The sequence below is a fragment of the Podarcis filfolensis genome (genome assembly GCF_964270895.1).
Source record: "Podarcis filfolensis genome assembly, chromosome: 10".
Lineage (NCBI taxonomy): Eukaryota > Metazoa > Chordata > Lepidosauria > Squamata > Lacertidae > Podarcis > Podarcis filfolensis.
Window position 1 is genome coordinate 23,559,680 of NC_139612.1, and position 72,089 is coordinate 23,631,768.

Here is a 72,089-nt window from a genome sequence, read left to right on the forward strand (position 1 = left end):
TTTTTCCTGTGAAAATAGGGACGTCCTATTCCAGACCCTCCAACATTTCCCTGATGAAAATAGGGGCATCCTAAGGCATGCGTAGGCAAACTAAGGCCCAGGGGCCAGATCCAGCCCAATCGCCTTCTAAATCCCGCCTGCGGATAGTCCGGAACTCAGTGTGTTTTTAAATGAGTAGAATGTGTCCTTTTATTTAAAATGCATCTCTGGGTTATTTGTGGGGCCTGCCTGGTCTTTTTACATGAGTAGAATGTGTGTTTTTATTTAAAATGCATCTCTGGATTATTTATGGGGCACAGGAATTGGTTCATTACTTTTCCCCCAAAATATAGTCCGGCCCCCCCACAAGGTCTGAGGGACTGTGGACCAGCCCCCTGCTGAAAAAGTTTGCTGACCCCTGTCCTAAGGAAAAGCGGGACATTCCAGGAGCAAATTAGAAACCGGGATGGCTTCTCTTAATCAGGGATGTCCCTGGAAAATAGGGACATTTGGAGGGTCTGGCTTTGGGTGGATTTGAGATTCATTGGGACAAAGGGGAGGGAGGAAAGAATTAAATCTCTCCCCATCTCTCTCTCTCTCTCTCTCTCTCTCTCTCTCTCTCTCTCTCTCTCTCTCTCACACACACACACACACACACACACACACACACAGTGCAGTGGCTTTTTAGGGTTATAAAAGGAGACATGGCATGTGAACCAACACATTTAGTGTCTGTTTTAGCTATCTACATGCATAAAAATAATTGAAGTGGAGTTATTTTGTGAAAGCAGTTCAACTGAAATAAGCAGGGTTCACTTTCAGGTGGGCTGTGCTGCAAGGGCCGAACCATCAGCTCTGTTCAACCCCTTGCACTTTAGAAAAGCTGGGGGCCTGCAGGTGCAGCTCCAAAGTCCAAACTGATACCCCGGGGTTCTTGCTAAACCACAATATCATGAAAATCAGTGGGAGTTGTGGACATCCCATCACAGGGACATGGTGCATTCTTTGGCTTTTCAAAAAAGTCTGCGTACGCTACTATCATGTGATAAATTGCAAAGTTAGAAGGGGAAATAGATTTACCAAAACATTTTACGATGGTGTTAGCAACCAGAAATCTCTATACTTCTCTCTCTCTGTGTGTGTGTGTTTTACAATACAACAGCAGCAGCAGCAGCATCTCAAAGTATGCAATGAGTTGGTGGTGATGGTAGGATTTGAACCCAGGTTCCTTAGATCTAGGACTATTGATTTTGCCCACATCATCACACTGGCTTATACTTCAACAATATTATAATTTTGAAATCTGTGTCTATCCAAGTGAAGAAGAGGAGTACTATGACTTCAATCCAATCCCGATTTACCTACCAGAAAGCCCTACTGAACTCAATGAGCCTTACTTCTGAGTAGACCTGTTATACTGCTTAGAACTTGCACTTGCTAAGCTATTCCGTTCTACTCTGTGAGAGTCCTCTCACAGAGATGGTATATCTTTTTAAAAAATCAATGGAGAAATCAATACATCTTACCCAGGTTATCAAAAGTGCTCTTAGATGCTTAAGTTGCTAAATAGCAGTTGGATCAACTTAGATGTATCTCACATCCTTCATTTTCAAAGTGAAAGGCAGTTCAGATTTTTTTTTTAAAGAAGATTGATTAGCAGTTTGCACAGAGACACCAATTTATTTCATATTTCGTATCACCCCTCATTTTTAATTGATTGGCATTTATTAAAAGCAAAACCGAATCAATTACCCCAGCCACACAATCATGGGAAATCAAGTCATATAGAACTGCCCTTGCATTTTATTTCTGAAACAAAGTGGCATTATTAATGAGGGTCTATGAGAAAGAGACCGTCAGGAAAAAACCAACAATGGGCAATGGAGTGTATAAAGAGGGAACAAAGACTGGAATTCACAGCAAGCTATTTCCATTGGATTTCATATCTCATCAATACATTATATTTCATGTGCATACAAATTATTTTTCATGGCAATTCTAAGAGGTAAATGGGTTGGCTTCATAATAAGCTAGGTGAGTTTAGGTCTATTGAAATCAACAGGGCAAGTTAGCTCATTGATTTTAATGGGAATGAAATTCAATTAACTTAGTCTGGATTCAACTCAGTATACTGGGCTCGGATATAAAGATTCAAATGAAGGCTGCTACCTCCTCCTTCTTTTTGGCAGTTTCCAGCAGTTCTGATGCTCCAGCATGCACGTCAGCAGGGATGCAATTCTGCAGCCGAGCCACTGAATTTGTCAGAGGTGTGGTTGTGTAGTCCTTCGAGGCATGGCTGTGTAATCCAAAAGGGGTGCTTATCCTGACCCAATCAGCTGTAATGTGCTACCCCACTTACTGTATGTAACCTAGAAAAAGGTGGTTATCCCAAAGATGTCATAGACAGGACTCAGCAGGTATTGGAAGAAGGGATGCCAGGGTTAAACATCTGGAACAGAAGCAGAGCTCATTCCATTGGAGGGTATCAAGATGGTGGCCAACATTTCCAATCAGAGTTAATCCAATGTAGAAAGATTTTTAAATGCTTGTTTTCCTGATGTGAAATGCAATCCCTACAAGGATGTCCTGGAGGTCTGAGGTTATGGAGGAAAGTGAGTGAAAAAGGTCTCTTTCAAAAGCCTCTCGATTGCGAGTATGTAAATGCACACCGTCATTGCTGCTGTTCTCTGGTAAGTGGTAAAAAGGGAGCATGCGGGGTGGGGGCGCAGATCAGGGAAGGTCTTGGATTCACAATATCAAAAGCCCTCCTGTTCCCCTGAGCAAAGATCGCCAGTGTCGAGGCAATGATTCTTCAACATCAACTTTGTTGGACTGGTCATGTTGTGCGGATGCCTGATTATCGTCTTCCAAAGCAACTACTCTATTCCGAACTTAAAAATGGAAAGTGTAATGCTGGTGGTCAAGAAAAGAGGTTTAAAGACTGTCTCAAGGCAAATCTAAAAAAATGTAGTATAAACACCAACAATTGGGAAACACTTGCCTGTGAGCACTCCAGTTGGAGAACAGCCTTGACCAAAGGTGTGATGGACTTTGAAGGCGCTTGAACTCAGGATGCGAGGGAGAAACATGCTAAGAGGAAGGCATGTTTGGCAAACCCTCACTGTGATCAACTCCCACCCAGAAAGCTATGTCCCTACTGTGGAAGGACGTGTGGATCCAGAATTGGCCTCCACACTCATGTACGGACTCACTGTTAAGACCGTGTTTATGGAAGACGATCTTACTTGGTTACGAGTTATCGCCAAAGAAGAAGATTCCCCTGAGACTGGAATGTTTATTTTCTCTCCCATTGGCATCAATAGATCTTCTATTGGGAGCCATCCAGAGTGGCTGGGGAAACCCAGCCAGATGAGCAGGGTATAATAATAATAATAATAATAATAATAATAATAATAATAATAATTAATAATAATAATAATTAGAAAAGAAAAAGGCTGAAAAGAATGGACAAAAATCACACACACATACCACACTACACACTTTCCCTCCTGTTGGTGTGGGTCCAGCAGGACTTGGCAGTTCCTTCACTTCCAGCTTTCCCACCTCCAAAGGATTGCTCTGTCCACTAACAGCAAAAGCCTGCTGGCCGCATGTTCTAGTGATATTTTGGAGAGAATTGTCACTTTCAGAAAAGTAAAATCCATCACCCTTCTATCTATATTTGGCTTGTAGGCTTAGGGAAGTGTGATGGCAGTTATTAGCTGCTCAACGCAAATCCAGTAGTAAGATGGATTTATTTCTTGATTAATGGTGGAGATTATTCACATATTAATTTCAGTTTTGTATAATTTCACAAACTTGGCGCCAGCATTCTTGTTCCAGCCACCCTTAAAATTACTATGATTATTCTAATTGTTAAAAAGCTATTATTTGATTCTAATTTATGGAGTAATTATCAGCCGGTAGAACATCTGCCATTTCTTTACTACACTTCGGAGGGAATGTGCAGCAGTTGCCTCTCAATTAAAAAGAAAGAAAGAAAGATCTTCAGCTGAAGAACCACAGCTGAACAAGTCTCCTAGAAAAGCTTTTCAAGCATAACAACACTTTGGTCTTGATTGATTGTGATTTGTGATGCATGCCTTTTAATTTATTGTGTTGCATTTCAGAATTGCTCTCCGAATCAGTGCCTGGGTTTCTGATGGTCGTCTACAGTGCTTCCTGCAGCCTGCAAAACATTGAGAGGTGCCTGCATCCTCATTTATCTTTGCTTGTGTATCATCCCCTATATTATATCTGGGCTCTTTCTAAAGATTCAGTGTTATTGTTAACTCTTATAATTTCTTTGCATTTAAAGTTATAGGGATTCATGGACTCTCCATCTCGGCATCAAAAGATGCTAAACTACTAGGCACATATAGGATAATTATATCACACTTCCGTGATCAAGAGGTGAAGGAATAAAACACCTCAACCATTAATGCCAGGAGCACTGACTTCCACTTTGAAAGTGCTGCACTTCTGATGTGTAGATATTGCAGAAGAGACAGAATTATTAACTGCACAGTGATAGGTTTTTGAGTGCACCTTGTCCTTCAAGGTCTGTCAATGAACACAAAGCCAATAACCTGTTTGCACAAGGTAACGGAATACATTTCACCTCGATAACTGGTGATGAACCATAACTTCTCCATGTGCTTCTTTGCAAATGGCGGAACATGGTAGACAAAGGAATGGACATTCAGGGTTGTGGCCTCAATTGAACTGAAGGAGGAAAATGCTTGTGCAGGACATTATCTTGGCACCATTGTCTTGGAATACATTCACGCATGAAGGTGGCAGGAACAAAATGAACAGAACCCTTTTTATTCTTCCTAAAAAGATGACCAGGAGTCTGGAAATCAAACCTTATAAGGAAAGGTTGAAGGAGCTGGGAATGTTTAACCTGGAAAAGAGGCGATTGAGAGGAGATATGATAGCCATCTTCAAATATCTCAAGGGCTGTCACATGGAAGAGGGAGCAAGCTTGTTTTCTCCTGCTCTGGAGGGTAGGACTCGAACCAATGGCCTCAAGTTACAAGAAAGGAGATTCTGACTAAACATCAGGAATAACTTTCTAACACTAAGAGCTGTTGGACAGTGGAACAGTCTCCCTCTTGAGGTTGTGGACTCTCCTTCCTTGGAGGTTTGTAAGCAGAAGTTGGATGGTCATCTGTCATGGATGCTTTAGCTGAGATTCCTGCATTGCAAGGGGTAGGACTCTTCCAATTCTACAATTCTATGATTCTATGAAAAGAAAAAGACAGAAAGGGGGACATGGTTGTTCCCTTCCTTCTGCCTGGTTGGCCTTCTCTCTTCTCACCTTACCAGGTGTTGGCGGTGATAGCAGCAGTCACTGCAACAGCCTTCATCTCCCGCTTTCTTCTCACAGCAGATGGTGCTGCTCTTGTGCAGTGAAGAAGCTCTAGATCAGGGCAGTTAACCCATTATGATCCAAGGGACACATTCACCCTGGACCAAGCCTCTGGGGGGCCAACAATGGATGTGGCTATCCCACACTCTCTCACATACGCACTGACATGCACACACATCCCCACAGGCAGGGATGGGGGAGAAATGCAATTCCCTTTTGTGCTTAAAGGCAAATCTATTGAATCTGAACTCCCCAAAACAATATGAAAGCTAACATGCACCCGCCGTTCACAGTTTGCACTTATCTGAACTTTGCGATGCAGTTAGTTAGCAAAAAAAAAAAAAAAGCGTGTATATTAAGGTACACATAAAAATGCATATATTGGTGAAAAGAGCACACAAAAAGCATTAAGTTAGGAGAAACTGCTTGCAAAAATGTGTGCATTACTTCAAGCTGCATACAATTTTTTGTGTTCACTAGGAGAAATTTGCACTAAAATGCTGATGAATTTGCATGAGGATTTTTTTAATTATTATTTAAAGGAAATCACAAATGGATGCAGAAATGCAGAAAACTGAATTTGATGGGGAAAATTAGAAACAGGTACAACTGAAATGGGCAAGTCCACGCCTCCCCATCACAGGATGCACAGAAGCAGATAAATTCCAACTCGGATGATTTGTGCTATTTTCTGCTCTCCATCCATCAATTGATTGTTTTTCTTTTCACATGAGCCCAGAGGCACAGCACTCTGGGAAATGAACCTGGTAGGCACAACTGCTTGAAGCGTCTTTGCTCCACAGCAGTAGCAGCCTGTGAAAAGTAAATAAATGGGTAGGGAAGACATTGTAGTGACTGCCAGAGGTGCAACACTGTTCTTTTGTAGCAGGGGCTGGTTTGTGGTGCCTGGTGGTACCATTGGCACACAGCCTAAGGCAAGAACAGCTAGTTCATATAGATAGAAAATGCACAATAATCAGCATGCACTAAATAAAACAAATAGCATTTTTTTGGGGGGGGGGGAGATAAACCTTCAATTTAAGATAAGGCCAGGACTGTCACAGAATTAATTATTTGCTAAATGCAGGATAAAATAACATTTTAACCAAGTTATTTTACTTCTGCTTTTGCTTTTTCCAGTCCTGAAATACGAAATATAAAACCAATGGGGCTGCGATCTGATCAACACATTCAGGAAGATCATTTTTTAAAGCCCTCTTGAAATGGTATGACTTAGAAATGCAGTGACCGGTTGCATATTCAAATAATCTCCTCTGTGGCAAATGCCCTGAACACAGAAAACTCTGGCAGGGCTACAGCAGAAACCATTCATCCTAAGAGGCCCATTTTGTCACAGGTGGATTTTTTGAACTGACGCAGCTGAACATTCAGTTAAATGATTTTCCCACAGTCACAAGAAGCTGGGAATAATGTGCTTTCCTCCTGAATATACAAATCAACCTTTACTTCAAGCAGTGTGTTGGGGACTGTCTGCCGGTATAAGAAAAACTGAGCCAGTGGGGCTTATTTATAGGAGTCCGCATGACTTCAGCCTAAGCTATTTATGTCAGTCACTTGGCATTTAATATGTACACTCCAAAAGTAGCTGCGCAGAGAAAAGGATAGCCTCCTGCCTTGTTTATTCAACACACACACTTAAATTAAAACATATTTGTGCCTTTTTAAAACAAAAACTTTTTATCGACCATGAAGAATAATGTCTTTGGTTCAATGGGTCCATTTGGCATACTGTTTGTTTGTCGTGTGATAACTCAAGTAAACACCAAGATATTGGAACTAAACTTTGCACATATGTTCAAGACAGAATTCCATACCTGAAGTTTCAGGTATCCACAAAACTCCCACCCCACTTTAATGTGAGGGGAAATGCAAAAGACAATGCAACACAACATTTGCATTCAACACTGAGATGTTGGAATGAAAGTTTGTGTACACATTTTGAATGCTGTTCTAAGTTTTCAGGAGGGAATTTAAAATAGATGGCAATGTGATATCTGAAAAGAGGTCTCTCAGACACTGTACCTTACTAACTAGTATAATTTTTATTTTCAATTATGGTAATTGTCTCTAAATGGTTTCATCTCAGGTACCAGTAGTTATCTGTATAAGCATGTTATCTTCCATCTCCCACTAACATTTCTAATCTTTCATCAAGTTAAATCTAAATTTATTAGCTGAGTTCTCTCTGCACACGTTCCAGCTTCTCAACATCCTTCCTAAATTGTGGCACCTATAACTGGATGCAGTATTCCAATAATACTAGCAAGAATGACTTCTAGAAAAGGATGGCACTTTTTCAGATGGCATAAAAACCCCACACGATGAATAAACATTTATGTCATTGACTTCCCAGTCCATAGTTCCGCATGAGTATGCCTAAAGAATACATTAACTGTATGGTATAATAGCCAATGCTTCTGGTTTATTCCTGTTGAAGCAGAAGATATGAGATCAGACTATCCCCATTACAATGATAAGTTCATTGTTAATAAATGTAAACAATGCAATGAACTTCACACTGAAATAGGACTATACAATGTGTTGACAGTCATATCATCATTTCAGATTATATCAGCAGTAACTGCAGTTTTGTAAAAGTCAGCAACTCTTGCTATCTTATTGAATAAAGAAGAATGTACAGCACTAACAGCTTAAAGCTTTCTAAACAGTAGCTATTTGCAATCATTATTGTTGAAGATAATGCTGTGAGGTTTGCTAAACAATTCCTGAACAATCACTTAGATGAAATGGTTTGTGATTTCCATGCAGCGATGTTGACTGTATTCTCTGAAGCATCATTTGCAACTGTGGAATATAATATTGACAGTGTAAAAACCAAAAGCGAGAGACTCCCCCAAGCAACAGCTGCGACAATAAAAGACATCGGTTCACTGATTTGCAGTACAATCTCAGTCAAGTCTGACCTTAAGCACTCTTAATGCGAAACCAATTTCCATTAAAATAAATGAGACTCATTTCCAACAAAGTCCCCGTATTACACTACTGTCTTTTACAGCAAATACTTTTATCATGTTGTATTTATTACAGTATGAATTGGTCATCAGGGATGAAATGTCCAGCTGAATTGGTCCAGTCCAAGTGCAAGTAGCATCCTCTCAGGTTCTGAAAGATATAGCTGAATGCATCTCTACTCTGTTGATTGAAAGGGCACATACATAAGGAAGCAGGGAACATCTGTTGAACATTCAGGAAAATGTTCTGCTGTACAGTTGAAGAACGTAACCCATAAAACAAATCCACGGAGTTCCATTTTGCTTCACTGAATTGTATCACAGATGAAAACTTTCCATGGGAAAAACCAAAGTTAACCTCCAGCCCTTGGAAAGCATTTTCACAATCAGCATTTCCCAGAAGGGATCCCAAATGTAGGGATTCATTTGAGAAGGCAAAGCGAATATCAAACAAGAGCAGTTTCCCCACGGTGCAAGGTAAGATGTGCTGTGATGTGGGTCATATTACCTTTGGCGTCCTTGTTGGTGCAGTCTGCGGTGTTGCCGAAAGTCACCACACACAAAATCGTTTACATTTGCCAGATGCTCCAGTAATTTCCTTTGCTGTCTTCACACCTTCCCACTTTGATAAAGCAATCATTTAGTGAAAGATTGTACCTGACACTGTTTTTCCAGCTTTGGCCTCTTTTCCTGTAAAAAGGAATGGTATTTTCTTCAATATATTTGTAAACAGCAGCTAAGGTGAGCTTCCTTGTAGGTGAGGAAAGAATCTCATTAGCAATCAAAGTGATGTAAGATAGTGGTGGCTTCTCTGTAGCATCTTCGGTTATGCATTTTTGATAGACTTCTTTTGGCATATAGCACACCAATGGCTGGTCTGGGAGAAATTCCACTAGATGCGCCTACCTTTTCTTGGTAGGTTCCACAGGTGTTTGGAATGTCTGTGCTGCTCTCAAAGTTGCCAATCATTGCAGTAGTCCTGAATTCCCCGGTTACTGCTTAGGTTTTACAGTATTTTATGGGAAGATTTTTGGTAAAAGTATTCATTTGATACAGCCGCTTGCAGCCAAAGTAAATGAGGTACACGCAACCTAAATGGGTGTTCAGCTCAGTGGCGTAGCGTGGGGGGTGCAGGGGGGGCGGGCCGCACCGGGCGCAACATCTGGGGTTAGGGCAAATCCATGGGTTAGGGGGCGCAAATCCACGGGTTAGGGGGCGCAAATCCACGGGTTAGGGGGCGCAAATTACTTGCCTTGCCCCGGGTGCTGACAACCCACGCTACACCACTGGTTCAGCTTCAGCTCATATTCTGCTCTTTCTTTTATACTGGGTTAGCTACTCATATTTACAAGAAATCAAGGTGCAAATGCTAACTGAATAGGGGAGGGAAAATGAAACAATTATAGCAAGAAAAGCATGAAGATAAACAGACTGCCATTCCCTTCTGTATAATCTGGGAAAACACCCTTCAGTGTTCCTCACTGAAAGCCAAGGACTGAAGGAAAAAAAGATCGCAGTTTGATAGCATTGTGAAAGAGTTGGACCATGGTAGGCAAATTAAGGCCTGGGGGCCGGTTCCGGCCCAATCGCCTTCTAAATCCGGCCCACGGACGGTCCTGCAATCAGTGTGTTTTTACATGAGTGGAATGTGTCCTTTTATATAAATGCATCTCTGGATTATTTGTGGGGCCTGCCTGGTGTTTTTACATGAGTAAAATGTGTGCTTTTATTTAAAATGCATCTCTGGGTTATTTGTGGGGCATAGGAATTCGTTCATTCCCCCCCCCCAAAAAATATAGTCCGGCCCCCCACAAGGTCTGAGGGACAGTGGACCAGCCATCTGCTGGAAAAGTTTGCTGACCCCTGGATTAGACCCTTCGCTGATATGGAGAACAAACTGCTATCACTGCTTGGCTCCTGTGCATGACACCTAGTCAAACATGTTTGCATTTGACAGAACACATGCTTGCCTGATAGAAAATACAAATTGAAGTGAAATTTGTTGCGGACTTGGCTGTAATTATTTCCAGTCTATTGCACAAAATCAAAACAGAAGCTTTCATCTCTGAAGCCCTTCATTACTGATGGCCTAAACCAGGCATCCCCAACCTTCAGCCCTCCAAATGTTTTGGACTACAATTCCCATCATCTCTGACCTCTGGTCCTGTTAGCTAGGGATCATGGGAGTTGTAGGCCAAAACATCTGGAGGGCCGCAGGCTGGGGATGCCTGGCCTAAACTTTTGTTAGTGCCTGACCAGGTTCAGTCCAAGAAGACTCCTGAGGAAGAGCAGGACTCACAGCACTTCCAGGGTCTCTGAAGAGCAGTTGGAGCCTGCCATTCCAATGACACCCCATCAGTAGCACAAGAAGACCCCACACCATCTGCCTGCCTGATCCAGTTCGAGATACCACCACCCCTGATCATTCTAGGCCCTCCTGGAGCAAAGGCTATGATGAGAAAGATTAGAATGAACAATGAAGCACCCCGTTAGCTGCATAAGGTCCACCTACCTATAGTCCTGTTTAAAAGATGAGGGATGCTCATGTAGGCATGTGTTCAGAGTGGGATCCAGCAGAGAGCCAAGAATAGATGGAACAGCCAACTCTATGTTTTGATCTGCTGGTCCAACAGGTCCTTGTAGGCTCTCCTGGGGGAGTCAGTGCACTCTCTCTCTCTCTCTCTCTCTCTCTCTCTCTCTCTCTCTCTCTCTCTCCTCCCACCCACCCACACCAGGTGGTCGAGGAAAAGCACAGTCTTTGAGTTCAAACCTTTCTTCTTGGTAGCCCTTACTCTTGATGCTGGTCACAACTTGATCCCAGAGCAATGATCTGTAAAAAAAAATCTGCAAAAACAGAGTTGCCAACAAATTTAAACTAGAGGGAATTGCAGAGGGAATTTGGAAGTTTCCTGCTGAAGCAAAACAATCATGTTTCCCCCATGCGACTGAAAGGCATGCGTGCTGCCCTCAGCAGACTGCACAAGTGAGTGGAAAGGAGCCTGCCAGCTGGCCTCTAAATAATTATGAACAGTGCTCACAATTGGTTCATTGGGACCAAAATATTGTTTGGAGACAGGCCTTGGCTCAGACCAGAGAGAAGACTTCACTTCTCTGGGTGAGCCAGATCCTTCTCCTTTTACATGGATTTCTGTAAAGAAAATTTCACTTTACTCAGTGTCTTAGGAGGTGTCTTTTTTGGTATGATTATAGCATGTATTTAAACAACCAAACTAACATGTGGTAGGCATCTGCTATCTCTTCAAGAACTTAATAAAATGGGTGGTAATGATAAAGTTCTTAATAAAATGGGTGCAAATAGACTTCTTCAATATTTCCAGATAAAGAGTATCATTAAGAGGAATGAAAAATTACCTCAGTTTGGGAAAAGACAGCATCTGAAACATTAATTGCATCAGTTAACTCAAAAGGTTTAGCTGGGAAATGATATTTTTCATCAGATTCAGATACCAGAATCTGAATGCAAAAATGGAAAAAGGGCACTGGGATTAATATTCTATAGAGAGAATGGATCTGAATGTACAATAATACTGTTAAAAACTTCATAAGTTGTTTGTTGAAGGAAACCTTTATTAAAAACACAGCTTCAATAGCACCTTAATACCTTAACCTCAAGATAACAGAAATGTATGAAAAAGCTGCCACTGATAAACAGTTATGTATAGTGCTATTTTTATTTATCATGCAAACACACCAGTCCATGAAATGCAAGCTTAGCAGGTGATAAACTGACCACTACCAACGTATCAAGTGATTGTGCAGTGTGGTCCTGGAACATGTGGTGCTAGCCAGGACCAGCCCAGTACATTTTGGCACCTGAGGAAAACCACAAAATGGCGCTCGCCCATCCACCAGGGAACAAGAGGGGACTAAAAATACCTCTGCCAGGCACAAGGGGAGGAGTGAAGATCTACACGAGGCACAACTGTGGAGTGCAGTGGCAGCAACGATGAGCAATGCATTTCTTGGAAGCCAGATCTGCCACCTAAGGCAGCCACCTCACCTTGCCTCACGCTGTGCACCAATTGTGAAATCTTCAGAAAACCCACAGCTGGCTTTTGGAGCTGGAGATACTGAAGAAAAGAGGTGGTTAGCTAACAACGCACACGTGAACTGTTGAAGCAGGGATGGCTTGAATATCTGGAGGGGGGCCCTCCTGAACTTGTTGGATGCCAACTCCCATCCGTCCCAGCCATCATGGCCAATGGTCAAGATGATGGGTGATATAGTTCAACAACATCTGGAAATCCTCCCTTTCCCCATACCAGGATGATTTTTTGATAGCTTCTTGGTTTTTATTCTTATCAGGCTGCTTCTATTTCTCTTGTGGAAAGGCCAAGGAATTTGTTTGCTGCAAATGAGGTTGCCTTGGCTCAGTGAGATACAGTTTGATACACAGCACATCTGATCTAAACACACCCATGGGATAGATCAGACTGGATTAATATTTTAGCAGTTTTCATTACCTATTTTGGTGTACAGAAAGACTACACACACATTCGCCTTTTACACATGTCTCATGCATAATGAACCACCTTTTATATACATATAAAAAACAGCTGAAGATTACAAAATGAAGACCTAGGACAGAGGCCTTTTCATCTAGCTGGAAAAGCTTATTCGAAAGATTGCATCAATCAATTAGTTAATTAACACCGATTCTACCTTCCCTTATGGTCCAGGGACTTCCCAATTATTTATTTAAAGAATGTGAAACAATCCTAACCACAAGAACTTTAAACAATTAAAGCAACAACAACTAAACATTACAAAATAAAAAAGCCATGGCGACAAAAAGAATCCAGTTTACAAAGGGCCAAGTCCCTTACAAAACCATTTTATGTTCCACTTGCCAATGTAATGTATCTAAGTACATGAATGAAGCCTGAAAATATACTATACAAAACAGAGACGTTAAATGTCAATATGTTGTGACTACCAATATGTTGTGACAGTAAACTGGACAGAAAATTCATGGATGTTGGTGGAGCCACATGTGAGACCAAGTCAGAGAGTTCTTCCAACAGAAAACACCCCTGTTTTGAATTTTTCTTGCTTGAATTTTTCTTGCTGAGATAGTGACGAAATTCAGAGAGGGGTAAGACTTTTTTTATGCAGTGTGTGGCGACTGCAAAGAAAAAGAAAGGAAAAGGAAATTCCATGCGAGGGAATTTGGAAATGGATTAAAAATAAAACCATCAGTATGATCATTCTCTTAATACAAGTCTGCAGTGTGGATCACAAGTGCAATACGGTATACAGTTCTGCTCACCCCATCTGCACAAGGATACGTTGAGCTGAAAGGGGTGCAAAAAGGTGCAATCAAAATTCTAAGAGGTTTGAAGTAGTATCTATTTGGAAAAAAAAGCTAAAGCATTTGGGGCTTTTTTACTTTTAAAAAATGTGGCTGGGGGTGGATAAATGCTAAGCATTTTAATAAAATTAGGCATGGCGTGAAGAAAGCAGATAGAGAAAAGGTATTCTTACTCCTTGTCCCATAATAGAAGAATCTGGGGTCATCCAATGAAGCTGATTTGTTGGAGATTCTGAACAGACAAAATAATTTGTAATTTATGGGATTTTGTGGCAAAAGACATAGGGATAGCCTCTGGGTTAGATGAGGGTTTAAAAAGGATTAGACAAAGTCACACGGGGTAAGGGTAGCAGTGGCTGCTAATAATGGTGGCTATATGAAACCTGCATGCCTCTGTATGCCATTTGCTGCAGAGGTATATCAGCCGGGGCTTGTTGTATTCATGCCTTGTTTTTGTGCGCCCCAGAAATATCTACTTGGCTACGGTGGGTAACAGGATGCCAGACTAGACGGGACTTCAGTTTAATTCAGAATTGATTCTGAATACCAATATGGAGCCTGATTGTTCAATAAACACGGAATTGCACCATATGCAGTTACTTGTTATTCAGATGTAACTGACATCAGTGTATTCACATTCCCTGAACTGCTACATTTCTGTATCAGTTAATGGACTGTTTTTTAAAAAGTCCTCATGTAAATTATTGTTATTGTTATTGTTGTTGTTATTGTTATTGTTGTTATTATTGTTATTGTTATATTTCAGGGCAGTTCACAACATAAAAAAATCAGCATTTCTCCTAATACACACATTTTTGCAGGCAATTTCCCTCAATACAATGCATATGCAATTTTCTTTAATATATGTATTTTTTGCAAACTGTCCCCTAAGACACACATCTTTGCACACATCTGATTGGAGAAATTTTAAAGGACAGATGAGTTTTGGCTCATATATTGTTTCAGTTAAGTGCAATTTAGGTAGGTTCACAATAAAATCCTAACCGAACCAAATTTATTCCCCATCTGTAATCTATTCAGGGTAGGCTTTATCTCTTTTGCACAATGTGCAGGTGCTTTCTAATGCTGACACAAAGTCATTGCATATATATATATGAATGGGCGGAGAAAGACTATTGTAGGGGCTGGTCAAAAGATGACTCATGCAATGCCGAGAGCTACCTGATACAATGAAGTATTCAGTTATAATGGGATTATATCTGACAGGCACCATAGCAGGGCAGATTTGCCACACTTGCGCCACATAGGACACATCTGTTTTGCAGTTGCTAGCTAGCAATGATCATAACCTTTTATTAAAATCCTACAACATTCCCCGCTGGCCCTCTCTCCCTCCTTCCATCTTCCCCACAATGCTTCATGTGTTTTGACATGAGGCAGTTTCATCCTTTACTTCAAGTGTAAGGGTTAGAATCAGTGCTGTTTTTCTAGAAAAAGAAGTGCCAGAACTCACCATGAACACCTCCGTTGTTCTCTTAGAACAGCAATGGAACCCGCCTGAGAGGTGCCGGAACTGAGTTCCATTGAGTTCCTGCTGAAAAAAATGCATTTGTTAGACTCTTACCTTTTGAAAAGCATTTAAGCTGAAAGTATTGTGGATTTTCAGGACACTATGCATTAAACCACAGGGCAAAAACTATATAGAAATGAAACTTAAGGCAGCTATAGCAATGACAGGGACAAGGAGTGGCATCAATACCAAATTAAACCAAATTAACTGATTACAACCCTAGGATCTGTCTGCAAAGTGTTGATTAACATGGTTCACGGAGGGCAGATACTGGCTCCCTGCCCTTAAAAAAATACACATATGCAAGGCAAGTCAAACTGCCTATTTTGTGCATAACATAGAAATCTCATACAATATAGGAACCCTCAAGATGACAAAATAAACATCCCAGATCAGGAATCTATGGTTGCTTTCTATCACTTTGAATGTCAACTTAGTATATTATGAATACGTATGCTTTTATGTTTGCTTTCATGATGAAAGTGGTTTCAGGTTTTAAGTTGTTGGCTGGTTGACATCTGTTTCAAAATGGATGTTTTCACAGTAATGCTATCAGACTGAAGGCCTTTGGAGAACAGGCAAGCATAGTTAAAAAGCCATTGCTTCTATTAATAGAGCAGAGTCCCTTCTGCAATGTCAACTGTAATATTAATCCTTGTTTCAAATCACAGGTCTCAAATATCAGCTGCCACTACTCAGACGGGTCTCTTTCGGTTTATATCAGAGAACCCAATGGAGTCTTTTGAAGAACCTGGTCAGGTTAGTAGGGAGAACTTATTAGAAGTTCCCACTTTAAGCGATTCTCTCTCAGAAGATGAAGATGTTAAAGCTACACTGCAGCACCGCTTCTCCCCCAGCCCCCGGAGGCGGAATTCAGATTCTTCTGAAGAAATGGAAGCAGAAACCCCATCCACCATTGCAAGAAAAGTTTCATTTGCTGATGCATTTGGTTTTGACCTTGTATCCGTTAAGGAGTTTGATACCTGGGATGTTCCAATTACATTACCAAATGACGACTTAGAAGATGAAGTTGTGCCTGTGGAGGAATTTTATTTATCTCCACTGTTTATACTGCCTGTCACACAAGAAGAGCTTTTGCAAAAAGTGCGTGCACATAAAGTATGGCTAGAGTCTGTCGAGTTCCTGCCAGGGATAACATGTATGAAGGGCATCATCCGTGTTCTGAATGTATCCTTCGAAAAGCTGGTCTATGTCCGAATGTCTTTGGACAACTGGCAGACTTATTATGACATCTTAGGAGATTATGTGCCTAATTCTTGTGATGGCGAGACTGACCAGTTCTTGTTCAAGATTTCATTGGTTCCTCCTTATCAGAGAGAGGACGCTAAGGTTGAATTTTGCATCCGTTATGAGACATCAGTGGGAATATTTTGGGCAAACAATGACAATCGTAATTATATTTTGATCTGCCACAAAAAGGAAACTGTGCCACCAGCAGAAGAGAATAAAGCCCAGGGAGAAGTTACAGATAAAGTCCAGGAAGGTGTTACAGACAAATATATCAAAGGCTGCTTAAAGACAATACCAAGCAGGTGAGGTTGCATGTTACACTTCTTTCCTTTTAAAAAAAGTATTGTAAAACCTCTTTCAGTGATCTCTTCAAAGAAGGAGATGCTGTTAATAACTTTTCAAAATCTGTCCCTGTGGTTAATTTTATGCTTTGATACTACTCTAAATAAAATGTATATAATTATATATATATTTTTCCAGAGAGGTTAACTTGAGGGAAATGTAATTACCGTAGTCTTACATCCTAAGTGTATTACCAAAATAGTATGAAAGTCATAACTACTAAGTAAAGGTGAAGCAGTTCATTACAGGTGAAACAGCTCATTCCTGATGCCTAAAATGTCGAGCATAGTTAGACTTTGATCACTTCCTATTTAATTTCACTGTAGAAATTTAGCAATAAACCTGCATAGTTGTTGTATACTCCTGAGAGTTTAAATGGGTTTTGACGATAGTTGGGAAATGCTTGAAGTGTTTTTAAAGGCCCGTAATCCTTTAAAAACAATTATATTGGTCATAACAGAGCTCTGATAAAGAATTAGTCTGACCAGGGGACACTTTGAGATGGGAGAAGAGGTGGGAAGACCACCTAGTATATGTTATGCCACCAAGTTCTGTTGCCACAGAGACCAGCTTATCTTTCACCTTTAGACTGGTAACTTGTGAAGGGGCAGGTAGCAGCATCCCTAGGGGTCCAGGTTTGCTTCAGAGGTCTGCAGCTGTTGACTCATGCATGAGAGGAATATAGAGGAATGTATTTATGATTTTGTTATATTTCAGTCATAAAGAAAACACACAATGTAAAGATCTATGTTTTGGTTGCTCTGAGAAAAGCAATAATCAATTTTGTTTTGTTTTGTTATTAACCATCATCTAGGCCAAGGATGGGAAACCTGTGGCCCTCTGGAAGTTGTTGGACTCCGACTCCTATTGGCCCCAACAAGTAGGCTCAATAGCTAAGCATGCTGGGGGTTGTAGTCCAACAGCATCTGGAAGGCCACAGGTTCTGTACCCCTGATCTAGATTCTGCTGTTTCCTATCTGTTACCGGTATATGTTTTGACCGGAAGTCTACAAGTGTAATAATGTATATTGCAGATGAAATGTTGGGTCCCTAACAATCTTTGTTATCTCAGAGATCTTAGCTATCTTTTTGCAGGTTTAAAACAAGCAGCCTGTAATGGCGCCTGCTCTGGTTACATAGATGATTTGCTTCGTTGCCATGGCATAAAATAATGCACAGAGAAGCTTTCTTTTGCACAATGATCCATTAGCCCTGTTGTGATCACAATCAGAGCTGGCTCTATATCTGAGCCGCAAAACATTTGCCTAATGGGCTCCTAACACTGGCGGGCTGCCGCAACATTGGTGGCTCCTCTTTGGGCATATTAGTGGCAGTGGGCAGCAGTTGCGCCATGATCTGTAACAAGGAACTACCATTTCAAATGTCGTTCCGTGCCTTGTGATCATTTTGGCTGCTGTTCCGTTTCACGAGGTAAAATGGGCCCAAGGGAGCACAGGTGGGTAGGCAGGCCCAATTGACAGAAGGCATCCACAAGTGGGGATGCTCAGGGCTGGTGGTGGGATTGTGTAGATTGGATTTATAAGATTAGATCCAATTAAGAAGAGCCTTGCTGGATCAGACCTGACCTATCTTGTCTAGCATCCCATTCTCACAACCACCAGCCACATGCCTACAGGAAGCACACGAACGGGATATCAACAGAGAGGTGCCACTGAGAGTCCTGCTTCAAAGCAGTGCTTTCGGACATCCCCTTAGACTCACAACTTGTATGGTGTGAGGAGGATGTGCATGAAACACGAGTCCAAAGCCCTTTAGGGTGTGGGGAACTAGTTGTGCCATTCTGTTGGGTCCTGGCCCTGACCTCCAAAAGCGTAACACCTATGCTGCCTTTCATCTGTTAGACCTGCATTTGATCACGAGTTTTCTGTAAGCTCTAAACTAAGCTCAGGCACCTGCTCCCTTAAGAGTTTTGACCCTAAGGGGATATTTTGATACAATGACCTATTTGTATTTAGTTGGTCATGATTCTAAGGACTCAAATATAAGGCTGACAATTTGTGACACAACTGAATTAGTTTTAAGGGTTGAACTATGCAGGACAGTGGCAGGGTTTCCTCCCCCACATGCCTGCCTGCCTTGTTCACAGATGGGGGGCAAATGTTGCTGAATTAGGATGGCTTCTTCTGTGGAACTGATATAACATGTATGTTGTCACCGTGGTTAATATGTGACTACAGTGGTACCTCAGGTTAAGTACTTAATTCGTTCCTGAGGTCCGTTCTTAACCTGAAACTGTTCTTAACCTGAAGCACCATTTTAGCTAATGGGGCCTCCTGCTGCTGCTTCGCCGCCGGAGCACAATTTCTGTTCTCAACCTGAAGCAAAGTTCTTAACCTGAAGCACTATTTCTGGGTTAGCGGAGTATGCAACCTAAAGCGTATGCAACCTGAAGCATATGTAACCTGAGGTACCACTGTATTATTATTATTATTATTATTATTATTATTATTATTAGTTGAATTTAAATCTTCCCCATCCTCCCCAAGGATATACAATTCAACAAATATATAATCTGAAAACCCAAAACAAGAAAAGTCTGAAATGGATTAAAACATTCCAAAAACAATTACAGTTAGAAACTTCTAAAACGGACTGCAATGAAAAACCTATTTCTATCCAATGATCTTGAGGTAGCCAGGAACAGCCATGAAGGAGCATTTTCAAATTCTTCCTAAAAGTTAATAACAAGGAAAAAAAGCACACCTCACGAGGGAGGACACGTCACAAATTTATGGTGAAAGACTATAATCTATCTCTCTAGCAATTGGAAGTGGTTGGATCTGACTGAGCACTAAAAGAAGCGCATAGGAAAGATGTGCTAAATCCTCTTTCCTGCCTCCTTTCCCCTCAGTCTGTGGCTTAGACACTTTTCTCTATTCCTCGCTCACTTCTAGTATCAAAGCTAAGGTGGGAGAAAAGTGCTTGGAGCAACTGCGTGAAGGGAGATCAGGGGGTGTATGTGTCAGGGAAATGCAGTGCCCCTCTCCCAGGAGGGCTTACTGATGCAATAGAGGCACACGGTGGTGCTGAGGTTGGAAATGCCCAGCCACACCTCAGAATCCATGCAGTGTTCCCATTGGTGTGCCCATCTTGCCCCGACCTCTCAATCACCTGATGGCCCATCCTGCTAAGTGGCAAAAATGCTGCTTTTGGGGAGCGCGACCACTCAGCACCTCTCCAACTCACCAGATGCTCCTTTGTGCTCTCATATATTCCTTTCAAAGGTTGCCTATGTGGCATGGATAGGCATACCTGCATCTGTAGAGACCTTCCTTGGTACCCACAGGGTTTTTTTCTTTGGCTGCACCACCTGCAGAAATTAACCTTGAAAGATGCACTCCACTAGAGCCAATAGGATAGTCTGTGGCATGTGCTTTGTTGCAGGATGTGTGTGGTGTCCACGATCCAAAGGTTTTACTCATAAAAGAATGCCCCGTCTCACAGGTTGTATGGGAATAAGGAAGATGTGTGGCTGACACCATCACCATGTTTTTTTGATTATTATTTTTTGTGTTTTTTATATTTTGCTGGAAGCTGCCCAGAGTGGCTGGGGCAACACAGTCAGATGGGTGGATGATGATGATGATGATTTGTAGTTCCAGATAACCTGTTAGCCTCTTTTATGTATTACAGTGGTACCTCGGGTTACATACACTTCAGGTTACAGACGCTTCAGGTTACGGATTCCGCTAACCCAGAAATACTGCTTCAGGTTAAGAACTTTGCTTCAGGATGAGAACAGAAATCGTGCTCTTGTGGCACGGCAGCAGCAGGAGGCCCCATTAGCTAAAGTGGTGCTTCAGGTTAAGAACAGTTTCAGGTTAAGAACGGACCTCCGGAACGAATTAAATACTTAACCCGAGGTACCACTGTAATTGTAAAATGTAATCTGTTGCAGATTTTTATATATATTCACATGTACTCATACATTTAGAGAAAATACAGAGTGTTTATTGGGCTGTATCTTCAAACTACCTTTATTTCTCCTACCCTGCCCCATGTAGTTTAAATTGTTTGCTAACGTTACCTGGAACAATTTACAATTGTTACAATTTTTCCCCAGACAGAGATTAGGGCCCAACATTTTGGGCAAGAGGAATCTTCATATTTTTATAGACTAGGCATCATGTGTCTATTTGTTTTTAATAAAATGCTTCACTTGTAACAATGAGGTATCATTCAAAAATATGCAGTGAACAGAAATACCTGCTGTAAGAAAAGTAATTAATAGACCTTGACATTAGAATTTTGAAATCTCCCCAATTACACTTACAAGTCACCTCCTGGACTCCAATTTGCTTTATCCATTGGTGATGTCACAGCAATTAAGCCAATGGCACCCAGGTATCCCTCTCCCAAACTTCCTGCTTGTGGAGCATGAACATTCTGGTAATCTGATTTAGGGCAGCGCACAGAGACTCACTGAATGGGCGGTTCAGTTCGGGGGTGGTTCGTGGGCCAGTTAAATAACCCCCCATGGGCCACTTGTGGCCCATGGGCCCTAGGTTGCCTACCCCTGATCTAGATGGTGCTGTGAAAGTCATTCTGTCTCTCTCAGACTAATGTTTCTCACTCCATAGTAGGGAACATAAATAAGACAATATTGCAATGTGTTCTGTATACATTGTTTTCCTAAGGCTGCTGCCACCCCCCAGCAATACGATTGTTGTTGTTTAGTCGTTTAGTGGTGTCCGACTCTTCGTGACCCCATGGACCAGAGCACGCCAGGCACTCCTGTCTTCCACTGTCTCCCGCAGTTTGGTCAAACTCATGCTGGTAGCTTCGAGAACACTGTCCAACCATCTCGTCCTCTGTCGTCCCCTTCTCCTTGTGCCCTCAATCTTTCCCAACATCAGGGTCTTTTCCAGGGAGTCTTCTCTTCTCATGAGGTGGCCAAAGTATTGGAGCCTCAGCTTCAGGATCTGTCCTTCCAGTGAGCACTCAGGGCTGATTTCCTTCAGAATGGATAGGTTTGACCTTCTTGCAGTCCATGGGACTCTCAAGAGTCTCCTCCAGCACCATAATTCAAAAGCATCAATTTTTCGGCGATCAGCCTTCTTTATGGTCCAGCTCTCACTTCCATCCATCACTACTGGGAAAACCATAGCTTTAACTATATGATTAGAAAATATTAATAATATAAATATATAATAAAGCAGCTCACTGTGCCTGGGAGCTTGGGGTGCCCCCTTTCTATACCTTGGCCCCACACAACTGAATCATCAGTTTGTCTCAGTCATGTCTGGTTGTCAGGGAACTGTCATCTGAGACGAAGGAGGTGAAAGGGCTCATGGAGGGTGAGAGAGACCACTCAGCGGAGGAGGGGACCAGCAGGGGGAGAAGTGGAGTTCCAAGGGAAAGTGAGTCGGAGGGAGAGCTCAGAGATACTTCTAGCGAGAACAGTGGGGGGGTTTCAGGACCTCCCCTAGGAACACCCACTCCTCGGCGGAAACTGTCACGCCGAGAGTCCAGAAGACGTGTTTCCGTTAAGGAGCTTTTATGCTGGAAGAAGTTCCGTAAACGCCCACTGTCCGATTCAACGAGCGATTGATGGAGCCATGCTTAAGGAGCTCCATCACAGACAGAGGTTTGGGAACTTAGCCAAACTCTGAGGGATCAGGATTTTACGCACAAGCAGCTCATCATCCCATCACAGCAATCGGACAGTCCCTGAAAGCAGCTTGTGCAGAGAGGCATCATGAGTGACCCAGCCGGAGCCGGAGGAGCAGGAGGACTGGAGGAGGTCCAACTCTGGAAGAAAGGTACAGAATGTTGGAACTCCAGCTAGCAATGCAAACGGCGAGGCTAGAAGAAAGGAGGGCGCAGGATGCAGAAAAGGCAAAAGGCGCTACACTAGCAAGAAAGATGCCAGGAATGGTGCAGAAGTTTGGGGGGGACCCCAGGAACTACCAAGCCTTTAGGACAGAGATGCAGTATGCTCTTGAACTGCAGTTTAATGACTTTCCCGATGAGGCGTCGCGAGTGGCGTTTGTGATTGGCCATCTCGAAGGAGGGGCGAGAGACTGGGTCAGGCCCCTGATGGCAGGGAATAGTGACATGCTGAAGGACGCGAGGAAGTTTTTTCGCGCCATGGATTTGATGTTTTCCAGCGAGATTGAACAGGGACTGGTACGCAGACAATTGATGGCTTGCAAACAGGGGAGCCGATCGGTTCGTGAGTACTGGACTGAGTTTACAATGTTGATACATAGATTGGGGTGGGACCTATCGGCGGAACCCATTCAAATGCTATTTGAAGAGGGGCTTTCTTCGGCGGTGAAAGACGAACTTTCCCGGGCGCCCAGGGCGGAGTCTATGGACCAGCTGACCAAATCAGCGCTGACCATTGGAGCGCGCCAGGAGGCAAGAGCCTTGGAGAAGCGGGAGGGGAAAGGAGAGCGTTGGAGGGATTTCCGCATTCCAGAGATTCCAGAGCCAAGTTTCCCGCCCGGAGAGCCGATGGAAGTTGGAACAGCGCGCGCGCGCGCAGTTTCAAATCCCAGTGAAGGGAGGAAGAAGGAGGGAAAGAGCACCAAGAAATGTTACCTCTGCCAGCAGCCAGGTCACTTTGCCAGAGTCTGCCCGCAAAGAAAGGAATGGCAAGGGATGGCAGGGGCTGTTGGGGGAAAGGAGGAGGAAGTCCAGGAGCCAGTAAAAGCCAACGCCTGTCTGCCTCTGTCAGGGCACTGCAGACAGGCCAAGGAGCAGTAAAAGTGCCCACTCCGGAACCTCCAAGACCAGCCCTAGTAATAGAGGTGTTGCTAGAGCTGGCAAACGGATACCCACTAAAGACCAAGGCGCTGTTAGACTCAGGCAGCTCCTGTAATTTTATGAGCAAGGAGTTTGCAGCGGAACACCAGATACAGACACTCCCTTTAAGCAACCCCCTGCAAGTCACCACGATCGATGGGAGGGAGCTGTTGGGGGGAGAAGTTAGCCTACAGACCGTCCCAATGGTTATGAGGGTGGCCAGGCACACCGAAAGGATAGCGTTCAATGTAGCCACCCTGGGAGGGGCGCCAGTCATTTTGGGAATGAGCTGGCTAGCGTTGCATGACCCGCTAGTGGGCTGGCATCAGAGAGTGGTGTCCTTTGGGTCAGGACATTGCCTGGAACACTGCAAAGAGGGAAAGGTGCCAGAAGGGGCAAAAGCCTCCATAGCAGGGACGGAAGTGGCGAACAAAGGGGAGGTGCCCAAACAATACGCTGACCTGAGCAAGGTCTTCAGCGAAAGGGAAGCAGATAAACTACCACCGCATAGAGACTTTGACTGCCAGATTAACCTGGTCCCTGGGGCCCAGCTACCCGTGGGCAAGCTGTACGCCATGTCAGACAGGGAAATGCAGGAGTTGAGGGAGTTTATTGACAAAAACCTGAAGAGAGGTTTCATTAGAGAGTCCAGAGCGGTGGGGGGCAGTCCAGTGTTTTTTGTGGACAAAAAACACACGGATAAACCGAGATTGGTCGTGGACTACCGGGCCCTGAATGCCGTGTCAGAACCAGTGACTTTCCCCATGCCCAGGATTGATGACATTTTGACCAGGGTGAGGAAGGGAAAGATATTCACGAAACTGGACTTGAGAGGAGCGTACAACCTGATACGAATAAAGAAGGGGGATGAATGGAAGACAACGATGTTCACCCCCCTAGGGGCTTTCGAATATCGCGTTATGCCATTCGGATTGCAATCAGGCTCCGCCTGTTTTCAATCGCTCATGAACCATGTACTGGGACCTTTGCTCTACAAGAATTGCGTGGCATTCCTCGATGACGTGCTGATATATTCGGAGAATGAGGAGCAGCATGTGAAGGATGTCAGGGAAGTGCTGAGCCAGCTGCAAGCAAACCAGTTGTGGGTGAAATTGGAGAAGTGTCAGTTCCACACCAAGGAGGTGGAATTCCTGGGGTACCGCTTATCAGACAAGGGATTAGCCATGGATCCAGGCAAGGTCCAGGCGGTGCTGGAATGGAAGACACCAAAAACCAAAAAAGATGTGCAAAGGTTCTTAGGGTTTGGGAACTTTTACCGTAAATTCATCAAGAACTTTGCCCACTTAACGGCTCCCATCACGGACTGTCTAAGCAGCAAGAAGAAATTCGTTTGGACGGCAGAGGCGGAGCACGCTTTTGAGGAATTGAAAAAGGCATTCGCTTCGGAAGAACAGCTCCTGCATGTGGATTTACAAAAACCCATGAGAGTGGAAACTGATGCCTCAGACCGGGCGGTGGGGGCAGTGTTGCTTCAGCCAGGGAGCAATAAGTCGGAATGGAGACCGTGTGCCTTCTTTTCGCGTAAGCTGAACAAATCCGAGAGGAACTACACGGTATATGACCGAGAACTACTCGCCATTCACGAAGCGTTCCGGAGATGGAGACACTTACTAATTGGCGCACAGCATAAGGTGCAAGTGTGTACGGACCACAAGAATTTGGAGTATTGGAGAACAGCACGAGTGCTCAACCAACGACAAGTGAGATGGGCCCAGGAGTTCTCCAAATTCCATTTTGAAATCTGCTACGTGCCAGGTCCAGAAAACATCAGAGCGGACGCTCTCTCTCGCAAACCTGAATATTTGGAGGGGGAGGGAGCGCCAGAAGAGAGACATATTATCCCAGAGGACCACTGGGTGTGTGGTGCGGCCTGGGTGGGGCAAAGAGAACTGGTAGAGGGGACGGTCAATGATGAGTACGCCCAGGATAAGCTCAGAGGTTTAAGGAGAGAGGGAGAAGACCCCGGAGGTTTTGAAGAAAGAAACGGGGCATTGTATTACAAAGGGGCACTATATATACCCGAAGGGGAATTGAGGGGGAGAGTACTCAAACAGTTGCACGACAATCCCACAGCGGGGCATTTTGGGCAACACAAGACCATGTGGTTGGTGACCAGGGAGTTTTGGTGGCCCAAGGTGAGGGAGGATGTACGGGAGTATGTGAGAAGGTGTGACCAATGCCAGAGAGCCAAAGGAGAAAGGCGGGCACCAGCGGGTTTATTAGAACCGTTACCCACACCAGAAAGACCGTGGGAGGCGGTGTCGATAGATTTTATGACTGATCTGCCCAAATCCCAGGGGAAAACCGCCATACTAGTCGTAGTAGACCAGTTAACTAAGATGGGTCACTTTGTAGCTTGCTCACATGCAGTCACGGCGGAAGAGACAGCGAAATTGTTTGTAGAACATATTTTTAGGCTGCATGGCGCCCCCTTGAGGCTGGTGTCCGACAGAGGGAAACAGTTCACGTCCAGATTCTGGAGGAAGCTTATGAGCTTGTTGCACGTAGAGGTCAACTTTTCGACTGCCAGGCACCCTGAGACCAATGGGCAGGCGGAGAGGGCAAACGGTATCCTTCAACAATACCTGAGGTGCTATGTCAATGACAGAGAAAACGATTGGGTCGAAAAGTTGGCACTAGCGGAATTTGCTTACAATAATGCAGAGAATGTGTCCACCGGGATGAGCCCATTTTTGGCTAATTATGGGTGCCACCCCAGGGCGTTTCCAGGGGAAGGAGGAGAGAGATGGAGTGTTCCGGCCGCTGAACTTTTTGTAGAAGAAATGGAAGCGATCCATTGTCAACTCCAACACCACTTAGAAAGGGCCAAAGAAGAATATAAGAGGCAGGCAGACAAGAGCAGAAGGGAAGGTGAAACAATTAGGGTGGGGAGTCGGGTCTGGCTATCAACCCAAGGGTTGCCGTACAAGGGGGGTTGCAAGAAATTGAGACCCAAAAGATTGGGACCATTTGAGGTCATCCAACAGATCAACCCAGTGGCTTTCAGACTCCGGTTACCGAACCACATGAAACTGCACCCAGTATTCCACAGGTCATTACTGTCACCATACCGGGGGGAAGGTGAAGGGGTATCCACACGGGGGCCAGCCATAGAAGAAAGGGAAAGCCGCAACTATGTGGCGGAAATCATCGACTCCAGGTGGAAGGGGAATCAGGTGGAGTATTTGGTCGCGTGGGAAGGGGAACCAGAGTCAGAAAACACCTGGGTGAAGGCAGAGGAGGTCCATGACGAGGTCTTGATCGAAACGTTCCACCAAAGGTTCCCCAGGAAACCTCAGCCAGTAGCGAGGTTCCGAAGGGAGTACTTTGGCACCACCGACGATGAGGAGGAACTGGAGGGATTCAGGGAATCGGAGTTGGAAGGAGGTACCGACTCCGAGGAGGAGGAGTACTTGGAAACCGGGAACAGCAAAAGGTGGAGGGAAGTGTTCGAAACTTCGGAAGATGAGGGAGGTTCCTTCAGGGGTTTTGCTCCCTCGCCTCCCACAGAGGAGGGGAGGGAAGGGGGTGAAGGGGGCCCTGGAGGGGAGGTGGATGTCAGGGAACTGTCATCTGAGACGAAGGAGGTGAAAGGGCTCATGGAGGGTGAGAGAGACCACTCAGCGGAGGAGGGGACCAGCAGGGGGAGAAGTGGAGTTCCAAGGGAAAGTGAGTCGGAGGGAGAGCTCAGAGATACTTCTAGCGAGAACAGTGGGGGGGTTTCAGGACCTCCCCTAGGAACACCCACTCCTCGGCGGAAACTGTCACGCCGAGAGTCCAGAAGACGTGTTTCCGTTAAGGAGCTTTTATGCTGGAAGAAGTTCCGTAAACGCCCACTGTCCGATTCAACGAGCGATTGATGGAGCCATGCTTAAGGAGCTCCATCACAGACAGAGGTTTGGGAACTTAGCCAAACTCTGAGGGATCAGGATTTTACGCACAAGCAGCTCATCATCCCATCACACTGGTGATACTCAGAAATGTTATCAGCCATGGATGCTGGCAGACTGAGATAGAAAATGGGAAGTGAGCAGGTTGGCTTTGGTATTGGGCTAGGGATTAGTTGACAAGGCTGTCGCTCTACATGGCCTTCAAGAATGGCTGAGACATGGCCATGTTAGGAGTGGGCAGAAATGGCCAGAAGTCATGAGAAATCTTACCAGGGGTGCTGAGGCCAGTGGGATGGTTCAGAGAGGTGAGGCAGAGGCCAGAATTCCCTCTCATGAAAGAGTGAAGGGGATGGCAGAAATATCTGAAGCAGACTAGAGGGATCAGCTGCTAGCGCAAAACATATCACTATGGGGTGCTGCTTCTAACTGCTTTAGGATGAGGGTACTTACCTATTTTGCTTACCTGAACTAGTCACTTCTACTGTGTACATAATGAAAATGCATAATAGTATCTTTCCTGAGTTTGTTGCATCATTCAGAGCTCCAGGGAAGCAGGGCGCATTTCTGGATCACAGTCACACATTTTCAGTTTACCATATGATCTGATTTTGTAATCTGTTCTTTTTCAAAGAAAGGCATAGTCAATAATTTTTGTCATCACTGTGTTAAGATAGTCAGATATTAGTTATATAATTCTTTAGAGCCCAAGTTGATGCATCTGAAATGTTAGTGCAGGATTTTTTTTAAAAAAGAGGTAATATGTGATGGAGTACTAGATCTATTCTGTCATAGGTCTAAGATAAACGAGAGACCAAATATTTTAATATTGGAGCATTCCATCACAAGGAACCACAACTGAAATACGCATGTAACAGTGGTTGTTGCCAATGTAGGTAGAGTTTCTTATATAAAATTGGACAATTATGTAGGATTTTGATTTGCTGAAACTGCTTTCTTTTAAGAAAAAAAAACTACCTCATTTCTAGTGCAAAGAGCTGTGGAAATGTTTAGAAATATTAAAGTGATGGGTTCTAACCCAACTAAGTTCTACTTGGAGTAGACCCATTGAAATAACTGGCCCTGTTAGCCATGCTCATTCATTTCAGTGTGTCTACTCTGAGTATGTACTCTAACAATGAATACAACCCAGTGTCTGTAAAAGCCTTAGTACTAATTCATACATTTAGCAAAAGTATGGGGTACAAATTATCCCAAGATTACAGCATGACTATATATGTGTGTGAGAGAGATCACAAATCTGAGTGTATTACCTGATGATGATGATGATGATGATGATGATGATACCTAATACTGGGAATCGTACAATAAAAGAAAATAATACAACCTTGCCAATAGCTTACATCTATAAAACCTCATACTGAATTCTGCTTACATATGCAAACCTGTCATTCCTAGGAGCCAACTCCTTGGAACCAAGGTCCCTTCAGCCTCCCCCATAAAATATTTGAGGGGACTGCCCCCCCCAAGTTGATGGGCGTTGTCATTCAAATGGTATGTATGTGCCGTGTCATGTGATTGATTATGTGGGATGGGGCTTACCTGCCCCCCAATGTTTTATTCAAGTTGGCACTCCTGCTGCCATGTTAGGGAGAAGAACTGGTTGCGAATATGTTTCTGGTTGTAATTCAAAGTATTTGTGATTAAAGCCTTTAAGTGGCTTAGATCCAGTATACCTTTGGACCTAAAGTATAGGTCTAAGGCTTACAATATTCCATATTCTTCTGCTTCCCTATCAACCTGCCTGTTCCCTGTTCCCTAACATCAGAAGTAGAGGCTCCTCTCTCTTTGTTCCACCTAGGAGGCAAGAGAGGGACTTCTCAGTGGTTGAACCCTGTCACAGAATACCTTGCCCTGAAATGTTTGGTGTGGGGGTTTTATTTTTTGTTGTTTAGCTATTAAAGACTGTTTTATTACAATAGGCTTTTTTGTTTAATTGGCAGCTGATATTCTCCTTGCTTGCTTGTTTTATATTGTTGCTTTCATGAAATTGTAATTTTAAATGTCGCAAGGTGCCCAGAGTGCTGCTTTTGCACCAGGAGGGCAGGACACCAATGTATAAATAAATGAATGAAAGAACAAATAATGTTAGCCAGACTTTCCCCTGTGAAATAACTTGTTTCACATGCAGGAAGTTAACAACCGAGTCAACCTATACATATCTACTAAGAGTAAGACCCATTGAGTCAAATGTTGATTGCTCCCAAGTAAGTGTGTCTAGGATTGCATGTGTTCAGAGGTGGCAAAATCCTGTAAGGGCTGTGCCATGAATTTCAGTTAACTTTTTGAATCGGCTCTCTGTTCCTTTGAGTGTCGGGTCATGCATGCACAGAGCACCCAGTCATGTTATCATGTGAATGCACCCCTGCTGCTATTAATTCACTTTTGACTTTTGACTTTTCTCCTGCCATCAGTCTGCTCCTCGTCAAATGAAAAAAACAATCAACTACAAAATCTCAAACAATCAAACAAAATCTCTTAAACAAAAGATGCACATTAAGATGCTGGAAAACAGGCGAATGCATATAATTTCCTTGCTAGAATAAGTCAGAAACGTGGGGTGCTCATCTTGCAGAAGCAGGCTGGGTTTTTGTTTTTGTTTTTAACAGACCTTTGGGTACGTCTTGTCAAAGCCTTCACTTGATAATGCCGACAGCTGCTGATCTTCTCTCTGTTTAAGAAAACTTGTTTGCCTTGTGTTTTCCTTTAAATGATTGCTCTCCAGCAATTAATAACCTTTTTCTCGACCAAAGAAAGACGTGTGTTAAAAAGAGTACACGTCTTTGCTCCAAGCCCAAAATTGAAAGAGCACCCTGCAATCAGCCTGTGGCTTTGGTTAAAGCCCTTTGCTATTATTAGGAAGTGATGATGTACACGGTCTTTTCCAGTACATGGTCTTTTCCAGCAGAGCAGCTGTTCCCTGCTGCTACTGTGACGGTGGGCTTTGCATTTACAGGATGACAACTGAGAAAACAACACTCTTGCTGTTCTCAGATCCTCTTTAATATTCTTTACACTGGACCAGCAGCTACTGCTAAGAAATTCACGGTAATTTTTGGGCAGCTAGAGAAGTCTCGAATGTTTGGGCACTTCAGGCAGCGAAATTGTAAAAAGCAATAGATTGCTTTTTGCAACTTTTTTGGGCCCAACACATAAATAATATCCAATTGACAACATTATTATTGTTGTTATTCTTATTGCTATTGTTGTTGTTGTTGTTGTTTGCCTTTCACACTGAAGTGCATCAAAGCTGCATGCACAATAAAAATAGAAATATACATGGTACAAATCCTACTCACCCCACTTAAAATGATGCACATAAGATGAGGCCACAGATATAGCTAGTTACAATCGAGGACCAAATGCCTGGCTGTAAATAAAAATGCCTTTGCCTGGTGCCTAGAAACAGACAACAAAGGCACCTGCTGCGCTTCCCTCAGAAGAGTATTCCACAAATAGGAAGCTACCACTGAAAAGGCAAATGGAGAAAGGACAGAGGAGTTGAATGTGGTGTCCAGGTTGGTTTTTGTGTTGAAACAAAGACTGAGCTCAGTATCACCCTTGACTTCCTAGCTCACACCTAGCCTACCACAAAAAGCCTCTTACCTGTTTATTTGCATCCATTTGTCTGTCTGTGCATGTGTGTAAGTTAATCATGTTTTTTCAGTTGCCATCAGATTCCGCATGTGCTGTTCAGAGGTTCAGAAACATTTTATCATCATCTCAGCCAACCATTGGAGTGTGGGAAAGGCTGGAGAGGTTAACTGACCATCAATAAGCAGTTCCTCTTATTTACAATACTGTGGGTTGTATTAAGTGTTGGCCATTCTCAGAGTAGACCCATTGAAATTAATGGAGATGGCTAACCTAGGTTCATTTTAATTTATATCCCACCCCTTCTCCCAAAGGAGCCCATTAACTTCAGCAGGTCTACTGAATTTACTTGCCTACAACCCTAAATCTAAAGAGTAGGCAAGAATTTACTTGCCTACAACCCTAAATCTAAAGAGTGTCAGTAAATGAAACAACTATAAGGGAAAAAGGACATAAAACCAATACCAAATAAATCCAGACATACAGAATATATATATATATATATGAATATGAATGAATGAAGGTACAGGCATGGTATTTATGCAGTCACTGTGATGTAAAAGGGTAAGATTTTTGGTAAATGCAGTTATTTATTAACTTATTAAAATATTTATACAGCAATGCAAAAACTTTTAAAAGCAATCATTAAAACGAATGACTGCTCAAGAAAATGCTTAAACTATGTAGATCTGCTGGCATTTAAAAAATCATATTTATATAACAGTTGCAAAAAACCCTACTATGTCTTTAAAAATGCTGACTCATATACCATCAGCCCCCAGAAAGGGAAGTGTTTCTCTTTTGCTCATCCAATCTTGACCATAGTTAATAGAGAATAGTGACAGGAACTGTGGACCACGGCAGCAAGACACACAGCATCCCCCACCCCAACATCAGGCTCCGAGCTTCAATCAGCTTCCTAATGTGAATGTAAAATGTGCCTTTGGCCGGGATGCTCATTTCCATTACAAAGAGCCTCTCCTCCACTTTCTCTTGCACATGAGAACAATGATCAGGCACTGAAATAAACAGCAAGAGAGAAGCACAAAAGCAAATTTAAATGTGTGTGGAGGGCAAACGCTCAAGAGTGGGTGTGTTGCAGCCATCAGAGAGGCTGGCTCTGTTGGCCGTCCAACGGTGTGTAATTGGCTACAGCTGGGAGGGAGAGCCCTGGCGCCTTTGTCAGACAAGCACCACAGCACACAATAAACAGTGATGTGCTCAGTTTTTCGTTTACCAAGCTGCCAGTATTGCAGCTGGCCATTTTATGTCTTTCTGCCATGGAAACTCATGCTCCCCAAAGCCGTCTATGATATGATTTCTTAGTGAGCATGCTTAGAAAATTGGCCTCCCCGCCAAAAGTAAATTTTTAGTACTCATGGTGCAAAGAAAAATGTTGACTAATGTCACTAGGGTGTGTGTGTGTGTGTAATTCCTTCTCTTTTTCAGCATATGCCATTGGAGCAAATGCGCTCTATTGCTTTGTAATGGGTATGGGAAAGAAGCTGCAATTTGAAAGGTGTTGTGAGAAGATACACACTTCTTGTGCACTGCAGGTACTGCTGAAACTCAAATGAGTTTAGAAGCCATTAGAGCATGGGTAGGCAAACTAAGGCCCGGGGGCTGGATCCGGCCCAATCGCCTTTATAATCTGGCGTGTTTTTACTTGAGTAGAATGTGTGCTTTTATTTAAAATGCATCTCTGGGTTATTTGTGGGGCATAGGAATTCGTTCATTTCCCCCCCTTCAAAATATAGTCCGGCCCCCCACAAGGTCTGAGGGACAGTGGACCAGCCCCCTGCTGAAAAAGTTTGCTGACCCCTGCATTAGAGCGTTAAGTAAATGTTCCTTATCTCTGGAAACATTCAATAGGATAAATAGATCTGGAGAAATTATTTGTCAGACTGAAGGGTGGGGAACAAGCAGAGTAGGAATTGGAGTAGAATGAATCTGGTTTGATCATACACATCTCCATGGTGAGCAGACGGGATTGGCCAGTCCAACACACTGTTTCTCCATTCTATTCCCAGGCTAGGAAGCAAGAGCAAAGTTTGCACTGCGTAATGGAGTTTTAGCAGTGCATACCTTTTTTTTTTGCAGGCAATGAATCCTTGCTGGACATCAAATTGGTGTCTGTAACTGCCTGTAACTAATGGATGTAAGCAGCAGGTCTCAGACACAGATATGTTAAAAGAGCCAGAAATTCAGAGGACTCTGCATTTTGATCAACGTGTATCATAGAACTGAAGAGCTGGAAGTGACCCCGAGGGTCATCTAGTCTGACCCCCCTGCAATGCAAGAATCTCAACTACAGCATCCATGACAGATGGCCAACAAACCTCTGCTTAAAAACCTCCAAGAAAGTAGAATCCACAGCCTCCTGAGGGAGACCGTTCCACTATTGAAAAGCTTTTATTGTCCTAAAGTTCTACCTGATGCTTAGTCAGAATCTCCTTGCTTGTGACTTGAAGCCATTGGTTCAAGTTCTATCCTCCACAGCAGGAGAAAACAAGCTTGCTCCATCTTCCATGTGACAGCCCTTTAGATATATGAAGGTGGCTATCATATCTCCTCTTTTCCAGCCTAAACATACCCAGCTCCCTCAACTGTTCCTCATAAGGTTCGGTTTCTAGACTCTTGATTATCTGCACTGCCCTCCTCTGAATACGTTCCAGCTTGTCAATATCCTTCTTAAATTGTGATGCCCAGAACTGGACACAGTATTCCAGGTGTGGTCTGATCAAGGCAGAATAGAGTGGTACTATTACTTCCCTTGATCTGGACACTATAGTTCTGTTGATGCACCATAGAATAGCATTATTTTCGTTGCTGCTGCTGCATCACATTGTTGACTCATGTTAAGCTTGTGGTCTACTAAGACCTCAAGATCCTTTTCACATATGCTACTGGTAAGCCAGTTGTCCGTTGCTTTATATTTGTGCAGGTGACTGAAGTATGGTGTACCAATAAACCAAATTATTTGCCTTTGGTACAATCTGTAGTATCTGCTATTTATCCCTGGTTATGCTTTACTCCCTAACCCACTGGGTTGCTAAAGAGCAAACCCTGAATTAGATCACCAAATCAACACTTTTAATAAAACCTTAATTCTTATTGATATTTCCATGGTACATCATGACACTATAGATCCTTGGAAAATTCAGTATTTGTGAATTCAGATGTGAACTGCCCTTTCCAGAGTAATGTGCAGACCACAATGTGTCAATTCATTAGATTTCACACTTCTCCAATTACAGCGATGCAGTGCTCAGATCTAAAATAATGCACCAGAATGCATTTAAAGAGCTGCATTTTGAGATAAATTAACTTTTTTAAAAAATGTGCACCATGAGAGAATATATACCTACAAACGCCCTTTTGCAGTCAATTACATTTAAATACACACTTAAATGCAAACCCCTAGATTAGTGCAGAAACAGAAGATGTTTATGAGTGAATGCATGCAAAGTGACACAGATGAAAAATAGACCAATCTGGTGGGGTACCATTCTGGTCACCATAAAGAAGCCCATGGAACAAGACAGGCCAATTGTCACAGCACCATGAAGAGCTTTCTCATGAATTTCTAAAACTTTCCAGACTCACGTTTTAAATCCCCTCCCCATTGGTCAGTTACCCTCTAAATATTGAACATGATCAGCATGCTAAACAGCTCAAATATCATGCTCAAATATACTCATCTGCTAATCATCTCCAAAGGTGGTAATCTGCAGTGACCTTAGGCATGTAAGCCTTTAATGTTAGTCTAATATATGACTAGATAGACCAATATTCTGGCCCATACTTCTCTCTGGAGACACTCAAGAGCTGGTTTCCCTGTCATACACTACTGGTTTAGACACCCTGTCCTACATTTCCTGTCTCTTTCAGGCATGTACTTTATAGATGTGAAGAGTGTGTAATGTGTGGTCTATTAGGAATGTTTTGGAGCTCCCTGCATCATAGAAGAAGGTGCTACATTCTGTGCTGCCTGCTCTTTTTCACACGGGGCGCTGATCACATGAGCCAGCTGCTCATATGAGTTGAAAATGAGATAATCAGTGGCAGAACCTTGTGAGAGCATTGGCCTTCATGTTTGCTGCCATTCGTGCAGCAGACTGAAGCTAATGATTTACAAAGCAAGAATGATAGTGAACAATGTGGATTAATGAGTGTAATGCCCCCTTTATTTCAGCCAAATGGGTCTTGGAGTTGGACTTGGGGCACCTTGTCTCCCAGGTCCAATGCTTGTCTTTTAAGCTCAGGGTATGGACCTTCTGGGTGGCTTTGAACAAGAACACCCTGTCTGCATTACCATTGCTCTACTGAAGCATTCCAAGGGTGACCGATTATGGACTCATCTGAAATAATGCTCCAAAGAACTCGGTACCTCCTACCATGGGGACAATCTGATGGGACTGTAGAGAACATCAAGAAATTCCAGTGTACAGCCCGAGGGCACAATCCACTGAGAACTTCCCCTGCCAAACTCTGTTGAAATGAATGGGAGCTTTGCAAGAGTTCTTGCAAGGGCAAGGCTCCATTCATTTCATTGGGCTCATGCAGGAGAACATCCTTGGTCCACTTGGCCCCAAGAGCTTAACATGTTAGTATCTCAACAATTTGAATATTTCCCCCTTGTTGTTAACCCTTATTGACAATCCTCCTGCAGTTTAAACTCAGTGCTTTTTGTCCTGTTATCAGGAGGAAAAGTGGAATGGTTGAGCCCCCTCTTTGTCAGAGATAAGTTTTAATATTTGCAAACTGGCAGCTTAGTCTCAGGGCTGTCGCAGGCAGAAGTATTTGCAAGTGTCGGGTGAACTGAAACCGTCTCTTGCCCAGTTTCTGCAAAGCCACACTGGAATTGTGCCAATCCCTGCTAGTCCGAGCCGATTAAGAGGATCAGTGCTGGCTGCACAGCCGGGCTGCTGCCAAATCCTGCTTACCAGATGGAATAATGCCGGGTTCTTGGCCATGCGATGCTGGCTATATTGACAGGGAAAGAAACACATCTTGCACAGTCACCTTAAAAAAAACCATCCCTCCTGTGAACTCAGGCAAACGGGTGTTGAGCTGAGTAACGCAGGTAAACGCAAGCTCGCTGACGATCGGAGCTTGTGATGAAACTTTTAGATGACCTTGTCATGAACAGGAAAATCATGGCTAAGACATCTGCACCTACATGCCAAAAAGGTTATGAGAACTAGCTGTCACTTGATACAACGTAATGACTACCCAGGAATGAGGTCATGTTCCTCAGCACGAAGAAGCCTCCAATTCCTATCTTATGCCTCTGGCACTCTGACCCTGGGTATATGCATAGAAATGATAAGGCACAGACTGGAGCGCTACCCCAGCGGTATCCTATGCAATGTGAGGTCAGAACTCTCCTGCCACCATGTCTGGTTCTGGAATAGTACATTGCTGGGTTGATTCTAATATGCTTCCATCTCTGCCCATTTGGGGGTGGTTGTTCTTCCTTAATGTAGCAGTTGCTCACCTTGCCGAGAGAGCATGCTGAGGCCCAATGGTTATTTTGCTGCATCTTAATAGTTATTGAGTGGTTTAGTGGCTCACAAGAGCAGGGCTTAAGATCCACTTTATTCTAAGAAGTTAAAAGAGCGGTCAGCACAAAAGCATCTCAAGAAGTGTTGAAGAGTCTGAAAGTGGAGGGCCTGTTTCTTACAATGGGAGGATCACTGCCAAATAATGCAGGATTGCCCCTTTTTAGAAGGCAACACTCTTGGTGATACTTTAGAAATATTGCTCTTGGGGATACTTTAGGAATAACCAGGAGAAACGCAGCAAAAATGCCTTACCACTTATACGTCCTCCTCTGAGAAGATGTTGACATTTGCTAACTTACATGAATCCATGATTCCTACAAGCACTAGTGGCTCTGTTCTTTGGAGAACAAGAAGAGAAGTGTTTCTACACCTCATTGCATGAGTCAGTCAACTCTGAATACCGACTGAAGTTTGAAAACAGCAAAACAATCTGTGCAATTATCTGACAAGCATAGGATTTAATTTGCCTCCAGTTGCTACTGTAACCACACCTAATCCCTTGTCCAGGCTTAATGTGGTCCAGTGGAAAGCTGACATTTCTCAAGAAAAGCCAAACCTAGTGTGCCAGAGAGTGGCACTAAGGTTTTGGTCTAGAATGGAACCCCTACACTGGCAATCTGTGTAAACAAACAAACAAACAAACAAACAAACAAACAAACAAACAAACGCTAAACATAAGGGTACAGCTACATAACTAATATAACATCTAATTTCACAGGAACAGGATTTAAGCCATCCTTTGCATCTGTGGCAAATAGTATAGGTTTGGGTTTGCACCTACTTAGTATGGAGGAAGTGAGACAAGTCTGACATACATGGTGTGAGGAAGAAATATAGCATTTGCTCGTGAAAACTGGAAACAGGATCCTTGGCTTTTAATGGAACAGGGAACTGGTGACATGATACTTGCATCCTGCACTGCAGATATGAGGCATCGCTCAGCACTCAGAGCTGCTGTGTTTACTGCTATGTATGTTTACGGGGTCATTAGCAGAACAGATGCGATTACAAAATTTTGACTGCTTATTCTTTTTCTGTGGGGTCTGTCAGCTATACTTCTCTTGTCCTAAATCCAGCACTCTGCAGGCCCCACACCAGTTCTCTGTGCTTCCTGACCTTTAAAAGAAAGTCCATGTGTGGAAAAAACCTCATTTTATCTTTCTCTGGGCTTTCATTGAAGCAGCAGACATCTGGGAATGCTGCAGAGTACAAACCACCAAAGAGAATATTCCTAGAATGAAAGAAGGACATTCATCACTAGCAATCCATGCCCTCCTCAAATGTAAGGGAAGCAAAACCCAAACCCTGCATCTCGCCCATGAGTATTTCACAGAAATATTTTCTTCCCTTGAATTATTTTTCAACACCTCCCTCCACCCCTTAATAGAAAAATGTGGGAGACATATTCAGCACAGAACTAGAATAATACCTTGTAATTAAATATGACAGGTATTTTAAAAGTCATTCCATCGCCTCTGTAAGAACCTGCACATGAGCCAATAAGTTCTTTACCTTCTTATCAGCTACACCTTTTATGAAATTCAAAACTTCACTGAAATTCATAAAACACAGAATTTGGATTAAATATTAAGGTTCCTGTGGTTGTGGATGTTGATTATACCAAAATCCCTTTCACATGTTTAGCTCTGAACTGGCAATTTTTTCTTGTTGTGCCTTTCTTATCTACCACCATTAGTCATTCCTACAATTTCTCACAATATATGTAGCCTTGTTAGCTTTTAAGCTCCATTTGTGGTGAGCCATCTCTGCTTATCAGTCCCATAATATTTACATGAGACCTACTGAAAATGTGAAAGCTGCAGCTGCCTTGATGTCTTGTCCTGCTCCAAAAAAGCTGCAATAATCCTGCATAGTGCAAAACAAGGCCAGCTGGAAATGGCAGTTTGAGATGAGCAGAAAACAGTGGGTAGCCAGGATCCAGGTAAGTCAGACTGGGTAAAGGTGACTCTGAGAAGGCTAGACTTGAGAAAGGAACCTGGGACTAAGCCTAGAAGAAATGTAAGTTGCTTAGCAGAGGCCTGAGCTCACCTGGGCACCTAAATATTGACACGGAACCCTGCTTACCCCTTAAAAGCGTAAGGGTAGCAAGAATTCAAAGATGGCAGTGCTGTGGCCTGTCTCCAAAGCTGGAATGCCTCTCACAGCACCCCAGGGAAAGAGGGGTCCCGGGCAGCTGGAGATACGAGGGAACGGTGAATTCTGGTGCCTTGGTTTAGCAGCCTAAATCCCCATCACCAGAGGCTGCTGACCTTCCCTAAAAGTGGCTTCCCTTTCACCAGAATCACTGAGATCTAGAATCATCCACAGTTTCAGAATGGACAGCTTATGCAAAGCCCACGATGTGATGTGTTGTAGAGCAAGATATGTGTAAAAGGCAGACTGACTCCTTCTATAATATGTTGTCTCATGAACAGAAATGAATGCACATGAAACTAATAGGTAGAATCAAAGCGAAGGATTGATACAATACCGATAGAATGAAAATGTAACTGGAAGCATCTACAAATGTCCACAAGGCAATGGTTTTTGTCCAGTGGCTGTGTCAATGGAAGGCAGCTTGCCCAACCAATCTTCACCTGGTGTGGAGGACTCCCTGGTCCTGAATAGGGTAACTGTGCCCCTGAAGGACCAGGTGCGCAGCCTGGGAGTCATTTTGGACTCACAGCTGTCCATGGAGGCGCAGGTCAATTCTGTGTCCAGGGCAGCTGTCTACCAACTCCACCTGGTACGCAGGCTGAGACCCTACCTGCCCGCGGACTGTCTCGCCAGAGTGGTGCATGCTCTGGTTATCTCCCGCTTGGACTACTGCAATGCGCTCTACGTGGGGCTACCTTTGAAGGTGACTCGGAAACTACAACTAATCCAGAATGCGGCAGCTAGACTGGTGACTGGGGGCGGCCGCCAAGACCACATAACACCGGTCTTGAAAGACCTACATTGGCTCCCAGTACGTTTCCGAGCACAATTCAAAGTGCTGGTGTTGACCTTTAAAGCCCTAAACGGCCTCGGCCCAGTATACCTGAAGGAGCGTCTCCACCCCCATCGTTCTGCCCGGATGCTGAGGTCCAGCGCTGAGGGCCTTCTGGCGGTTCCCTCATTGCGAGAAGCAAAGCTACAGGGAACCAGGCAGAGGGCCTTCTCGGTAGTGGCGCCTGCCCTGTGGAACGCCCTCCCATCGGATGTCAAAGCGATAAATAACTACCTGACATTCAGAAGACATCTTAAGGCAGCCCTGTTCAGGGAAGTTTTTAATCTGTGATATTTTAGTGTATTTTTGGTTTTCTATGGAAGCCGCCCAGAGTGGCTGGGGAAACCCAGCCAGATGGGCGGGGTACAAATAATAAATTATTATTATTATTATTATTCACCTTCCCCATCTCTTTCCTGCAGCCCCCAATAACCCCAAAAAGCTTATTCAAGGGGACCTACTGATCATTGTGGGTTGTGCCACAATGTAAGATGGGGGAATGAGGACGTGGGAATCACCTAAACCAGACAAAGGAACCTTACACAAGCAGGGCTCTATTGGGGAAAGGGCCCTTAGTCCAATTTTGTATAATTTCCCTCTCCATACTGCAGTTTCATTGATGGGGTCCGTTGAAAACAGCTTCTCTATGCAAACCAGGAAGTGATCTCTCCAGACAATGGTATGACTTTTATTTTCTAATCTCAGTGGCTGCGATCTCCTGTGTGACGTGGACACTGTTAGGCAGCTGAATGTGCATGTGTACTCTGTCCTGTCCTTTTCCCTCCCTCCTTACTGCCCCCCTCAACTCAGCCCTGGGTACTGGCAACCCACGCTACGCTACTGATTTAGCCCGCAATGTCCCCCTGATCCTCTGAAGATTGCAGATGGTGGAGGGGAAGGACAGATGAGGGGAAAGGTAAGATTGATTTTGCAAGCTGTCTTCCACTCACAGAACCATTGGATACAACTCAGTGGATTTTCTGTGGGAAGCGACTATTTTGTGCCAGGAAATTGGAAATATATATTTCCTTTTGTGGTTTTCACATATCCAGGGCACTTATACAGGGCAGAGGTGTTGCTTGACGATAAAGACACTGTTTAAATAAAAACATTATTTGTCCAAAACAACTTTTCCCACTGTGAATAAGATACTGGTGAACTAAGGAAAGAAGTAAAGGCTACATTATAAATTTAAAAAGGTGGTGACAGGTCATGTGTAGATTGTTGTAGCCAAGTATAAATTTAGCAACCTGCCGCTGAATATTTTTGGAGAATTATTTCAGCTTGCCTGCAAGATGTTTGAATAAAATGGAATGGAAAAAGATGTATAATTCATTATAACTCCAGGATTTTCCCTAATGGCAACACATAAATGCCTCCCCTACCCAAATGGAATTATATAGGGCACAGTCTACAAGACAGCTCTCCTACAGGAGAAGTTCCTATAGTTGGGAGGAGGGAGGGGAATAAAACTGGAAAACTGTAAGGCTGGAAATGGAGCTGAAGGCCATCTAGTCCCGGTTAGGATGTTGTCATTGCAAATGCCTCTAAAGCAAGGATGCAGAATCTGTAGCCTTCCAGATGCTGCTGAACTACAGTTCCCATCATCCCTTGTCTTTGGCCATGCTAGCAGTCATGCATCTTGTTTCTCTCCATTGCCATGTGGCAGCATCAGTGGTAAATGTTGCAATAGGAAAAAAATACAAGAGGCCTCCATATTTAGTTATAAAGTACATCTAACTATTTCAAGTGAAATAAGCACTTGCTACAGAGGAACCAGCAAGCTGTTTACTGATTTAGCTTTGTAGCAGACTCCTCAAAGGTATACTTAGGGGTGGAGGAGAAATTTGGTTTTGTTTACGTTTTAATGAGCATGCACCTAGTTCACACTTATTGAACCAATACACGAACTGAAACAAAGCTATCCTAAGAAACTCACTCTTCTCTGAATTTCATGATGCAGTTCTTTAAGAATGCACATGTCAGAGAGTCATGCATAAAAACACATTATACTAGTGAACATAGCATTCTATTAAGGAAAATAACATACAAAAGTGTATATTTCAGTCACAACTCTGTACAAAAAAGTGTTTAATGTGGTAAATTTGCACCAAAATGCTCATGAATTTTCATGAGGGTTTTTTGTTTTTAATTGCAAATTTCTGCAGAAAGATAGGAAGAAAATGAGAAATGGAGAGACCAGGAACTGACATATCTTCCCCCCTTACTTATACAAGTGATTTTAGGGACACATTTGGCCAGGGGTGGGTAACCTTCTTTGGCCTGAGGGCTGCATGCCACTTGTGCATGGGGCCATAGGCAAAGGTAGTCAGAGCACCAACATGAATTTTCCCATCCTGGCACTGTGTCTACCTACTCATCACCACTTATTGGCTTACTCCACAATAAAAGTGTCTTTCCAGTTAACATAATACTACATGGGGGGAAAGAGAAGATCAGTAGGGTTAGGATAAAAAATATGAAACCTTTGATCGTTTGAACTGAAGCCTTTGTTAGTGAGCTACACAGCTAGCTTGTGAGTCAGTTGTACAAAACATTTGCTTTTGTACACCAGCAATGATGTAAGGATAGGTGTCACTGGAACTACTTGGGTTTCCTTCCTTCCTTCCATCCTTCCTTCTCTGACCATCGCAACAAACATTCTTTGTATTATCAATTTCTAAAAATGCTTTCATTCATGTAGGAAAAGACACTGGCATTTCAAATCAGAATTCTCCTCAAGCTGCGCCAAAGCCGTCTTTCCCAAGGCACAAGCTATTGAAGAGCCTGGGTATAAATAACAATAAAAGAGAACAAAACAGATGGCCTACCTCTCCTTGTCCTCAGCCACAGAATGTGCAAATTAATCTGAGAATGGAGAATGCATGAGACAACACAATTATTGACAGCATAGGAACATAGTGTGTTGTTGGAAGATGTCTTATAATCAGTCAGAATTCAAACAGAATCATGCTCCTGTTGTAGAAAGTGCTGAGCAAGTGGTTCTTGATATAGTTTGTGCTCACAAATGTGGGTCTTAATAGATCTAGCAGTTATATGCACGTATATCTTCTTTAGGGGCACAGAATGGCATGAGCGACCCCATATGACTCTCTTCAGGATTAAGACACCACTATTTGTCACCAGAGGGACACGGGTGGCGCTGTGGGTTAAACCACAGAGCCTAGGAATTGCCGATCAGAAGGTCAGGGGTTCGAATCCCCGCAGCGGGGTGAGCTCCCGTTGCTCAGTCCCTGCTCCTGCCAACCTAGCAGTTCGAAAGTACACCAGTGCAAGTAGATAAATAGGTACCGCTCTGGCGGGAAGGAAAATGGCGTTTCCATGCACTGCTCTGGTTCGCCAGAAGCGGCTTAGTCATGCTGGCCACATGATCAGCTGTATGCTGGCTCCCTCGGCCAATAAAACAAGATGAGCGCCGCAACCCCAGAGTCGGTCACGACTGGACCTCATGGTCAGGGGTCCCTTTACCTTTACCTTTATTTGTCACCAGGGCTGTCTTAAGCATATGCGGCGTCAGGGTGCAAAGATGCCCCCTCCAGGTTGCCCAGTCCCAGGCACGCAGGAGGGCGGAACTGGTTGGCCACCTCAGTGTCTCGCTGGCTAAGTTGCCCCCGAACTCGCAGTGCAGAGCCGCTCACAGCAGAAGAGCCCGCTGGGTGCTCCGACTGATGGGCGGGCTCTTCCCCGGACTCAACTGTCAGGCTCCGGACTCTCGGCCTGGCGCCCCTGAGAGCCTGGTGCCTGGGTGCCCCGCACCCGTAGTGCCTATGGATAAGATGGCCCTGTTTGTCACATTAGTTTGTTGATCAGGCATTGACCTGGATAGATGAGTCCATTTACTATTGCATTTTAGCAATGTTATTTATATCCTTATTACATTTTAATATTATGTGTGGGATTAAAGTTGTATACCCTCCCTATACTATTTAGGAATACTTAGTATCATTTTTTTTTTGTCTTCAACAAACACAGTTTCTGAGTTCAGCTCTGGAGGTCAGTATATCATTTGTTGCGTCTTATATGGAGTCAGACCAATGGTCCATCTTGTTCAGTATTGCCTACACTGGCTGGCAGCAGCTGTGCAGTTTCAGGCAGGAAGTCATTCCCAGCCCAGTTTGGAGATTGAACCTGGAAGCTTCTGCATGCACAGCCATTAATCTATATGGCGTATACAGAATGGACCCCAGCGAATTGCAAACAATGTGATTAATGGACAATTGCCTTGTGGATATGGCCCAATAAACAACGCAAGGAATGGGATAATCAGTCGGGGTGTGTGTGTTTTGGCCCTCTGCTTTCAGCCCAGCTCATTTGGAAAGGACACAAAGATGTTAGGCTACCTCTGGCAACTGCCAGGGTCTTCCTATGGTGGCCTCAGACGATGATACTTCAAGCCACATGGGAACCCTTATATTTAAAGTTATGTTTATGGGGAAATGCTAATGGCTTATTCTGCCTCATTAACTTTGATGCCATTAGCTGTGCAGATAAAAAGATTTTGAACTTAAATTCTGGGGAGCATCACTGACTTTCTTTTCTCTTTTAACAGTAAAGAAGAAATATTGCCAACGGCTGATGAAGACATATGGAATAATTCCAGGAGTTCAGGTATAAAACTCCATTCAATTAGTTCTTCCTTACCGCACATCTTAATTTTAAAAAGTAACAAAACACCCTGATATATATGTGTGTGTGTCTCTCTCTGCGTTAACTCTTCAGAATCAGACATCCCCAAAATTCTTTATTCGCACGTGGATGATAATGAAATTCAACAACGTAAGGAAAATGTAAGCAGCAAAGATGTGGAAGGTAACGAAGATGATAATGAAGATAATGAAAAAGAATTAGAGTTGTTGGTAAGTGTTGTGCATAATTCACTTAACGGTTTGATAATTTGAACCCATTTATTCCTCAAAGAAAGTTAGTTCTTCTCCAGCTTCAACAGTGCTGATACGTACACAGAGATCTGCCAATGCTATGCCAACATCAGAGCTTTGATTGCATCTTTAACATTGATTGGTGGTAAAAAGTGCTTTGATTCAGTCTATTCCATTATGTTCTGCTGCCCTTAATTCAATAACTTATCTCTTTTCTTCTTTTTATCACAGGCGATAAGGGACAATTTGAGAGCCCTAGAAGACTATTTCAAAGTCCTGTCTCTCTGGTCTCTCTGATCAGTGTACACATGTATACAATTTTTGTTCAGTAGACTTCCTTTGTTCTACATGTAGGCTGCCTCACACAGACTATGACTGGATGTAGATGGCTGTTTGCCCTGCAGTGGCTGCTTGTAAGCTCACCACAGAGCAACAGCAATGATGTGGGGAGTCAGTTATCTTGGCATCCGGCCAATGGGTAAGGTGAATCATGCTGTACCCCACATCCCTGGTATGACAACTTCCTCTTTTCTTCCTGCTTATGAACCTCTTTAAGACCAATATTTGTGCACATCTTGGTCATGAATCTCACCTGCCAGCTATAAAATATACATTCCCAGCACCTCTGATTCATATCAATTCCCTTCTAAACGACAAGCATTTAACCTGTGTGGGTCATCCAAAAAAGGCTGCCTTGCATTTTGTGGGAAGGAATGACAGCAAGTCTGGAGCTCATATCGCTTGTGTGCACATAGCTAAATAAGTATGGAATATAATACTGTTTGTTTGAGAACACAGGAAAGCTGAAACCCACAACAGGACTTGCAGCCCTTTTGGACAGTGAGCAAGAAAATGATTTTTTCACATATAAGCATGAAGACTCCCTTTCTCTAACTTTAGGGTAGTTAAGAGTTGTCATCCAATGCAGGAGCATTCATGGTCGGAAAATCAGCATCTTTGTAATTTTTTTTTAACTTTTTTTTTTTAACAAAAAGACAGAAATAAGAAGCTGGGGTGGGGGAAATCATAGGATACTCTTAGCATTCCCTGAGACAATGAATACACTAAAATTTAACAGTTTTTAACAAGAAGGGAAAATCAAAGTGATCATCTGTACAATAAATGAGGAGTGTATATGTATGTCATTCAGATTTTAATTTACCTTATGTGCTGCGTAATGAATTAAACAATGGAGGCCTATAATAAATGGAAATGCAACCAAATCTTTGAAACCCATAGGCAATTGCTCACAAGACAGCTCGGCAGTTGACAAGTAACATGAGCCTTATGTGAGAAGAAGGGAAAATCGTAAGATTTGCATATAATTATTGAGATCATGCAAATGTCAGTTATGAGGAGGGAGAGAGAGGAGGGGAAAAACCCAGGCATCTCACTATTAAATCCTGACAGTTGGCATCACTGAAGAGCTCAGATACATTTGAGCGCCAGTTGGCAGAGGGTCATTAAAACAGAATTTGCAGAAACATTAGTTCCTTCACTTTTCTTTGAGTGACGTTTTACTATTAATAGTTTGCAGAGGCTTTGCAGAAAACATATTAATAAGAGTCACTGTAATGGGGGTATCTGCAGCAAGTGTAAATGTAATAAGGTGGCCCCCAAGAAGCTATCCTCTAATTGATTGGTATGAAACCATCAGCCTGAGTATTCGAAAGCAAGGAGAGAATGCCATGACAAGGAAATGCTGTTGAATTGTATAATGCAATATTTGGAGGAGAGAGAGAGAGAGAGAGAGAGAGAGAGAGAGAGAGAGAGAGGGAAGAAACTTACTCGTTCCTGGCCTTTCCTTCACTAACTCCTTTTACACTTTCTGGAACTCTCAAAACATTCCGGTATGCAGCCTGTAAAATGGGTGCTGAGAGGAATGAAGAAAAGGGAACCCTTGGAGTATTTGTCAGTGTGCAAATGTATCTTTATTTTACCGGACAATACCATTCATTCTCTAGCTTTGATATGCAGTGTCAATGCAGTCAGTTTAAAATAAAACATGCCTGGGAGGGAATGTGCTCTGTGAATGAATTAGCTTCTCTTGTAGAGAATATTCTCTTTTGGATTCATTTGTCTGAAATGGACTTGCAGCTTACTGAGCTCATGAATAAAGAGGGTGGGGAGATGGGGGCGGGGGTGGAAGCGAGAAAGAGAGGGGACTCAGGGCTATTTCATTTCTTGCTTTTACACAACCTTCTAACACCCTTTATTTTAAAGAGGACACGCAACATAAAATCTGTAACTGATTTGTTTTCTCCAAATCCGTCTTACTGAATACAAAACTTTCCTGATTAAATCCTTCCTCTTATATATCTAAGTTTATGTGTATGCACACATGCATTCTGATCATTTTTTTCTTATTCTGTTCTTTCAGCTAAGTCAGCACTTCACTAGAGCCAAGGATGAAAGGAAGTTATACACAACCGAGCCAGTTAGATTTCCAAATGAACCAAAAGAACTGGGGGGCAAGATGGACTCTGGCTTGCTTAGGCAGCCTCTGGCGATAAGTTCATCTGAACGTGTTTTACAAGACAAAGGTCTGCTCAATAACCAAACATCTTCCACAGGAAATGATTTTTGTATGTTACCCCCAGAAAAATTGACTGCACTGGACTCGGTAAACAATAGGGCCCAGTCTTCGGAAAGCTTTAGTACCATTGAAACCCTTTCATCACTGGAGCACTGGTCTGGAACGAAAGAAAAAGAGACCGACCGTTTTACAGATGTTATCTCAAGTAAACATGGGGTGTGTCCTGCAGATGTTCAAAAGCATGAATCTGAAGATGCCTCAGGAAGCAAAACAATGGAGAGTTTGTTAATCAGAGAGGATAATTATGATCACCACAGAAAGGCATGGGAAACAAGGCCCAAAATAGTTCCCTTAGAGTATGATGAAGCCATTGAGTTAAAAGAGGAAGTACTGGAAAGAGTGGATGACAAGGTCAAGCCATTTCTTGGGCAACATATGCAAGAAACATCTTCCCAAACTCTTGAATCAGTTTTGGAAAACATTGACAAAAAGGAATTCAAAATTGAGAGATATGGGAACAAAAAAGTGCATTTAAGAGGAGAATTTAATACCAATACCTTAGCTGAAGCTAATGTCACACCAAGGTCTTTCACAAGTTCGCATACCAAAGATGACATTGTAGAAGAAAAATATAAGTCTGAGTATAATCTTGATAAGGTGAAAGAAATAAAGTTGAGCATTTTAGAGCAATCTTCAGAAGAGGCACAAGCATGCCCCACCAACAGGCATGGAAAAGATTCCACTGAAATACAGAATCAACAACCATTGTTGTTCACACCAAGTAACAATGAAGGCAGTGCAATAGAGAAGTTTTCTCAAAGAGAAATGATGAGTCCTGGTGTGTTAGATGTAGCAAAAGATGAGGAATTACATGAATCCATAGATATATCATGGCTAAATGCTGGAGAAATCTCAGGCAAAAGAAATAAGCAGGAAAGCACAACTTCTGTTGTAGGTGAATTAAGTCAAAATTTAAAGGGAGCAGAGAGTAGTTACTCAGAAGACATTCAGACTACAAGTGGGATTTGCTTGAGCTACCCAAATTTGGTACAGGCAACTGATGAAAGTATATCCACGTATTCTGCATCAACAAATGTAGAAGATGTGTTTGATGCTGGAGGAAATTTAGAAGAAGGGAAGCACAGTCAGGGCTATGACCTAGCAAACAGAAAGATGTTGCAGGCAGAGCTGTGCCAAAGTGATCCTGGCAGGTTTACTGATGATGATCAGAGCAGCAGGGTCACATGGGGGGATCAAAGTTGGAGAGGCTTAGGAAGTCAATTGGCAGAAAAAGAAAGCGAAGCCAATGAAGGAGTGCAGGTGGAAGAGCTAACAGGTGGCGAAGCTATGTGGGGAATTAAAGACGATACAAGATGTTTGGATGTAACTCCCACAGATGAATTGTTTACCTGCCAAGACCCGGTGAGATATGAAGAGTCTTATGTAGTGGAGCATGATAGTATAAGGGAAGCAGAGGCAGTTACAGCCTCTTATATAATTAAAATGACATCAGAAAGCACTCCAGAAAAAATGTCTGCTGGTGAAAAAGCAGTAATTGTTAAGCTACCTCAAGAGACTGCACTAAGTGACAGGTCCACAGAGGAAAAGGAAACAGTGTTTGATATACATGAAGGGAGAAGTGATGGTTCACATTATCCTCTTTGTCAATGCAATACAGTGGGTGTATTATATGACACCAAATTTGAAGAGGAATCAGTTTCAGATATTTATAATGCACGCATACATGAAACGGTGCGCGGAGAAATGATGTCAGTACGCAGTGCAAGCGAAAAGCTTGGTGGAGCAGAACATAGCACTGGGAATGATTCACCACCAGATGAAATATTATGGACTTCTGCTGCAGAAGGAAAAGCCATTTCAGAGCAGGATTTATATCCTGAAACATCTCCGAAAGCTTTGCAGGGCCTACCGCAAGGCCTATGCAACAAAGAGGCTGAAGAGGCAAGTGTCTGGAGAATGCTTCCTCACGACAGTGCTAAAGCAGAAAGCAAAATTTCCCCTTCTGAGGTCATTGTTGCTGGCAGCTATTGCGAAAGTTCATCTGTGACATCTTCGGAAGAGTCCAGGGGAGCTCTTCCTGCTGAGGGGGGGCAAGTGTTGCATCCAGACACAGAAGCCTCAGTCGATATTGCAGCTGACTCAGAATGTGGCTTCACCCCAACTGGTGAAACAGCTCCCATGATTCCAAATATTTATTTGGAGACTGAACTCCAAGAACTTCCTGAGAGTTCAGCAGTGCTGCCTTCTAGTGAGAAAGGAGAAAGTAGCACAGGTCTGTTTCCCCATCAGCCAGAGCTCAAACAGGAGAAGCTATTAGGGCCAACCATTTTAATTAGTGAACCCCTAGAAGAAAGAGAAGAGAGAATCTCAGAGTCTGAAGGTTTGATAACTGAAGAAACATTGAACACTGACCACCAGTCTGTTTTTGGTCACACAGCAATTTCTGGCCAGCAAAGTGAAGTTTATAGCTTACCATCTGAGTGTCTCGTTTTAAAGCACATTGGTTACAAAATACTTTATTTCCTCTTGTTCGTTGTGTTTTGCGTCACTTTGTACCACTATGATTTAATTGTTTGCTTTGCACTCTACTTCTTTTCATTGTATTGGCTATACTGTGAGGGCAGGAGGGACGAGGAATCGGTCAAAAAAGAGTAGTATAAAGCTTCCAAATGTCTACATGAAGCACTTAACATTTAATATCAGTATATCCCAAAGCACAGTCATGTCCACACAGAACCAACTCAAGATCCCCTCCCCTTCCCTTGAAACAATGCTTAAAGGAATGAACATGGAGTTTGCTCCCTCATATAAGTAATTATTTTGCATAGGACCATTAAGTTTGGATCATTAAATACCTATATGAACATGAGTTCTGAAGCACATCAAGTTGAAATTAAATACAGCTGCTGCTCCTTTTCTGGTTAGGAAGATGTGAAGCTTGAGCCTCTTCAGAGTCTCTTACAATTTTATCGCACTCATTTGTTTTGTAGTAAAGCTTTATTTTCTTTCTGAAAGGCTTTTAAAAAATTGGTTTTATATAGCAAGCAAGTAAAGAGGGAGTGGCATTATTACTAACACAGTAATAGGGCATGTCCACTTAGGAGTTTCCTGTATTTTATACTTATGCACTAAAATTGAAGGATGAGAAGTAGGCCCCACAAAATAAGGTATTGTGTGGCCAGGGAATTTTGCACACCATTCCTCAGTGTGGACTATATCACCTCCATTCATCCCACGATTTTCCTGTTTTGCTGGGTGAACAGATGGGAAAACCAAAGCTGCAGTATTGTTTGCAGGGATCTGATGCACCGAGTTGGAGCCCTTCTCTTCCTCCTCTTTCAAACTATGCAATGTGGACATGCCCTTAATATATTAATACTGACCATAGGCACAATCCACTGGGATGTCACTCTGCATGCACCGCTGAAATTGATAGGAGTTGTGCAAGAGTGCAAGGAATGTGCCCCATATGCATTTAATGATGTACAACTAGAATTAGCAAGCATATTTTGGGAGAAAAACTCAACTTTATGGGTTAAGTGGAGCCATCACCAGACATTGCCAATCAGAATTAAGGAAACATATGAGGAGGGTCATGCGGTCAAGTATGCCAGCTCTGTCCTTTGTCACCATTCTCATCTCCCTCCAAATTGAGGAGGTCAGTCTTCTGAAGCAGAGCCTTCTGCCCCCATGAAGGCTCACGTGTGCTTTAGAACCCTGATTTTCTAACGTTCTAAAGAACATAGAAAGATTCCATGAGTACAAGAGATCCCCCACTTCAGAAGATTGTCCTGTACACTCTGGAGGGTGACAGAAATAGTGACAAGTGGGGGGCAGAGATACCCCCAGCTCTGATGTTAACTTAATACTTCTTGATAATGCCTGAAGAAGGCATAGGTGGCTGCTGTTGTTTTTTCCCCAATGTGATGATATTAATTAATAAATGTCTGCACAGTTACAACTCTAGACTCCAGTGCAATTGTGATGTAACTTTGTATGTGTAAAAAAAAAAGTGCTATGCAGAAAAAGCAGGCTCTTGTTCACACCACAGAGCTGATATGGACTGATGTAGACTGAAGGATACAAATTAAAGCTTGGTTGTCTTTAGATATTGTTTTTATATATATATATACATACTTTTTGTAAATGAAGACTGTGTAACGCAAGGGAAGAATTTCACTTAATTTTAGCATTATTCCAGTTGGACTTTCTGAATGATGTTGTTTAAACCATGTTGCTTTAGAAAGGCAGTCCCAACAAGTGTTGAATAATAGTAATAATAAACAAATTTTGAATGGTTGGATTGTGTGTGGATTACTTTGGAACCCCGCAAGATAATAATGAGTCCTAAGCCTTCTTCTGCGGGGACGACATGGTAGAGTGTCATCAATGTGGTTGGACTCTGATTCCCATTATCCTTGATCATTGGCTATGCTGGCTGGGGCTGATGGGAGCTGTAGTCCAATGAACATTACTTGGACTGTTAATGGTTCTAATAAGGTTTTTTTTTTTTTTGTTTAAAAAAGGGAAATAACCCACAATTTGAGTGATAAGCAAAACTATCTGCTGCATTCATTCAGTTACTCGCTGAGAGAGAACATATTTTCAGAAGTACATTTCAAATGTATGCCCAAAACATAAAAAACCCCTTCTACATGACAATTTATTGTCTGGGAATGTGAGAACCCTGGGAGTGGTATTCTATTTCCAAACATCTCCAGTTCCTGCTGTATTTTCTATTGCTGCAGGGTTGATGCTATAAAAGTTTGGATCAGTTGGTAAGCCTTGGTTTTGTGAAAATTATGGAAATGATAATAAAGAAAGAATAAATGAAAATCAGTTGCTTTGGTCAATATATTTCCCCTAAGCATCCATATTGGGCCAATCTTGAAAGGAAATTCTTTCTTTCTTTCTTTTTGTGGGAAGACAGGTAGATTTACCTTCTCTTGCCACAATGGTTTCCATCAGTTGACAGACTCCAGACTCCATAACTGGTAACTTTGAAACCCTTTTAAAGTAATATCCAGCATTTCCTCATATCCCTATCTTCACATGTGTGGAGCTGTGCACCGCAGAAGAATTCTATGGCTCCACTCCCCACACCCTGAGCAATATACTTACATATCCATGCCTTGACATTTGTATACTTGTTTTCTTAAATGATCAAACTGTTTCACGCAGATTTTCTCGGTAGAGCACATTATCCCCATTTCACAGACGAGGGAGGGTATGCTGAGGCTGATTGTACCTTGCCACCTTGTGCATTTAGAGTAATCTGAGGTTTCAGTTAGAGACTGGGAGTTTATGTGATTAACCACTGCATTACCTTTTCTCAGTTTATCCTTTATATTAAAATGGGAAATGAAAAGTTGTGGATCCAACATGGTGGTCAAAAGGTTGACAGCTTGGTTACGTAGATTCTTATCTAGTTGTTTGACTTTTAAAATATGTAAAACGCACTGGGACCTGCAGATAAATATTTCTATATATTTCCATGGCTGCTGAAGTGAATCAAATATATATCTGAATAATCTGTACTTGAATAATCAGACAAATGGGTAGTGGGCAGGGGAGCGATAAAATGAATTAAATAAATATCTAAATTTCAGATAAAATATCTGCCACAAAAAAGTAATGAAATAAAATACATATTCTACATATTTATGCAAGAGACAGAATTGTACTTCTCTTTTTACTGACAATGACAAAACTAAATAACTTTCAGGTTGTTGTGTTCTATTTATTTCTTCTAAAATATTTTTCATTGCCTTCTTTTACCTCATCAGCTATTGTCCAGAACAATTTTATTAACATGTTAAATATGTAAGCATACGTTTTTCATTTCCAACCATCATTGCCCACCTTTGAAGCTAAAGGGGTAGCTTTTTCAAAAAAAACACACCCTACAATATAAAAAATATACAAATGATATATAAAAATATAAATACATATATTTATCTCTATGAATTTCCAAGAGTTGCAGGCCTCAACTAATCATCTTTATATATATATTTTTAAGCATGTGCAATTTTCAACATTCGCAAACTATTTGGTATCTATGGAAGAGCTGGATATAGAACTTTAAAACACATAAATAATGTCAAACCCCAAGAGTCTCATCTGAAGAGATGCTGATGGAGAGGGGAACACATCCTGTTTTCTGCAGAGAGCAGGAAGGAGTTGCATGGAACAACCAGCATGTGAATATGTGCTGCAAGCCAAATTTAGGGAAGGCCACCGCTTTCTCCTCTTCATGTGATAGATAGCTCATAACTACCATGCCATTTCTGGGCTGCAGCTCTGACCTTTTGCTTTAAATCACATGTCGAAATGCACCGTAAACCCCCCAGAATAGCACGGCACTGTTTCACTAATTTGATAATGTGCAAGGTGTCATGGAAAAGCAGTGTTTAGACAAAACGGTTCGTTAATTTAGAATTGTCAAACATCATAAGGTGCAGAGTGCAAGAAATTCAACACTAGCAAATCCCACCATGACATTTTAGATTAGATGATGTGGTCGGACAACCACCTGCAGCTGTACGTCAAGTCTTAGTGCAGGCATATGGCTTGCAAAGCAAATAGAGTTGCCCATGATTTTCTATGGTGGAATATATAGCCAGGAATGGAGGATTCTGTCAGTTTTGGTTTCTCTCACTTTTCCCATCTTAAATTCAGTTCACTATATTTCCTCATCAATTTGCAATTTTTAAAAAGTCTGTATGAAAATTCAGTGGCATTCGAGTGCACATTTCTCCCAATATACCATTCTTTTCTATGCAGTTTTGCCTAATATGCCATTTTTTTGCAAGTATTCCCCCCTAATATAATGCATTTTTAATGCAATCTTCACCAATATATGCACTTTTATCCACACTTCCCCGATATATACTTTTTTGAAACTTTGGGTTCATGTTCATCAACTGCCTTCAGCTATTCATCACAGAAAAGACTCGATACAAGGCCATCTTCAAACCTGGCAGTCATAACAATATTCTTATACATGACAATTTGGCACCGTTTGGATCGGTACCCAAAGAAGCAAGAAACAATAGCACAACAGGAGCTAAGCTTTGAGGTTCTCTTCTTCGGGACATGATGCAATGGTGTTTAGAGGCAGGGGATCGCGTTACAATGACGTCTTCTAATGGCAAGGTGTGCTCTCTGTCTAGAACAAATAAACATGCATCCTGTTTCACTCTTTCCTGTGTCACCTCTTATTGCCTCCCATAGGAGCACAGCTGCCTTACACTGAAACAGACCATTGGTGGTCCATCTAGCTCAGTATTGGCTATATTGGCAGTGGCTCTCCAGGGTTTCAGGAATACTAGTCCTACCTGGAGATGCTGGGGATTGAAATGGGGACCTTCTTCATACAAAGTAGATGCTCTAACATCTACTGGTGCTTATAATATTGCTTACAATATGGAGAACAAGAACATCTTCAGTTAAAGGAGACATCACAGAGAAATCATGTAATGTCTGTCTTCTTGTCAGGGGCTGGACTGAGGATGAATGGTGGGGACCACCCCCCGTCTTCTCCTGAACCTTCCTGAGAACAGGAGAACAGTATAGATTTACATCAGCGGTTTGCAGAAGGGCATAGTTCAGAGGCTGCAGAGGGCAGAAGTTGGGAAATATTGGAAAAGGATCAGCAGGAAGAAGAAGCAGCACCAGGGGAGAGACAGCTGACAGACTCAGTGTCCTTGGAAAGCATTCCTGACCCCCCCCTTCTCCCCAGGACCAGATGGCCATTGAGGGTAGTAGAACAGAGAGCACAGCGGCAGAAGGCTCAGATTAGCTGATGCAGGACTGATGTAGATTAAGGGAGACGAATGGGGGGTGGGACTTTACTTGGAGCAACACCATCATTGCATAGAGACTACATCCCTTTGTCTTCCTCTGTGAATACTGAATAAATTACGTAGTAAGGACTCTTAGTGTTATCTGCTTTTTTAGGAGGGCTGTGACTGGTGGAGGGATAGTATTCCCTGAGCCTTGACACCTGTGTATAACCACCTTGATGCCAGTGTGCCACATCCAACCTGAATCACTGCAAGTTTGTTTCACAGCTCCCTCTGATAATGTAACACTCTGCGGTCCATATTCAATGTTATGCAAATGTAAGCCATCTCCCATAATGGAGATCTGCCAACCCTCCTCCTACCGCAATTCACTGTCCCATTTGAAAAGCCTCTCCTGAGTGTTGGGGATTGGGCATGGTGATGGCAGTAGGAAAGTTGGAATTCAGGGGGTGAGGCTGCCTTCTTGCTTGCTCACCCAACGCCTGTGCCGACTTTGATTCCAGGCAGCTCTGGACTATCAACAGAGCCCAAGCCACCAGTCTAGCATGTTTTGATCTTTGTTTTATACATTGCACATCAATACATCCACTCTCATTTCTTTTCGCATCATTATTGTTGGCAACTTTGAACTGCAAGAGACAAGAAGAGAATTAATTCTGAGATCTTAATTAGAAGAGAAAATTCCTCATGCCAAATGTTAAAACTAACAGTTGAATAAATCCTGCAATAATTTGTTCCAGGCTTGTAGACAGAATGCAATTTTTATTTTAATGTCTCCAGCTATTTCAGTTTTCATAAATTAATGTATCATCAATAACAATCTGCAATACACAAGTTTGCCTACAGCATTAGATCATTTAAAAATGATCTAGCAAAGAGATGTGGTATTCCCAGATGCTCAATGCAAAGTTATTAACTTTTGCTTTATTTCTTTCACACACTCAGTCACATTTATTCGCTCCAATCCATTTTAGTCAGCCAAAGCAAAGGAGTGAGCCAGATATGAAGAGATAACAGAACTATCCATCATTCACTTATTTATTTCATCATCAAAATCAATATATAGTCATTCAGAAGGACCAACTCTAACCTTCATCTTATTGTTCTTGATTTGCTTCTTTTTCAAAAGTTTCACTCTTCGATATAATCCCTGAAGCTGAAATACTTGTGGTGTATTTTTACACAGAGTGGATTGATCCAGGACCTCTGTTACCCCTGGGTTTTCTGGTGCCAATACAATGTCAAGTGTAATGAGTTGCTGTTGCTGGTGATGGTGATGGAAGGGGTGGAAAAACCGTGGCCCTTCAGACATTTTTGGACTCCAACTCCCATCAGCCCCAGCCAGAGTGGCCAGTGGTAAGGGATGATGGGAGTTGGAGGCTAATGCCATCTAGATTTTCCATCCATGTTCTTATCTAATCCCATGTCCTCAGACAGAAAATACTATATCTATAGCATCCCAGGCAGACAAAAATATCGACGACTCCCCTTGCACATCAATTTATCCAGTGCTGTGTTGCTTATAAGAAGTATCTCCTAATCTTTAACGATATATTTCCCTCTAATTTAAAACCAATGGACTTCATTCCGTTAGGTGAAGGCAGTTCTTTTTCTTCTTTCTGACATCCTATAGGTAAATATTTTAATGTGTCCCTTCTAATTTTTCTGTATGTCAAGCAAAACTGTTTCCCCCATATGACTGAATATCCTTGTTGCTTTCTTCAAAATCCTTCCTAACGTGCCAACATATTTTCTAAACTTACATTGCTTTGGGCTGATCATACAACTCCAGGTTTTACTGTTGCTGAACAGAGAGCATCAGTATAGTCTCTGCATCTTCACAGTCTCACCTCCATTGTGGAGGACCGACAGTTTGCACAGGTTTGTAGGTGACTTGGGTGGAGGGGCATGTGAGTGAGTCCAATACCATAGCATCCTCAGCCATTGTGTGCAAAATAAGTCATGCTCTGCCCCAACTCTGCTAAGTTTAATTTTGCATAATTAAAATGCAAAAAGTAAATACAGATGTACAGGTTAAATAGCAATATACATTGAAACAGTAGGCACAGCACTTTTTATCAAATACCATTAACCAAGTCATAAGGAAAGCCTGACTTAATGAGTTATAAAAGTTTCCATATGAACGCAATAATCATTTACAGTTCCTCTTGTTGCACAGTTCGTTTATCCCTAATGCACCTTTTCAAAAACTGCTATTCCTGTATAGTGATTTTTAAATGATTTTGACACAAGTTTGTCTATTCAGAAAACAGTGCCTTTGCTCTGAATTGACTTCATTTGACTCAGGGACATCATCACACGGCCAAAACTGATTGGCTGCGTAGCATCACAGTACTGTCCTATTTATTATAAGATCCTTCTTGACCAGAATCAATTTAGGAAGCATCACCCTCACTTTAAATTAACTTCATTTGACTCAGTGATGTCATCACAGGGCCAAATAGCATTGGTTAAGTAGCCTCATGAAGTCATTCCAGGCACTACCTAATTCTTGATTGGCTGGGGTCACCTGTTTGGCTAATCCATGTAGACCAGTGATGGCCAAACTTGGCCCTCCAGCTGTTTTGGGACTACAACTCCCATCATCCCTGGCTAACAGGACCAGTGGTCAGGGATGATGGGGGTTGTAGTCCCAAAACAGCTGGAGGGCCAAGTTTGGCCATCACTGATGTAGACGAAAACAAAGTAGAAGCAGTAATTTGAACAAACAGCACCCAAACTGAAGCAGATGGAGGATATACTAGCAGTGAACAGAACTCAGCTGAATGTCCCTTTGTTTACTTTTTGCACCAAAAATAGCAGTTTAGGAAAACCATTAATCCCATGTTTTCTGGAACCTATTTACAGTCATTGTTTCTCTCCTGGCTAAGGCTTCACCATTATTTTTGCTTTCTGTTTCGTAAAATGCCTTCCAGTCTGGTATCCTCTACTGGACATGATGGTGTCATGATGCTACATAGACAACCAGAACAGGATATATGTTGATGTCACCAATGACAAAGGAGGCCTGTTTCAACTTAGAACAATACAGTACTTCCCAAACTGGTCTCATGGATTATCCTAATCAGTTGTGGATCAATCTGAGGTTAGGTACATATTACTGGCTTAAAAAACCAGCAAGCTTGTTTTTTCTCTGGGTATTTCAAATTGAATTTGTATTCTGCTGTACACAACAGCACAATTCAATGTGTATCAAAGTCTCCTGCTATATGTCCACACCAGTGAGTGGAAATGGGATGTGTGTGGATGTGGGTGTGTGGGTGTGGGTGCATTACCCTGCATTACCTGGCTGGTTTCCCCACTCCATCTCTGTACCCAGAAATCTGCTTTTTTCAATTGTACACACCTAGAATTCACTTGTGCATTGAGTAAGCCTACAGTTCTCTTTTTTTAATTGGGTTTTATAAACAAGAGTAATGTTATACAAACAAGTATACCAAGTTTTCTGATGTCATTTGTATATCACAAAAATAGCATAATAAATATCTACAACATATGTTTCATTATTATTTCTCAAGTCAGAGTGAAGCTGGCTTGGGGAAAATGGGATCAAAATGCAGTATTTCAGAGGAAACTTTGAGATGCATGAGGTCATGGGTAATGTCATGTGTCAACAGATTAAAAAAACAGAGGTGGGAATGCACAGGAGCCTGAGTAAATGGCAAATGTGTACACAGTCTAAGAATCAAATACTTTGTCAGACCCTGAAAATGCTGTTGAAGAATGAAGGACTTTTGATGTGAAGGGATCGCCCATTTCGTCTTAAAGGAATAAACAAGAGTGAATATTCTCACAGCTAAGTGGTTTGTAGGGCAAATGTTTCTGTTCCCATCGAAAGCGCTACTTTCAAAATGGGATCTCATTCGGGGCTATCTGCCAAGCAATATTGTTCTGAAAGGAAGGAGCTGCCAAGGCTCTGGGCAGCTGTAGCTTCCACGGGATTAGAAGTGCTGCCAAAGTCCTCCCAAGACAGGCTCTCATTGGGGAAAATATGCAAAAAATATCATGCAATTTAATAAACTAAATAATAGAAGAAGAAGAAGAGTTTGGATTTGATATCCCGCCTTTCACTCCCTTTAAGGAGTCTCAAAGCGGCTAACATTCTCCTTCCCCTTCCTCCCCCACAACAAACACTCTGTGAGGTGAGTGGGGCTGAGAGACTTCAAAGAAGTGTGACTGGCCCAAGGTCACCCAGCAGCTGCATGTGGAGGAGCGGAGACGTGAACCTGGTTCCCCAGATTACGAGTCTACCACTCTTAACCACTACACCACACTGGCTCTTAATACAAGGTCAACCTAAAAATCTAAGCATGGTATATGCATATCTATATCTATATGAGATCAATGTTATTTATTTAATCCCCCCCATGTGTATTCATTAAATTATGTGTTATTTTTGCATACTTTTTCCTGCTAGCCTTTTTGTTCATTTTGGGTTCATGTCAGCAGCTAGATCTTTTTGTTTGTTTGTTTGTTTGTTTGCCTCAGGCAAGGATGTCATTAAAGAAAATCTTGCAAGTTGACTGGCAATGCCCACTGGTGGCATCTGCAAACCTCTGGAGCCCGGTGCTATGTGAGAATTCTGTGCCTACCTTGGGAGTTGCAGTAGCAGCCCATCAAAGTGGTACTTGAATTCAGAGAGCGCAAAAGGCCTTGGATGTCATGTCCAAAGACGCTCAAAGAATATGGCCCTACCAAATAGCGCCTCAAGCGTCTGTTACATCTTTCACTGCCCTGGCCTGCTCATCCATATCACTTTAAACAATGACGCAGGCGAGCCAGTTTGTTTATGCCACCGAGTTTGGAGCATAATTTATTTTTAGATTATGAAATGTGCACAGAACTGTTTTCGACGGCTGATCCTGATTTCCTGCCTGTCTCTCTTAAAAAAAAGGAAAAGCAGAACAATGAAGATACGGCTTGCCAAGAGCACTCATTAGGCCAGATTCTCACCACCACTAAAACACACACATTGTAAGTTCTATTCTGAAACACACTCCAATTCTGACACTAAAATAACATTCACAATAGCATTATGCTATTCATGTCTGAAATGCCCCTAAACCGGAGGAAATGAAGAGGGAACAAGGCAATGCGATTAAGCCCCTGCCATCGATCTAGATGTGAGGAGGGATAGAGGAGAGGCTTCTTGGTCAGACAGACGGACAGCTCAGTTACACGTGTCAGAAAAGCGGACGTCTTCTTTTAAGCTAAGGCTTGACTTCTTTCAGGGGAGAAAAACCTTCACGAAGAAATTAATCCTTGGTTTCAAAGCAATGCATTCTGAATGTAATTGAATGCCGGAGAGAACAAACACTGTAAACAAACAAACATGAAAGATGCTTTTAGAATTGCAGCATTTACTGTAGGGGAAGAGTTTGTATTTACTGTGGAAACCGAGAGCCCCTGTAAGTTCAAGGAAGAATGCCGTATGGTGGCTGGTGCATTATGTGTTCTGGAAATTCTAATTTTATGTAAATTTTGGAGGGAAATGTATGCATGTACTGGGGCTGGTCTTTGTTCTTGCACTGTTTTAGCATGACTAAGTAGGAGAGGGTGCCACAAAACACTGTTTTCAAAAACAGCAGATGGGGGTGATTTTTTTCCCTAAGGAACCCTAATTTCCCTTGGAAAAACTACTTATATTTGTTATCTTGTCTCAATAGGGATTTTTTTTTTGTAAAATCGCCCCCTCCCTGCTCCAGCTTCCTTATATTGAGCCCTTAGCCATTTTTACATTACAAAATGTAAACTAAATTTCCTGCATTTAGAGATTATATTGTATGCTGCGTTTCAAGCTGATTATTGGGTTAAAAGAAAAGAAAAATGAAAACAACAACAACTTTGAAGTCGGCAGTTTTGAGCAGTGCCTCCCCGCAATAGTCATTTTATGCAGATTTAGAAAATAAATGCAGTTTCAATGGGTTCTGCTTTGTTCAGCCACTGTTCGGGCATGTCAGCTTAGTAGCGGATGCCACACAGCAGGGACTATAAAATACCAACTGAGGGAGAAAAGCAGATGAGGTTTAGAGTCATTTTACTCTCTGTCAAGCCCAGAGTTTCTATGCAAAAGGACACAGATTTAATGCGGTTGTAATCAGGGCACTTGAAACCTTTAAAAGGCTTGGTGTTTGTGTTGTCAGATTATTTGCTGCAGTTGCATAACCAAGCAAGCAAAAAATGGCTTATATTTACTGTGTTCTTTTCTATAGCATCAGCCTCAAGAAGATTTATGGCTAACAGAACTTTGATGTGGGATGTTGAATCTTTATCCTTGCAATCCTCACTTTGTGTATCGTCATTCCCGATATAAAATGCAAAGATGGCTCAGAGTCTTGTTGTCAGTCGGATGGAATCTATAAATATTAAACAGGAACTGTGTTGTTGGGGTGGGGAGAGAATGGGATTGCTGGATTGCTTTTCCATAAATATATACTTTTCAGCCATATATGCGTGTAGTTGTGTACATATATACATAAACACACACACACACCCATGATGGGGGTTGTGGTCCAAATGTATTTTGAGGGCACAATGTTGGCTACCAACAGCCTATCCATTTGGAAGCAAAATGGCTCCACGTATAAGTTACGTGGTGGTTTCTACATCCTCAGGGGACTATCCCATTAGCTGATGTAGGTAAGCTTGTAAGAAATATAAAAAAGGTTTAGTGAGGATAGAGCATGCACACTTTTCATTGCTGAATTGTTCCTATTATTATTATTATTATTATTATTATTATTACGCCCGGAGAGGTTTGTCTCAGTCCAGGGGCTGTGGGTGCCCCCCGGCGTGTTCCGTTCTTCTCTGGTGGGGACTTTATCTTATTTCCATCTCTGGGCCAATAACATCCACGCAGCCATGGTCGCATACATAAATAGCCTTTTCTGCTCCCTTGGGATTTTGGCACCTGGAATTCTGAAAAGAAAGGCTTCGGGTTGTTGTTTTTTTATAGAAAAAGTTCTTTTAAACATTTTTTTTCAACTCATTAGATATCATTTCCCAAAATTCTTTTAATACCTTACATTTCCACCACATACCTTTCTCTCCCAGATCTGGCCACAGTGATCCATGTGACGGTCACCTCCAGGCTTGACTACTGTAATTCGCTCTAAACGGGGCTGCCCTTGAAGCTGATCCAGAAACTCCAGCAGGTGCAGAATGCTGCGGCGAGGCTCCTTATGGGGTCCTTGCCATGGGATCACATTCACCCAGTGCTATACCAGCTGCACTGGCTCCTGGTAGAGTACAGGGTCAGGTTTAAGGTGCTGGTTTTGACCTTTAAATCCCTATGTGGCGTAGGACCCTTGTACCTACAGGACCGCCTCTCCTGGTGTGCCCTGTGGAGGACCTTAAGGTCCACAAATAACAACACTTTGGAAGTCCCAAGCCGCAAGGTGGTTAGTTTGGTCTCAACTAGGGCCAGGGCCTTTTCAGTACTGGCCCCGACTTGGTGGAACGCTCTGTCACAAGAGACTAGGGCCCTGCGGGACTTGACATATTTCTGCAGGGCCTGCAAGACAGAGCTGTTCCGCCTGGCCTTTGGTTTGGACTCAGTCCGACCCTTATGTTTCCCTCCACTTATGGTTTTGATTTATGGGCTACTATTAAAATGAGGCTGCATTTTAAATTGTATTTTAACCCGTATTTTAATTAAATGTTTCCCCACCCCACCCCTATTATGTTTTATTGTAATTTTATTGGTGTTAGCCGCCCTAAGCCTGGTTCTGGCCAGGGAGGGCAGGGTATAAATAAATTATTGTTATTGTTATTATTATTATTAGATAAAAGGTGCCTTATTTTCCCTCACATTGGTTCCTTGAGACCCTAACAGCTTAAAGCAGAGGTAGCCAATGTAGCACCCTACTGATATTGTTAGAATACAATTCACATAATTTCCAGCCAGTGTGGCCAATAGTCAAAGGTTGCTGGTGCAGGCAAACCCCTAAGAAGAATGGTGGATGAATATATCTTTGAATATGTAGAGATGGCAACACTGACGGCACTGATAAAAGATACAAATTTAAAAGCTTTTAAAGAAGACTGGAAACCATTTCAGGTCTCTCTCTCTCTCTCTCTCTCTCTCTCTCTCTCTCTCTCTCTCTCTCTCCCCCCCCCCTCTAAATTATTTCCCATATGCAAAGACCACAGCAGGGTTTGAAGTGTACAAAAACAACAGAATACATTAAGAAGAATGTTGGAGAGAATTAAATTAGATAAGACAGAACCTTAAAATGCAATTGTACATTGTAAATTAGGCTATAAACATCAATGTTGGGAGAGTGGGTAGTCATCCGTTTTGTCAAATTGGAATATACCGTAATTGTTGAGTAACAAGTGTTATTTTCTACATGGAAAAAAGAATAAAATATTATTATATTTAAAAAGAAATAAAATTCCATTTTCCTTCTAAGAGACAATGTATCACAGCTCTACTCTCCCCTAATGCAACCAAACTACTTTCTTCCTCCAAAAGGAACTAGGGCCTCTTCCTGTCTTCAATGCCACTCTGCTGCTGGCTGAGATTTAAATGTTGCCTCATCCCAACCGCTCTCCCCTATAAACTCTATCGTGAATCTGAAATCCGAGACTCCCTGTTGTTGCTATTTATGCCTAGTGCCAGATTGCTTCTGGAACATTGCATTTGAAGCAGACGATCTATAGCAAATGCCCTTGACCTATCCTGGTTTGGGCTAGCAATGACCTTTTCATTTATATTTGAAGCAGATAGCTGAAGGAATACAGAAATATGGTCACAGATTGAGCTCATAAAGCTAGAAAATGCTCAGCAGCTCATACCATACACACACAAACACACGGGATCTTTTTGTATAGTTGGACTGACATGTTTCAGGTGGACACAGTTTGAAGAAAGCAGGGTGAAAGGCAGTGGAAGAGGAGCTCCGAAGAAGAGACATGTTATATGGCATGGTAGGCCTCTCTGGACTAGGAAGCCAAGCTGGTAAGGACACAGGCTGGGAACTAGGCATCCAGGGCTGTTGAACAGTTGATCTGATGAGGGACTCATCCCAGGAGATCCTTCTGCAAAGAAATGGAAGGTCACGGGGTCCTGCAGTAACTACTTCCCATGGTAGGGATAATATAGGTCAGGCCTGTCCAACAGGTCGATCGCAATCTACTGGTCGATCGTGGGGTGCCTGGTCGATCCTGGTCGATCTTGGGTTCCTGATTGATTGTCCCTCCCAACTCCAATGTGTAGATCACTGCCCGTTTTTTATAGTGGGAGTAGATTGCAGTCTCTTGGAAGTTGGATGTGCCTGCCTGATATAGGTGATGACTAAGGGGGAGGGGGCAGAGAGAGGTAGGGGATATGAGCAGTATAGTATGAGTTCCATGGATTTGTGATGTGGAATGATGAATGCTAGGAGAAGGTAAGGATCCTGTCTACTCTACACATTCTTTGGCTCTCTTCCTCCAAATCAGAGAGATTGGAACAAAGCCAGGAAGTAGGAACAAAAGGATTAAACATAACATGCCACCCCCCCACACGACTTTTATTTTTCAATGCATTTTTTTTTACAAATTTTTAAAAGTTTTGTAAATCACCCAGAAGACTTGGCTGATGTCTAAATAAATACAATTAGATATCTATTTTTAAATGTCTGCTTCATAATACTGTACGTGAATCTGTCTCCTCTCCATTTGCAACAGCAGCGCAGTGCTCAAACGCTGGATTACTGCCATGGGCTCTTAGGGGGCTGCCCTTGGAGTTGGTTTGGAAGCTGTAACTGGTGCAGGAAGCAAGTGTAGAATGAGGCAGCACCCTGTTGAAACATCTGCACTGATTCAACAGGCAGCACCCTGTTGAAACATCTGCACTGATTGCCAATTGTTGCTGCGTCAAGTCCAAAGTTTTCTTGATAGTGCACAAAGTCCTAAACTATTTAGCACCTGGTTATTTGAGAAGCCACCTTCTCCCATGCTGCTTTGTTTGGTCACTGAGCCCATCTCATAATGACCTCCTGGTGGTGCCACAAGCCCTCAAGATTAATTTGTCTACCACTTGGAAGAGGGCATCTACTTTGATGGCACCCACTTGATGGACCACATTCCCTTCTCTTATATGGCATGTAGTGACAGATGATTGCTGGCTGCTGTCAACATGAAGATAAACCATTTTTTTACATTGCTTCTCTGTACGTTGTTCCTATGTTGTAAAGCACCCTGAGATCTACGGGTGAAAGGCAGTATACAAATTTAATTTAGGGTACATCAACAATAACAACAAACAAACAAACAAACAAACAAACAAACAAACAACAATAATAACTGAAATTTAAAACCAGTAATTTATTTTAGCCTTCTTGACATTTCTTTAAATATAGCCACCAAAAATCAGCAGTCCATCTACTACCTACCATATTCTCTCTAGGTGTCAGGTGTGACTGTTTCCACTAAGTGTGAAATCTAGGCTGCCGTTTGATAAAAAGCCATAATTTTATTGTGTTTTCCCCTAATAAAACCTCAGAAGTGATCTCAGCGGTTTCTGAAGTCCAAATAGCATTTCAGCAGCGTGTAATTATTTCTTTCCCCCAAGTTTTTTTTTTAGCCTGTCACTGTTCCTGTTGATACATTTAACAGTGTATCACGTATTTTACCCTTGAGTCCAAAACCAATTGTTTCAACGATGTAACAAGATGAGCCTGCTTTCTAACAAAGCTGTTAGTAAGCAAATGGCGCAGTGGATCTAATTGCAGCCAATTAGTTCTAATGTCTCCCAGGCCAAGCTGTATTTGTGCTTCAGTAATCTGCTTATCCGAAGTAGATGAACTATAGTTTGCGAAAGTGTATGCCATCATAAATTTGTTAGACTTTCAAAGCACTACAGGATTGTTTTCGGTAACAGCTACCTCTCCCTTTGGAAGGCGATAGAGACTTATTGCTCAGTACACATAAAGGAGCTTATATTGCATCAGGGATGGGCAACATGCACCACTCCACATTTGGCTGAACCCTAGCCATTATGGCTAATAAGATAATCAGAATCGAAGTCCAACAACATCTATAGGACTACAGGCTCCCCATCTCGGGGTTACACATAAACTTTTTTGGAATACAGTGGTACCTTGGTTCTCAAACTTAATCCATTCTGGAAGTCCATTCCAAAACCAAAGCATTCCAAAACCAAAGCATGCTTTCCCATAGAAATGCAAAATGGATTAATCCATTCCAGACTTTTTAAAACAACCGCTAAAACAGCAATTTAACATGAATTTTACTCTCTAACGAGACCATTGATCCATAAAATGAAAGCAATAATCAATGTATTGTACTATAAAATAAATAAGACAATATTGTAGATGATAAAACTTAAAATTATTTTTTTCCCCTTACCTGAACTGATGATAGTCATTTCAGCAGTCACATAATCAATCAATCAGCAGCTGAACTGGGTTCCACACAGTCACAAAAACAAATTAACTGAAAAAGTCTCAGAAACAAAAACGCAAAATAAACAGCAAAAACAAAAGCGCTGAACTTAATCTGTTCCGGAAGTCTGTTTGACTTCTGAAATTTTTGAAAACCAAGGTACAGGTGCCCTGGAAACAATACTCAACACCGCATCAGACATTCGGCTTCCGAAAAACGTTTGAAAACCGGAACACTTACTTCCGGGTTTTTGGCATTTGGGAACCAAGGCATTTGAGAAGCAAGGTACCACTGTATGTGACAAAGGCCCCAATTCAATTAACCTGTTCTGCCAGGGAATCAGCACAAGGGATCCTACTAGCGCAATAGGAAGGGACCCTCTCTCTTCCCCTTGCATGACCACTCTGTGTTCCCCAAATCCACTCTGGCATGTTGTGAGAACCTCCAGAACAACACGGGTGGGGTGGGGTGGAATAGGCTAGATCATTTTGCCAGGCAAGCGGAAATGCTTGCACTGATGGAAGAATCTCCTTCCTGCTATGTTGAATTACACACAGATTTTATTCCTCCATGTAGTTGTATAGCAGTGTTTCTGGAGTTCATGAAAGTGTAAAAGCAGCCTTTATGGCTATTTGACATATGCCCTTTGTGCCTTCGAGGTTCACTGATACAGACAGTAGGATCCTCAACACTTTTGCTGCAACTGGGGCTTCCAGGTCAATACTTCACATAGGAAAGTTGGACGAGGAGTCCAAAGATAGACTCTTAAATATCCCCCAACACCCTTGAGCAGTGTTAGATGTGCAGAGCGGTCTTGCACAAGGATCTCCTTGAATATGAGGATGCTGTGCTGATTTAACAACCTTCCCTTCCAAAATAGAAAATAGCAGTGTCCCCTGTTTGCACAGAAAGCGGGATCTTTCCTGGTTCCAAACTCTCAGGTTTTCTTTTGTGTGAGAGGAGAGGACTGGTCCTGACTGCCTGCCGATTACAGTTTTTGCATGTTCTTGTATTCATTTATGGGGTTCTTTAAGCTGCCTGATGCATTGAGGACATTAAAAAACAAAACAAAACACCCCCCCCCCCCAATTTTAGAATGTATTTAAATGATTAAAGTACAGTGGTACCTTGGGTTACAGACGCTTCAGGTTACAGACTCCACTAACCCAGATATATTACCTCGGGTTAAGAACTTTGATTCAGGATGAGAACAGAAATCGTGTTCTGGCGGTGCGGCGGCAGCAGGAGGCCCCATTAGCTAAAGTGATGCCTCAGGTTAAGAACGGTTTCAGGTTAAGAACAGACCTCCAGAACGAATTAAGTTCTTAACCCGAGGTACCACTGTACCAGACCTGTTGACTAAATGTTGCAGTTCTATTTTTAAAAGTGGGGGTACCCATTACTCACCTGCATACCCCCCAATTGATTGGCGCCCTAGGATATCTATCTATATCTATATCTGGTGGGAGTGAGGCTTAGTATTTGGGGTGGCTCACCCGAGGATTACATTTAGCAGAAATTAATTGGAAAATTGAATGTGATATGTTCTAAGGGAGACAAAAATAAATAAATAGTAAGTGGGTCTGAAATTCAGGAGGGCTGTTTTGATCTAGCAATTAACAAAAATATGTGTCTGTTGACAATTATGTGGTCTCTGTGTGTTTTTCAGTTACCAGGAAAAGCTCTTGATAGCTGCATTTGGAGCTGATTTGATATCTCCACGTTTGGTAGTTGACATTCTGTTTTTATCTTTCTGAGCAGGTGTTTGCCTCCCCTTCTAAGAGATAATCTAGCTCACAGGCTCAGTTTGTTATTGAATATTTGTTTTTCTTGGAATCTCTGAACCAAATGTTTATGATGTGATTTTTTTTCACCAGGATACTCACTATCTTTTTACACCAAATTAATTTCAGAGTAGGGCTACACATATATAGCCATGCTATTTCTAGATATTCCCCTCATTAAAATTATTGTTGCAGAGTAAAAGGAGTCTAGAGACCAAATCTCTCCATGGTATGATTTCATTAATGGAGCATTTTAAGATTACGCTTAATTTTGAATTCATCTATTTTACATATCTGTCTATCAACCTAAAAACTTACACAAACCCATAACAGTATCTTCTGAGATCATATTTTATACTTTGTATTAATAAACACACACACACACACACACACACACAACATTCATATGTAAAAGCAAACATGCATGTACTGTGTATTAAACATTGTAATCCTTCTTGCCTGAAACTCTGCATAGAGTCAATGGTTGTGCTTTGCAAGCTAGGCTATCCTTTGTTCCTGAATGCACATTGAAACAATTCTCACCTATTTTTCTGAGTCTCCTTTGAACTCCATCTCTGTTTCCCTGTCAGAAATATCTGAGTCAATAATTATGGTGAAAAGGTTACTAAAATGCAATTTCCCTTCCCAGGGAAAACATCAGTCTTTAAACTGTATGTAAATGAACATTGTTAGCGAAAGCTTCAAAAGAGTCTGGAAATAATTTTGCCCATAGGGGGTTGCAGTGTGTGCCACCATACAAAAAGAACTCTTCCCTTGATAACGGAGAAGTCTTATTGGACCAGAGGTCACAATCGTCACCAGCTTCACTGGGCACATTTGCTTGTAAAGATTTTTTTGACAGGCTGGACTAAAGGGTGCTGTATAACTGTTTATTGCAGACTTCCTCAGCCTGGTGCCTTCTAGATGTTTTGAACTGCAAGTTCCATCATCCCCAGTCAGTGTGAACAATGGTCGGGGACGATGGGAGTTTCAGTCCAAAGCATCTGGAGGACATCAGGTTGAGGAAGGCTGGTATATTGTATAAAAGAGGGGATTGGGAGCTCTGATCCCTGCTTACCAGTTCTGTGACCAATGTGGTTTTCAAAACTAGTGTTTAAGCTACAACTGGAAATGAGACAGTAGGTGGTATCTTAGTTCAAGCTCAATGTAGGCCTGGCTTAAGGTTATTAAGTGCACCATATCCACTATAGGCTGCAGTCCAACTTAAATGCTCCCGTTTGGGTTCACTTTCAACGTTAATTAGAAGTATTAACGCTTCCACATAGAAGCTGGAACTCAATGTTGTACTAAGGAGGTCATTCCACAAGTGCAAGCATTTCTGTGCAAGCATGCTGTTCTAGGGTTTTCCCCAACCCTGCTGAGCAGATTTGGGGAGAGTGTAGGACTGCATGGGGAGAGGGGAGTGGGGAAGCCCCACTACATTAGTGGGACTTGTTGCTCTGGTTTCCACTAGTGAAACAACTTAGTTAATGTTTTAATATTCTGGAAGCCACCCAGAGTGGCTGGGGAGGCCCAGCCAGATGGGTGGGGTATAAGTAAATAATAATAATAATAATAATAATAATAATAATAATAATAATAATAGTTGAATCCAGGCCGGAGTTGAATGCTTCAACTGACCCCATCTTTGCTATCCCTACTTAGCACTCTTCGTCCACAAAAATTCCCATTCCCAGAAGGATAAACGCACCTAAATTCCCCTATCACATTTCTATTCACTGGATTTTGGTTCTGCCAAGTAGCTGAGCCACGCCTCCTTGCAAGACCAGGAACTCCTTTTCAACCCCAGCCCTCACAACAACAGAGTCTTGTTATGTAAGAGATGTGGGCACATTTAGACATCCAACTTATTGCCTCAAATAATAGGTCTCAGCTATGTGGCATGTCCATTTTGGTTTCAAACAACAGAACAGGTTTGTCTGTGCAGTTCTTCTCTCAGAGACCCCGAATGCAATGTAAACTCTTATAGGTTCTAATACCCAGCTGGAATGCCAGTTTTCTTCAGTGAGGCTAGTAAAGGAATACAGTAGTACCTTGGAAGTCAAACGGAATCCATTCCAGAAGTCTGTTCGACTTCCAAAACATTTGAAAACCAAAGTGCAGCTTTTGATTGGCTGCAGGAAGCTCCTGCAGCCAATCGGAAGTCGCGGAAGCCCCGTCGGATGTTCAGCTTCCAAAAATAGTTTGCAAACCAGAACAGTCACTTCCAGCTTTGTGACATTCTGGAGCCAAAACGTTTGGGAACTAAGCTGTTCAGCTTCCAAGGTATGACTGTATTCAGATTGTTTCACGTTCCTTTTGTGACATTCATCCCTGACACATATTCTGGGCCTTGGTTGTGAATCTCATACACGATGTACATCCAAGCAGCAGCAATTGACAAAATTCAACAAAGCCAGGATCCAATGGACTGTATAACTTTCTGTGTAAACAATGCGTCTTTCAATTTATCCTACATATATGTGAAGCAGCAGCACCCCAAACAAACCCTGTTAAATGTACCAACCCACCCATCCCTGAGATCTTTCCCCTGTACTCTGCAATGGTTTAAGAACATCAATGCTATATCTGATAGTTAATAATTAACAAGTGGCTGGTGCAAATGTAACACTCCTGTCCTGGGCTTGGCAAGGAAGGTCATGGTACAATAGGGGTGGCAAGCTCTGTAAGCACTCTGCTTTATTTGCATATGTCAGACGAGGCTTCGAATACTAACATCACAAGCACTTCACATCTGCTTCTGTTTACTCCCATGCTAACAGCCCAACTGTACAAAAGTACAGTGTTAATTGCTCTGCTACACACTGGCTGTTGACACACTTTCCGCAGAGCTTTTCATAAATACACTGTTGCAAATAAACTACTAATGACTTTGCTTATTTCCAGCCCTGTCCCTGAAGATCCACAACATATACCCGTATTAATGATCCTCCCATTTAGCGGTGTCTTGTTGCTAGCTGTCGTAAAGGGTTGTATAAAGCCAGTATCAATTAAGAACCAATTATTCTCAGTGGGGTCTCTTTTTGGGGAGGAGGGGCGAAGGCATAAATAAGTAATGTGTGACATCCGAGAACCTCTGACAACAACTTGAGGTGAACTCTGAGGCAAGGGCACCGACTAGTGAACAAATCCACTACATTTCCTCCTCTTTTATGAAAACAAGTCCATTCTATAGCTTTGCTTTTTTAAAAAAAAGGCTTTTTCAGAAGAACACCCTCTCCCAAGGGTAAAGCCAATGGATGGTGTTGCCAGTTAAAAGGACAGCCTGTTAAAATAACTCCATCTGAGATTCTGGAGAACTATGGTGAGCAGAAGTGGACAACCCTGGGTTATCAAACTTGATATAAGGCACTGCCCTATGTTCCTAGAGTGCTATTCTACAGAATAACTTGCAAAGGACCCACCTGCAGCCATTGTCATTGGGAGAGGGAAAGATTGTATACTAACTTCATGTTATTTATGACTGGACACCTATCATTTGTTGGGGAGATTGCTTGTTAATGGCCCAGAATAATCCCTCGATGTTCATGGCTCCTTCATGGGCAATTATGTCCTCATACCCAATGATTTCTCTTGTTTTGACTGTAAAGCCATTTGATCCCAGGGTACGTGACAAAACCACAAAGCATGATTTATCAAGGAAACTGTGGGGTTGGCGTTGTTGTTGTTGTTGTTGTTTGAATTAACTGTTTTGTTAACTTTGCCACAGCAGGGACAGGAGGTGTTTGGCATGTTCAGAAATCAGTGGCTTTGAAAAGGTTATAGACTGCTAAGAAAGGTGTGTGTGAAAGAAATCCCATTGTCAGTTGGAACAGAATTGGACAGAGAGCTGAGAGATAGCTGAATGCTGGAAGTATCTTGACTGTGCACGGGTCTTTCTGTGGGAAGGGTAGTAGATCCGCTGCCAACACATGTGATACTTGTTTATTTTTAAATAAACTCTTCCAATGACATCGTGAA

The 72,089-nt window shown here is 42.5% G+C and overlaps 1 protein-coding gene across 1 annotated transcript; it reads left to right on the plus strand.

Moving 5' to 3' along the window:
• The first annotated feature begins 15,891 nt into the window (after window positions 1-15,891).
• Window positions 15,892-51,407, plus strand: PPP1R3A (protein phosphatase 1 regulatory subunit 3A). Its single transcript, XM_083574391.1, has 4 exons — window positions 15,892-16,762; window positions 44,223-44,281; window positions 44,393-44,529; window positions 46,931-51,407. The coding sequence occupies exons 1-4, from the start codon at window positions 15,942-15,944 to the stop codon at window positions 49,760-49,762; spliced, it is 3,849 nt and encodes a 1,282-aa protein (XP_083430517.1). The 5' UTR covers window positions 15,892-15,941; the 3' UTR covers window positions 49,763-51,407.
• Window positions 51,408-72,089: the final 20,682 nt, after the last annotated feature.

Coding starts and splice junctions, on each gene's coding strand:
- PPP1R3A (XM_083574391.1), top strand. CDS start 15,942: ATGGAGTCTTTTGAAGAACCTGGTCAGGTTAGTAGGGAGAACTTATTA. Junction 16,763..44,222: donor TTAAAGACAATACCAAGCAG/GTGAGGTTGCAT, acceptor CTCTTTTAACAG/TAAAGAAGAAATATTGCCAA. Junction 44,530..46,930: donor AAAAAGAATTAGAGTTGTTG/GTAAGTGTTGTG, acceptor CTGTTCTTTCAG/CTAAGTCAGCACTTCACTAG.